At 43.3% G+C, this 61253-nt stretch overlaps 2 protein-coding genes across 8 annotated transcripts; one reads left to right on the top strand and one right to left on the bottom strand.

The window, feature by feature from the left end:
* Positions 1–7603: 7603 nt before the first annotated feature.
* On the bottom strand, positions 7604–30078 carry Zbtb25 (zinc finger and BTB domain containing 25). 6 transcript variants are annotated; one of them, XM_057783229.1, is made up of 4 exons: positions 28731–29755; positions 15266–15415; positions 13515–13694; positions 7604–8966 (listed from the first exon to the last, which is right to left on the bottom strand). In XM_057783229.1, the coding sequence occupies exons 2-4, from the start codon at positions 15343–15345 to the stop codon at positions 7823–7825; spliced, it is 1404 nt and encodes a 467-aa protein (XP_057639212.1). In that variant the 5' UTR covers positions 15346–15415; positions 28731–29755; the 3' UTR covers positions 7604–7822. The 6 variants fall into 6 exon arrangements, with proteins under 6 accessions (XP_057639212.1, XP_057639213.1, XP_057639215.1 ...); XM_057783230.1 differs by having other exon boundaries at positions 15266–15412; XM_057783232.1 differs by lacking the exons at positions 15266–15415; positions 28731–29755 and adding an exon at positions 29776–30078.
* An 863-nt stretch (positions 30079–30941) lies between these two features.
* Zbtb1 (zinc finger and BTB domain containing 1) lies at positions 30942–55051 on the top strand. 2 transcript variants are annotated; one of them, XM_057783223.1, is made up of 3 exons: positions 30942–31030; positions 43185–45099; positions 53090–55051. In XM_057783223.1, the coding sequence occupies exons 2-3, from the start codon at positions 43202–43204 to the stop codon at positions 53124–53126; spliced, it is 1935 nt and encodes a 644-aa protein (XP_057639206.1). In that variant the 5' UTR covers positions 30942–31030; positions 43185–43201; the 3' UTR covers positions 53127–55051. The 2 variants fall into 2 exon arrangements, with proteins under 2 accessions (XP_057639206.1, XP_057639205.1); XM_057783222.1 differs by lacking the exon at positions 53090–55051 and having other exon boundaries at positions 43185–47214.
* Positions 55052–61253: the final 6202 nt, after the last annotated feature.

Below are 61253 nucleotides of genomic sequence, written 5' to 3'. Positions count from 1 at the left end.
TGCAGTTCCAGGCGTGTGCAACAGCACTGGCTTTGTATGTGAGCCCTGGCGACACAAGCTTGGGTCCTGATGCTTGTCAAGAGGCACTTTACCTACTAAGCCATTCCTGCAGCTCTACTTCCAACTTTAATAATCCAATTTAACATCTTCTAAAGCTGAGATAAAGGACAACACTAACAGAACTGACTTAGGAGTAAACACATCATGCATTCCATTGGATCAGTATTAAGTCCAAAATGACGAGATAGAAATCTCAAACTCCAGCCCGGGCGGTGGTGGCACACGCCTTTAATCCCAGAACTGGGGAGGCAGAGGCAGGCAGATCTCTGTGAGTTCGAGTTCGAGGCCAGCCTGGTCTATAGAGTGAGTTCCAGGACAGGCTCTAAAACTACAGAGAAACACTGTCTCAAAACAAAACAAAAACAAAAACAAAACACCTCCCAAACATTTATTACAAAATGTAAAGCTTTTAGAGCAGAGCTAATCAACCGTAACTCTACTAACCCTCCAGTGGGCAGTTGAGTGGAGTAGGAATGGGAGATACCCTTTTAAATATGACCCATTCAGCAACCTTCTTGGTCTCCACCTACTAGATACCAGTGGCAACTTTATCATGCCCTCCACCCAGGCCTAATTACCCCAAACATCTCCACACTGCCAACCATCCAAGTGCTGGAGGTAGCTTTGGGGGACGTTTTTATGTATATATTACTTTGCAGGACTGAACTCAAGGCTTTATGTGCACTGGGCAAACACTCTCCTGAGCCTCATCCCCATCCCCTGCTCTAGTGTGTGCGAAGGTGCCTTTTGTTTGGTTTTGAGACAGGTCTCCTTGCTCAGGCTGGTCTCTAACCTCGTTCTTCCACTTCAGCCTAACTGACTGGACCTACAATGGCAGCCATCAAGTCTGACTCTGTTGTGGAGTTTGGGGATTAGAGTAACACTAAAATCAGCAGACTAGTTAAGAGACTGCCTTCGTTTAACAGCTGAAAACCTGGACAGAAAGGTGACCTTCCCCTGCCTGAGACCCATTTAGCTTTGGGCAAAAATGAAAACATCAGATCATTCTGGATCTGTTAGTTTTGGATTGTAATGTATTCCAGTAGCTCTTCCAGGTTTATGTCTTTTTTAGACCTAACAATAGAATTACATCATTTAGTTCCCTGGCGATCAGCTCACAGAGGGCAGCTCTTCATAAAGGCATGAATCAAAGTCATAGTTAAGTGTCGCCCCAACTGGCCTGGCACTGACTAGACCTGACTGGTCTCGAAGTCATGCTGTTCTTCTTGACATTTTCTCCCAAGTGTCTGGATTACCAGTGTGCACCACCACAGCAGCAGGAAGTCAAGGTAACATATACCTGCTTATCTTTTCCCCTTACTTTTCCCTGGGAATCCTAATATACCCTAAGAACCACTGTTGTAGACCATGTGGCTGGGGTTAGAGAACAGCACAAAGCAGGAAGTAGAAGCAGACGCCTCTGAGAAATGACTAGATAGGCCCTTCCTTTCCAGGTGGAGCTGTCTTGATTTGGGCAGCACTTTTCTCTTGCCACAGGCTATGGCTGGTAAGAATTGGGCCCATTCACACCTTTTGCTTCATGCCTTAAAATGTAAGATGGGCCAGAGGGATGGCTCAGCGGTTAAGAGTAGCCCCTGCTCTCACAGAAGACCCAAATTCAGTTTCCAGCATATACATAGTGGCTCATAGCCACCCGTAACTCCATTTCCAGACCAGACACCTTCTTCTGGCCTCCGCTGGCACCAGGAACCCACATGGCACACAAATACACACACGCAGGAAAAACACTCAGACACTGAAAACATCTTTAAGTTGCCCACCTCAACAACGGTAATACCATTGTCAGGAAATGCTGTAATGTATGATCCACAAGCCAATATTCTGTTGTCACCAGATCAAGTGACATGTCTTCATAAAACAGATGAAAGTCAGTTTCCACTCCAGCTGGGAGACAAAACTCGGTAGAGCACTCCTGAAGCAATTTGTGCCACACGGAAGCAAACCCTACAGTGTATTGTCGTCCTACATCTGCTATGTGTGCCTGATAATCTGAGGATTCTTTCATTAGGTCTTTTTAATTATATAAGCTCTTAGGTTAGTTTGGGGCTTATTTTTAATTATGTGTACACGAGTATGTGCACACACGATTACAGGTACATTGGAAATTAAGGGTATTGGATCCTCCTGTAGTTAAGATGCCTGATATGGGTGCTCAGTACAAATCTGGGTCCTCTAGAAGAGCAGTCAGTGCTCTTAACTACTGAGGCATCTCTCCAGACTCTCTTGTTTTTTTTTTTTTTTCAAGAAATAAGATCAGCCTGGCCTTAATCTCACAGTCTTACTGCTTCATCTTCCTGAGTACTGGAAGAGATATGCGGCACCAGGCTGGGCCGGAGTTTCTTTTTGAGTAATTTAAGTTTCTCTTCTGTTCTACTGTGGTGAGGTGACTATAGTTCACACACAGCAGGGGAGCTGAGGGCAGCTGCACACACACACACACACACACTCCAAAGCACAATGGACTCTCCCAATCTAGAATGAAAGTCAGTTTGGGATACTTGCATTTAAGACACCCAGATTTAGGGCCAGGTGACATACCAGGTTAAAAAGAAAGACCAATTACACAGACGTGGTTCAGCACAGAAGCATTTACAGGGTTCACTCCTAGGAATCTAACAACTTATCATAATGAAATGCCACAGATAAGTCTAAGCACACAAAAACACACAAGTCACACTGTAAAAGTTCTTCACACGACCTACTTTTAGCGCAGTTATCACAAAACACCTATCAAGTCTTCATCAGGAGTCGGGTTTCCATATCAAGAACTGCCTGTGCAGACAGGCTTCAGGGTCTGTCCTCGCTCTTCACGACCACCAGCAGCTTCCGTCAGTGTCCAGGAAGGCTTCTCCAGCGTTAGCTCAGAACCTTGGTGAGCTCCTAGGTAGCGTCCTCATCCCACTTCTTTCCTCTGTCTACTGTTTAGACCATCTTCATCCAAGAAACGATGGGATTTTTTTTCCATTTTATTTGTTTTTTTTTTTTTAACGGAAACAATGTATTTGGGAGAAAGTCTCATTAATACTGAAGTAGTGTATTTTATTCCCAACAATGCTAATCCTCCTTTTCCTTGCCGAAGAGTAGAAAACAGTAGAGTAAGAATTCACGTAACACTGCTATTTCCAGAGTATTTTTGTAAAAACCAGTTTCCCAGCTAATAGTCTAGTAAGTAGTACATGATAGCTTCAAACACGTTCTAGAATCTACAGGAAGAAATACTGAATAGGGCTCCAGCTATGGAGGTTTCCTCAAGGCTGGTTGTCATCACTACACTAACACAATTTTAGTCTTAAGCCTGACGGTACTGACGGTATCCCTGTGAGGTGGGTGCTGTTGACACCCACTTTACCTGGGAGGACAGTTGGAGAAGTGAGTAACCATCTCAAGGTTATACAGTAAAAACAAAAACATTGGTTTGAAGGCAGACTGCATTTACTGGGCTCTCCCACTAAGAACAAATGCTGAGACAGCCTCTACTTCTCTCCAGAAAACACCATAACGCAGGATCCGGGGAGAAGAGGGGGTTTAAAGCTGGCCCGAGTGGAGAAGATCTATTAAAAATCTGCCTAATACAGAGCTGGTTGGTAAGAACCGGGGCTTTTTTCCCCACCATGCCTTCAAAATGTGAGCCAGCAGAGATTATTTACCTCAACACAAGAGGGCGACATTTGGCAACAAAGTACATCCAGTAGGCAACTCCTGGTTCAACTTGGCAACCATTACACAAACCACACTGCTTAAGACAGAGACAAAGCTCCATTTTACAGATGTGGTAAAGAGCAAAGCTGTTTCTCTGGAAAAACTTTTAAAATATGAAGACTTTTCCCCACCCCAATGACAAATCATGTCCTTAAAAACCAAAGCCAAAACTACCCACGACAGTGCATGTCTGCCATCCCAGCCCTTAGGAGGTTGACAAGGGACTGCTCTGGGCCAGCATGGGCCATACAGGGAGACCTCACCTCAAAAAGCCAAAGCAGGCTGGAGAGATGACTCAGTGTTTAAGGGCACTTACTGCTCTGGAGGAGGACCTGGGCTCAGTTCCCACACCCACTTGAGTTCCAGAGGCTCTGATGCCCTTTCCTGGCCTCCAGGGGACTGCATGCATGCTATGTACAGAAGACAGCAAAACACTTAACACATAACATAAAGATAAATAAATCTTTAAAAATCAAAACAAAGTGACAGCAGATACCATCCCAGTGACTACATGCCTCTGTAAAAACTAGCTTTGGGGAACTTTTTCCATAAAACGAAACTAACATTTCTCCACTTCCTAAAACAATGTTATTGCAGACTGAGTCAGGGTCTCGCCATGTAGCTCCAGGCTCGTCCTGCCTCAGTCTACTGACAGCTGGGTTACAGATGGGCAAGACCCAGCATTTTGTCTTTTTGGTCTGGTATTAAAAGGAGCTTTGTAAACGAGAGGAATCAAGTAAAGCTCTTGGCACGAGAGAACTTTAAGAGCGATAGGAACCAGGTGAACTAATATTTTCTCCAAGCTCATAGACTTCCACTTATTCTGTATGTGTGTGGGGTATGCATGTGTGTGGGTGTGCACACACGTGTGGGCATGTGTTGAGACCAGAGACTGGTGACACGTCTTCCCTAATCACTTCTCTGTTTTTGAGACATGGATCTCTCGGAACCTGAAGCTTCTCTCTGCAGGGCTGGCCTGAGAGCACCTGCTGTCTGCCTGTCTCTGCTCTCCCCACCAGCACTGGGACGACAGTCACCATACCTAGCTCTCACTCAGCTTCCAATCTGTGAGCAGCGATGACTTTCCTCGCTGAGCTATCTCCCCGGACTCTAGGTATGGTTCCATTTCATTTAATAACATTTGTTTAATAACTCTTCTGCATATGCTTCTGTAAGCTGAGACTGCTCGTTCATTCCCCAGCTGCCCAGAGCCGAATAATCACACAGAAACTATATTAATCACAACACCGTGTGGCCAATGACTCTAGTGTATTCCTAGTTAGCTCTTACATCTTACATTAACCCATTTTTATAAAACATATTCACAGCATGGGGGGAATCCCACATCATAGTTCCACTTTAAGTAGAAGTGTCTGACATGGCTGTTGGCTGTAGGCAAGCTCTGTAGCATCTCTCCAGACTGTCCTGAGCTGCTGCACCCTTCACCTACCCTAAAGCCTCTGTTCCCACCCTTCGGCTATATAAGGGCCTCTTGTGTGTAAGACTAATGACTTGGTATGCAAGGAAGATTACAGAAAAGTTGAAAAAATTTAAATGAGAATTGTTAGGTTCTTTTATATTTGAGAAGGCTAAGGAGAGTTGGGCATGGTGTGTGTGTGTGTGCCTGGAGGAAGAGCAGGCAGATCAGGAGTTTAAAACCATTTTCAGCTATATAGTGTGTTTGGGGCCAGCCTGGGCTAAACATGACACTGTATCTTAAAAAAAAAAAAGAAAGAAAAATTAAAAGTAGGAAATATATCCTAAATAGTTTAAAATATATTAAATTGGTATTTGAGTTTCTATAAGGTTAAATCATTTAAGGTAGTATGGCTGAGTAGTGCTTTAATGAATTAATAGTTTAAGATTATATATAATTGTAATCTTCCCATAACAGCAGACTTGTTTAAGCAATCCCTCTAACTAGATTTTCTTCTCTACACTTGGGTCTTGACCCCAGAGGCTAAGTCTCTAAATCAGAAATTCAACTGCCTTAAGACAACACTAATGGGGTTCTTCACCCGGCCCTCAAGTTACCACTCTGAAGCCTGGCTGGTGGTACAGCCCATAATCCCAGCACTAAGAAGGCAGGGGAGGAAAATGGTGAGTTCAAAGTCAGCGTGGGCCATATAGCAAGAATGTCTCAAAAACTAAAGACAACGAAACTGCTACTTTGGTTTGGTATGTGGTTTGCATGTGTGATTTTTGTTTGTTTGAAACAGGGTCTCACTATGTAGCTAACTGGTCTAGAACTCACTCTATAAACCAGGCTGGCCTTGAACTTACAAGAGATTAACCTCATGAGTTCTGGGCCGAGAGGCAGGCAACAGTATCTCTGAAACCACTGCTTTGTTATTCCGTCTGAACTCACTGTTTACCCAGAAAGGACTTTTGTTTCAGAATTAGCTGGATTACTCTAGGCTCCCCACAGACAGCGGGAAGAACATCTAAGAAATGTCTTCAGAGGTGTTCTATCGGGGCAGGAGCAGTTCAGACTTTGCATGTGGCTAAAATCTAAGCATCACATTTATTAGATGTATTCAAACATCTGTGAGACGGCACATGCCCAAGGTCCTGGCTACTCGGCAAACTGAAACAAAAAACTGCTGTGCCCAAGAGTTTAAGGCCAACCTGGGTCACATACCAAGACTGTTTCCAAACTAGGGGGCGGGCAGGGATCAGGACCATCTCAGGTGTTCTTCAAATGTCTGTGAAGCTTAGACTTTAATAGGATAGGGGAAGGAGGAGGGCTCTTCTGCAGTCTTTCTGGCCTTCTTATCCTTGACTGCAGAGCTTCAAATTTAAACACTTCAGAAACAATGAAATTTGATGGGCTACTTTTTAGGTACAGTAAATCCATCATTTAGTCCATCAACTTCAATTTTTCTGGGGTATTAGGTTTCTAAGTGTCACCACTATAGAAGAGAAGTTAAGTATATTCACAAAAGGAGAGCTGCCAGCATAAGTCTTAAATAGGCCTGGAACACTGGATGTATCTACTTCACTGGTTTTACTAACAGAAGAAGAGAAAGCCACACTACTGCAAAATCACCTCTAAGAGTGACTTTCAGAAAATTACCATCGACTCAGACAACCTGGACAATTCTGCTGCGGTAAGCTAGGGAGATGGTTTGTATCTTATTTTTCTCTTCAAATCTAGGTAAACCTCTTGCTATAGAAATCTGAAACTGCCCTTGGGTGTGTAAAGACAAAGTAGCTGTGCTTACTGGCCCAGGGATGGTTCAGAGCCCGCCTCTGTGCTTGGATATATGTATGAACTGGTTTCTCTGCTCAAGACTTCCTTAGCACTGGCTTCTCCAGTCCTTTCTTCTAGCTGGAATATTTTTTATTAAAAATGAGGTATACTTGATGTTAATTAAATAAGAGGCCATGTAAGAGGCTGGGGTACTAGGAAGCAGACAGTTAAAACTACTTGTGATTTGGTATAGCCATGTCTTAGAACATTATAATATACATTTATACATTATAATATATATAGTTATACATTAAAATAACTACTGATTTCCTATATATCAGAAAATATTTAAAAGTCATTTTCATAAGGACATAATTCATATGAAACATGAGACAAGAGTGACGGTTTTAAGTAAGTTTGTCTGTGAACACGTGTGTGCGCTGAAGACTGAGCCTAGAGCCTCACACATGTAGGCAAGTCCACTACAGATGAGCTTCAATCCTGGACTATAAAACATTCTTTAAAACAGATCTCATCTGTTTCATATGCAAGTTCATTTTACTGACTCTGTAACCTGGAAAAACAAGAGATTTTATAAATAATCAGTCACTTTGAAGTTTATACATTGACTTCTGATTTTCAAATTATTTAATTTATAGAAAAGTTCATAGGATAATTGGAAAGTTACATTTGATAACCATGTCTTATAATAAGAACTGGTATGTAAACCTCAAAACCAGGGACAGATTATTTTAAGTCAACAGACCACGAGGAAGTAAATAATTTATGAATTTAAAATGGCGTATGAATCTTTTCCAAGACTGGTATAAAATTCTAAAGGAGAAGCTGCTACTCGACAAGGATGGTATCCACACTTCCCGGTGTGAGCTCCGACTCTAAGGCACAAGGCAAGTCTAAATGTTCTTGTGACAAGCGAGAACTTTTCAGGGGGACATCGGGCCAGCTGTCACAATACTGCTGAAACCTCTGGGCCAGTGAATTCCTGAACCTTTGGCACCTGTTATATCTGTAAGATTTACCTTTATGAGTATACATGTGTTCCAGTAACTGACTCTTTCGAAGAAATTTATGACCACAGATAGTACAACTGATTTTTCTTTTTCTTGAAAAAGAAAAATTACAGTTTAATTCTACTGGCTCTGTGTCTTTGGAGATCAAAGACACTTGACTGATCTGTAAAGGCTCCGCAGGACCCCGGCTCGAGTGCTCTGGTGGTGGCTGCTGCTGCTCCTTCTCCTTGACAATGAAGGAGCTAAGCCTCCGGCAGTCAAGAGCCTCACTGCTGTCACTAAGTGGATGCACTTCACCAAGGTCATTACTTTCCAAAATGGAAGCAGGGACACCAAACGGGAGAGATCCAGACACATGGGTATGGAGGTGCTGTCTCAGGTTACCACGGGATTCGAAACGCTCCCCACAGTAATGGCATAAGTGGACTTTGATACTGTTTTCTGTAAAAGAGGGGCCAGTCACTTCTGATGAGGACGAGGAGAGGCCTTGAGAGATCGCAGACTCTGGATCACATCTCTCCTGTTTGATGGACACCGGGGGCTTCTGGTGCTCCTCCAAGGCCTGGGCAGCAGGATGGGCCCTCTGCTGCTCTGCACTCCCATCGTCCAGCCCAATTGCAAGGGAGAGCTGCAGCTGTGGGTGGTCACCTTGGACAGCAGCTCTGTTCCCACTGCTACTAGGAGGAGTTTCTTTCATCTCCAGCCCTTGTTTGACAGCTGTTTTCTGGGTTGTTGAAATCTGAATACCATAGAGATTTGAGGTCTGCACAGTCTCTGGTGAGAACACTTGATTCACTTCAGTTGCAATGTGGGAAAGGTAGTCAGCATGGAGAAATCGGATCCCTTCCTCCAAACGACTGTGGTCCACCATCTGTTTGGGCCCTTTTCCTGTGTACATAATGTGCAACAAGTAGCTGAATATATCAGGCTGGATGTCAGTTGGTTGTATTTTTATGCATTCACTGTTAAAACAAAAACAAACCCAATGAAATGAAACACAACCTAGTTGGCCTTTTGGTTTCTAGCAATCTTAGGTTAAGACAAATTCTTCCTGAGGTTTAAATCTGGCAATCTGCCTTGATGAAATATAGTAACAAGAAATCAGTTTCTGATCCTAACTGCTTTTATGGTCCATCCACAAACCTTTGTGCATCCAGTCTACTGGCCAGCACAGGAAACACAGATGGATACTCAGATTACTGCAACACTGAGAGACTCCTAAGCAGTAGCATCTGTTCTAGGTGAGAGGACAGAAAACTAGAGACTAGGGGCTGGAGAGATGGCTCAGAGGTTAAGAGCATTGCCTGCTCTTCCAAAGGTCCTGAGTTCAATTCCCAGCAACCACATGGTGGCTCACAACCATCTGTAATGAGGTCTGGTGTCCTCTCCTGGCCTGCAGGCATACATACAGACAGAATATTGTATACATAATTAATAAATAAATATTCAAAAAAAAAAAAAGAAAGAAAAAAGAAAACTAGAGACTAAAACAGGTCCTCTGCTTTTACACTGAACACATTAAAGGAACAGAGACTCAAAAGGACACTTACATGGTGGTGTTCAGAGCAGCATTATTGACAGTAGCTAAAGCTGGAAACAACTAAATATCCATCAAAAGATGAATGCAGCCGAGTGCAGTGGTATAGCCTTTAATCCCAGCACTGGGGAGACAGAGGCAGGAGAGTCTCTGAGTTTAAGGCTGCTCTGAGCTAAGTAGGTTCCAGAACAGTCAAGGCTACTAGACAGACCCTGCCTCAAAAAGAGGAAAAAAGGGGATAAATGAAATGGGGCTGTAAATACAATGGTATAGGGCTGGAGAGATGGCTCAGCGATTAAGAGTATCACCTATTCTTCTAGAGGTCCTGAGTTTAATTCCCAGTAACCACATGGTGGCTCTCAACCATCTCCAGTGGGATCTGATGCTCCATCTGGCATAAAGTTAGGCATGCCGACAGAGCACTCATGCATAAAATAAATAAATAAATCTTTAAAAAAATACAATGGTATATAATTCTACCATAACAAAGTAAGGAAATTCTGGTGTGTGTTATAACAAGGTTGAACTCTTAAAAACAAGCTAAATGAAAAAAAGTCAGACAAAAAAGTTAAAAAACGGTATGGTACCATGTTCATGAAATAGCTAAAACAAAGCTGGGCATGGTGGCACATGCCTTCAAAATCCCAGCACTCATCAACAGCCAAGGATACAAGAAGAAGCCCTGTCTCAAAAAAAGAAAAGAAAAAAGGAAAAAGAAAAGACAAAACAAAACAAAACAAAAAAACAACCTGAAAGAAAAAGAAACATCTAAGGCAAACACATTTAAAGAGACAGAACTGGGCTGGAGAAATGGCTCAGTGGAACAAAAAGAAAAAAAATTGCTGTTCTTCCAGAAGATCTGGTTTCATTCCCAGCACCGATGTGTGGCTTACAATTGTCTGTAACTCCAGTTCTAGGGGATCCAATGCCCTTTTCTGGCTTAGTGGGCATCAGGCATGCAACTGGAGCACAGACAGACATGCAGGCAAACAACCATATACAAGGGACAGAGACATGGGGTGGGGGAAACCTACAGTTAGATAAGGGGTAGTTATAGGCAGCTGAAGGAAAACGGAAAGTTACTGCTTAAAGGTACAGTGTTTCTGTTTAGGGTGATGAAAATGCTTTGGAAACAGTGATAGTTACAGGTAGAACATTATCAATGTAATTACTGCCATTAAGTTGGATGATTAAAACTGTTAATTATAATGAGACCCTACATCAAAAACCAAAACCAGGGGCTGGAGAGATGTCTCAGTGGTTAAGAGCATTAACTGCTCTGGCAGAGGACCCACTCACAACATGCAGGCAAACACTCATAGAAATAGACAAACAAAATGACAATCAAACAAACAATACAAAACAAAACCAATCCAAGTATTCATATTTTTAAAGGAATCTAATAAAATTGTTAAAATTTAAGACGTAAATGATGCTAAGTTTATTTGGCTTCTAAATCTTAACCTCTGAGCCATCTCTCCAGCCCTGGCTTCTAAATCTTTAAATCACAAATGAACACAGGTATAATTTTGAAAAACACTATAGTAATCTCAAACTCAATCTGGCTACTAGACAGAAAAACAGAATAAAGCTCTGTAAAGTTAGAGTGGAAACAGCTAAGGAAATCATGCAGGTGCAGAAGCATGGACAGCATCAGTGGACTCAGTTTCCCTGAGCAGATGTTTATTCTCAGAGTCGGATGCACTGGGACTCAGCATATTGCAATCCACTTTCTCTATCCCCAGGATCTGGGGATCCCTGCTTCCTCTCTTAGGTTTTATGCTTTTTGTTCTGCGCTGTCTATTAACTGGCATGTTGTGTGACAAGCATTTTTGGGGATATAAGTTCAGAATTCTATTATCTGGAGTTTAGCTGCTTAACACAAAGACAACATAGGGCAGGCCTCACCTTTCCCAATACCTGTGTTTGGACAGCACCTAGCTCACAACAGGGGCTTCAGTCAGATGCTCACTGCTTCTAAACTCACAAATCACAGCTCAAAGGCTGAGGGGTGAATGTGATCTACAGTGTCATAGCAGAGACAAAACTCCTCTAGCAGAAAGGACTTCCCATTACCTGGCTAACATTCCGACCCCATCTTTGCACTGTGCCACACTTTCTGATCACCTCATCTACTCTGTTGACTTGGTGACCACATTTGCTTCATACCTATAAATGTTTTTATACCACTTTTGTTTCATTTTGATTTTTTGAGACAGGGTCTTACTATGTAGCTCAGGCCTGACACTTACAATATAGCCCAGGCTGGCCTCAAACTCAGTGATCCTCCTGTCTCTGTACCTAAAGTACTGGGATTACTAGCATTAGCTACCTAACCTCGATCCTTGCCATTTCCCCTTGATTGCAATACATCTTATATTATTCCTCTGCAACACCTGAAGGGCTCCCGATTTCTCATTTGTAAAGTCTGTTCCAAACGTCTCAAAACAGGCCTGCTAGAACTCTTTCACTTTGAATACACCCTGACGTTAGACACCACATTAGTAACAGCAAATCTCTGTTCCTACACATTTTTCCCCCCAAGACATGGTTTCTCTCTGTAGCTCTAGCTATCCTGGAACTTGTTCTGTAGACCAGGATGACCTCAAACTGGGAGATCTGCCTGCCTCTACCTCCCCAGTGCTGGGATTAAAGGCATGTGCCACCACACCTGGCTGTTCTAAGCATTTTAATTTTACTAATCCATTTAATCTTTCAATACCCGAAAGGAAAGTACACTATTCCAGCATTTAACAGACAAGAAAGCTGAGTGTCAGGATGTGAATGTGAACTGTCCCCTCAAGGCTCATGTGCCGACTTGGTAGCCAACTGATGGGTTTTGAGGAAGTGACTGAGTCATGAGGACTCTGGCTTCATCAGTGTATTAATCAGTCCACACATTACTAGTAGGTGGTAGAAACTAGGAGATGGGGCCAAGGTGGAAGAAGAGTTACTAAGAACATATCTTCCAGGGCTACTTCTCTCTGTCTGCACTGTTTCTGCTTTCTTCCTGCCTACTAGGAAGTGGGCAGCTTTTCTGTCATGCCCTCTGCTTTCCTCTAGGCTTAACAGCAAAAGAGTCAGTCAGTCAACGTGGACTAAAGGGAGACTGCAGCCAAAACAAAACAAAGCAGGATGTTCTCAAGTGCAAGGTCCTCCTGGGATACTGAGTGAGTTCAAGGCCAGCCTGGGCAACTTAGTGAGATGCTATCTCAAAATTTATAAATAAGCAAATGAATAAATATGGAAATGTTCTAGGATGGACTACCGCTAGACTAAAATTGATCTTTACCCAGAGCTAAGAATTTGAATTCCCATGTTACCTAAATTTAAAAAAATGCAAAGGATCAAAAAGAACAAACCAAACAAACATGTGAAGCAAATGATCTTGGCTGGTGGTGTGGAATGTGATGGCAGGCTGCGACACTGCGGTGCTGCCGCACGAGAAATCAATAGCCTGGCGCTTACAGCAGAAGGTGAGCTTCAGACAGAGCTACACTGTGCCCAACTGATCAGCTGGTTAGCCCTGGATAGGCCATTCAGCAGCTCAGGCTCAGCTGCCTTTTCCCTAAGACCTGGAAAACAGTGGAGTACGCAGCATTATAGGATTAGTGTTTGGGCACTGCTAAGTCTTTTTTGTTGGGGATGTTTTTTCAAGACAGGGTCTCATTAGGTAGCCTGGGCTGGACTGAACTCACTATGTAGCAAGTTGGCATCAAACTCAGAGATCCACTTGCCTGTCCCTCCCAAGCGGTAAGATTAAAGACTTGTACCACCACACCAGGCTGGGCCAAGCCCTAATCAATTTTGTTTATACTTGTTTTCATTAATATGTTCTACCATAGATACTAAGTACTGAGATCAATTACTCATATATAAAGTTAGCTACCCCATAACAGTCCCTTAAATGATATTATAGTAAGACGTATCACAATATTAGAAATTCTTCCCATTTACAAGAGCATATTCTTACCTTGTTTGGTGAATAAATATCATCTTGAAATAGTTGGAAAAGGCAGCAAGTACCGCTCTGTGGGCTTTGAAGTAAACATCTCCAATAGCAACTGTGCAATCACACAGAAAACCAAATTCTCGCTGCATGTTCAGCTGTTGCAGAAGGACAAGGCTATGGCTAGCAGTATCCATTGTGGCTCTGAGAAAAATCAGATGTATAGATGTGTTTATACATATCTAAAAATACTTATACATAAATATCTATTACATATACATATATTTATACACAAAACTAGTTACAGTTCACATAAACCTAGGGCATTAAGGCCTAATTTTAAATGAAAATACTCAACACTGTTAACCTCACACCCTATCTAACATCAAACCCATTCCATTATGACAACTGAGATAAACTCTACTGAACTGTAAGACATGGTTTTTTTTTTTTTTTTTTTTTTTTTTTCTTTCGAGACAGGGTTTCTCTGTGGCTTTGGAGCCTGTCCTGGAACTAGCTCTTGTAGACCAGGCTGGTCTCAAACTCACAGAGATCCGCCTGCCTCTGCCTCCCAAGTGCTGGGATTAAAGGCGTGCGCCACCACCGCCCGGCTCTTTTTTTTTTTTTTAACCACGTTAAGAAGGTAGCTTTGCTTGAGTGACACATGAGTAAGAAAAATGTTCTTCCCTTTCTATGTAATTGTTTCTTTGGTGTGTATATGTATCTGATCAAACGTAGGGCCTTATACATGCCAGGCAAGCCTCACACATACTTCCCTCAAGGTTCTGGGGACGAGTCCAGGATCTCATCTACACCAGGTGAGTGTATGACTAAGTCTATGGAACTTAGTCATACCGCAGTATATATGGGGCCTGGGAGCTCACGAGAAAGAGCCTACCTGACCTCCTCTCAGCTAGACTCGGACACTACCTGGATGCAGATTCTCCAGGTAAGAAAATGGAGTACGGCAAAGGAGCCTAAGGGAATACTCTGCACAAGGATATGCACGCCAGCTCTGGCCAAGACAAACTATGTGATTGTGACTCTGACTAGTAAAGACACAGCAAAGTTAGTTCTAGGCAGGTGGGAGGCTGCACTTCGCCACCTTCTCTCCCCAGCTATGCCAACAGCCCTGGTGCTGTAGGGAGAAGGCAGCTGCAGTTCAATGGGGGTCACCAGAGACTAGGAGAACATGCTTTGAAAAAGCAGATTCCAGCCGGGCAGTGGTGGCATTCGCCTTTAATCCCAGCACTCAGGAGACAGAGGCAGGCGGATCTCTGTGAGTTTAGGTTCAGCCTGGTCTACAAGAGCTAGTTTCCAGGACAGGCTCCAAAGCTACAGAGAAACCCAGTCTAAAAAAAAGGTAATAAGAAAAAGCAGATTCCAAAAATGAAACTAAGGCCTGAGGAGGTCAGTGGGGGAAGGCGGAGTTATCCATCGAGAGATTGGCAGCAGCATGAATATCAGGCAAGGGAGTAATCAACAATACAAAAGAAATAGGAAAAATAGCTAATACTTTACAACACTTCCCATGTGTTAGGCACTTTAACCCATTCAATTTTTGGGGGGGAGGGGAAGGTTCAAGACAGGCTTTCTCTGTAGCTTTGGAGACTGTCCTGGAACTCATTCTATAGATCAGGCTGGCCTAGAATTCAGGGATCTGCCTGCCTCTGCCTCCCGTGCTAGGTGAAACACAATTAATAAAAACTCACAGAGAGAAACTGGGGTTCAACATGAAGACCTGAAAAGCAAAGCAGCCAGCCACTGGCTCTTACCTCGATCTCAGTCTGAAAATGGCGATCCTGCCTCCAGGAATCTCAGAATGAGACTGTGTCTGAGAGCTGTCTCCTCCCATTTTATACTCCTCTCTAGGGCTGGGATTAAAGGCGTGCACTGCCCGACTTCTGTGGCAACTAGTGTGGCTACTGGGATTAAAGGTGTGTGTTACCATTACCTGGTCTGTAAGGCTGACCAGTGGGGCTGTTTTACTACTCTATGATCTTCAGGCAAGCTTTATTTATTAAAACACAAATAAAATGCCACTAGAGCTGGGATTAAAGGTGTGCACCACCACCACCTGGCTCTCATTCAATTCTTTTTTTTAATATTTATTTATTCATTTGTTATGTATACAATATTCTATCTGTGTCTTAACAGAACTTCAGAAGCAAAGAAATACTAAATTCCCTTTACAGATTAAGAACTGAATGAACCAACACCCAAGACCAGAAACAGAGGACTCAAACCCGAGCTCTGAAGCCAAATCTGCCTCCCCATATTCATTCTTTTTTTCTTTTTAATATTTATTTATTACGTATACAATATTCTGTCTGCATGCATGCCTGAAGAGAGCATCAGACCTTATCACAGATGGTTGTGAGCCACCATGTGGTTGCTGGGAATTGAACTCAGTACCTCTGGAAGAGCAGGCAATGCTCTTAACCGCTGAGCCATCTCTCCAGCCCTCCCATATTCATTTTTTGTTTTGTATTGTTTTTTGAGACAGGGTTTCTCTGTGTTGCTTTGGAGCCTGTCCTGAAACTAGCTCTTGTAGACTAGGCTGGCCTCGAACTCACAGTGATCTGCCTGCCTCTGCCTCCCAAGTGCTGGGATTAAAGCATTAGCCACCACCGCCTGGCCCCCATATTCATTCCTTAAAAGGGAACATGACTTACAAACTAGAGAAGAACTACAGATAAAACCTCCATGGGAATCTTGAGGAATATTTGTAAAGAGGAATTAGGGAAAAACTTGGATTTCCTGCTGGATAAGCAGATGATATACAACAAAAGCAATATATACATTAGCAAATAAAGTTCAAAATATAGCATAATGCCAATAATATTATTGCTGACAAAGAGTCACTTTCATTAAAAACTATATATTGATACAATATAATCTCTAAGATATATTTATAAGACATATGTATAAAACTACAGAAAGAAAACTGTAAAAAGGACTTTTAAACATGGGAGAAATAGTTTTACATTAATGTAATTCCTGTCCATCTATATATCACTGGAAAGATTCAGACAAATCAGTAGATTTTTGACTCCTGAACAATTTTGGGAGAGGAACCAAGGAGTAGGGGTGAGAGGCTACCTGAACTTAAAACTAGAAACATTTTGGATAAGCAAGTAGTACAGAGAACAAAAAATAAAAGACCTACCCACCCAGTATGAAGGCAAGAAGTAATCATTACACACATGACGGAAACCCCTTGGCACATCCTCATCTTACCCCTACCTATCTTGCCTCCAAAGGTAAGCACCATTTTGAACTTAGTGCTTTTGATTCTCATACATCACCACATTCTTCCTGGGCAGGGCAGTATCCCTGGTCAAAGGATGCTACTTTACACAAACAATTACATGTCAGGAATCCCACAGCTTTTATTCTTTTAACTCTATATTCATATTACGTTTTTAAAAAGATGTTATTTCTTTCAGACTATGTGTCCATGTGTTTGCGTGTGGATACTGGACATGAGTGCAGATGCTCTTGGAGGTTTGGACCCCCCAGCAGCTGGGAGTCACTCCATGTCGGTGCTAGGACTCAAACTTGGGTCCTCTGCAAGAGCAGTACAAGCAATCTCTTTCTGTGTGTGTTTCTTAGAATTATTTTATGTGTATGTGTTTGCCTGCATGTATGTCTGTGTATCACATGCAGTGCCAAAAAGATCAGAAGAGGGTGCTGCATTCTCTGGAACTGGAGTTTTAAGTTGTCCTGTGGATGCTGGGAACTGAGCCCAAATCCTCTGCCAAAGTAACAAGTGCTCTTAACTGCTGAGCCAACTTTCCAGACTCCTCATTTATTGCCTTTATTCCCTGTTTATTTAATAATCTCTCCACTCATCTTCCAATAAAACAAAACTCTAACCCTCTATCACCCCACATTTTTAAATTATTATGGGGCTAGAGAGATGGCTCAGCAGTTAACAGTGCTTCCTGCTCAATCAATAAGATTGGATTTCAGATCCCAGCACTGACATAACAAACCAGATGTCCTGCAAAAAAGTCTTAACTGCAGCTTTTGACCTCCACACCTAAAGATGTCATGTACCCACATATGCAACGGTAAATAAATTACAAGAATATTTTAATATGTATTTATTGTGTGTATACGTATTGGGTACAAGCATGCAATACACATGTGGAAATAATATGACAGTCTACAGAAGTGTCATGGTTCTTTAATTCCACTATGTAGGTCCAGGGGTTCAAACTCAGCTTGTTAGACTTGTCAGTAAGCATCCTTACTGCTAAGTCATCTCACTTCAAAGTTCACTATTATTATTATTACTCTATTTTCAGGGGGCATGAGTATCGGGGTGTCCATGGGAAGGTCAGAGCACAGTGCTGTGGAATTAGCTCTCTACTGTGTGGGAGAAGTTCTAGAGCTCAAGCCACCGACTTCTACAGCAACGGCCTTTATATGCTGAGCCATCCTGCTGGCCTTTCCCCATGTCATAAACAAAACAAAACAAAACAAAAACCCAAAACTTTCAGCATCACTGAAATAAATAAATAGAAGGCACAGAAACTTGAGCCTATCCTCTAAAATAACACCAAAACTGTTGGGACTAGAGAGATAGCTCAGTGGTTAAGAGCACTGACTGCTCTTCAAGAGGACCCCGGTTCGATTCCCAGCACCCATATGGCAGCTCACAACTGTCTATAACTCCAGGATCCAGAACCTCACACATTTATACATGTAGGCTAAAACACCAATAAAAAAGAAAGAAAAAAAAAAACAACAAAAAAACCAACTGCAAACTGTGGGTATTATTCTAAGGGGTTATCTGACCAAAGTACTACTTACAATCCCACATTTGGTTCTAAAACATCACCAATTTACACAGAGATTTTTTTTTTAAAGCCCTATATTTGAAGTTCCAGCATATAAGAACACTTTAGAATCAACAAAATGGCTCAAGGTGTAATACTTTAGCTCATCTGTCAAAAAAAAAAAAAAAAAAAAAAGCTTCACAAAAACCCCCACCAAATTCTTGGACCATAGGCATTTTCACCAGCTTTTCCTACATATATGGTGCATTGGCAAAACCAGCTATGGAGCCGTACAGAAATGGGAAACAGTACAAAAAAGCTACAATGTAAAGGTCTTGTGGTTAATGGGCTGAGTGACAGTTAAATTTTTCACTTCCTCAGTACTCACTGAAACACACACACACACACTCAAAACCATGTTCTATTCCAGGCTACAGACAGAAAAAAATGACATAAAGTCAAGAATACAGGCTAACCAGGAGATAAAACACAGAACAACAATCATATTACAAGAGTGATAAAGTGTCACCAGGAAAGTTGGAGATAAGTACAGAGAACACAATGAAAGTTAAGATGTTCAACCTGGTGTTACTTCAACGGGCAGACAGATAAAACTGAGTAACATTACCGGGAGGGGTGTGATATTTTGGTATCAGAAGAATTCAATTCAATATAAAGGGGGAATAACACAGGCTCAGCTCATTGAGGATCCAAGTATAAGCACCCCGGGGCAGTTGTACTTGAAGGTGCCCAGCTGTGTTGGGAACGCTCCTGTAGAACAGCAATGCCACTCTCTCTGCTGTGGCAGGAAGAGCACAGTACTGAAAGCCTAGCCTCTGAAATCCAACGACTTAAGAGTTTCAGCTCTGCCACTAGGTCTGATCTTCACAGGACACTCAACTCTCTGGGCCTCAGTTTCACTGACAGATTAGGGATAATGGCAGTATCTTCCTGAGAGTTGTCATATGAAGGCAGGTGTGGTAGCACACACCTGTAAGCACTCGGGAGACTGAGGCAGAAGGGTTTGGAGTTTAATGCCAGCCTGAGCTACACAGTAAGACTTTGTTAATCAGGGGATGTAGGGGGGAGAAGAGACTGAATAAATAGTGTAACCCACAGTAAGTGTTCATTAAGTACTAGTCCAGCAGTTCTCAATCTATGGGTCATGACCCTTTTGGGGTCAAATGCCCCTTTCATAGGGGTCACCTAAGACCATTAGAAAACAGATATTTACATTATAATTCATAACAGCAGCAAAACTACAGCTATGGAGCATTAGTGAAAATAATTTTATGGTTGGGGGTCACCACAACATGAAGAACTGTACTAAAGGGTCACAGCACCAGGGAGGTTGAGAACCTCTGCACTAGACAGTACCACTGCCAGGTCCGTCCGTCAAGGAGCCAACTAGGAACCACATAATGGCAGTGGAAATAAGGGAGAACACCAGGGATCCAACAGAGCTGACACAACTTGGCAGCAGACCGGATACCGCCAACCACAGACTGCGAGTTAAAGGTGAGTCTCAGAACTCCAGGCTGGGTTACTAGAAGATGTCATGCATTTCCTCAGAAAACATTTTCAGAGTAACTGCCATGTTCTTGGTGCTGATACAGAGGTACGACAGCAGAGCTAGCCACAGGAACTGGCTTAGTAGAGGTTTCCTCTGCAGTGGGTCCAGAGTGTCTGCTCCAGGAACAGGAAGTGGAAATGTTTGGTGATGAGCAGAGACAGCTCTAGAAGGAGTGGGACCAAAGAGGGAGGAGGCCTCTGAAATGACAAGACTGAAGTTTCTAAATGTGTATGGAGCTACACGGTGAAACCAAATTGAGGGGGAAAAAAGCCTTAAAAAGCTAAGTATGAGTTGGGCCTAGTGGAACAGAAATGCTGTAATCAAAGCCACCCTGGATGCCAGGGTGTGCAGGTCACAAATTCAAGGCTTGCCTGGGATAGAACATAAGCTTAAGGCCAATTTGGGAAACTTGGACTTTCCTTGTGTCAAAATAAAAAATAATCTTAAAAAGGGTTTTAGACGGTGATAGAGGACTTGTAGCAGGCATGAGCTCCCAGGTTCACTCTCTACCACTCCCCGCCCCACCAAAAAGGCAAGTGTTAATCCTTGGAAAACAGAAAGGATATAAGAAAACAAAACAGAGGTCCAGTGGTGGCCCTGTAAAGTTTTAATCCCAGCACTCAGGAGGCAGAGGCAGGAGGATCTTTGTGAGTTCAAGGCCAGCTTGGTCAACAGAGCTACTTCCAGGACAGCCAGGGGTACACAAAAAGTGCCTCAAAAAACAACCAAAACAAACAACAAAAACAAAAACAAAAAAACAAACAGGAAAACACTAGAATTGAGGGAAAGCAAAGGAGGGGAGGAAAAGGCAAGAACCTTGGGAGAGGAAGCAGCGCTGGTGACCAGGAGAGCATGTGGCCTCCCCCCAGAGCAGGCCAGCTGCCAAGGCCAACTTTCTGACCAGAGAGTAGAGACAACAGAAGGGGAAGCAGTCAGGGTGGGCACTGAGGAAGCTGCAGAGCTAAGGAAGACAGCCCAGATTAACCTGGGAGTTAGCTGCAGGGATCTCTTTCCAATAGCACAGAGATGGCAGGATGGAGGGCTGAGCATTTAACTCAAAATGACTTGGTTCATACAGGAAAGGAAAAGGAACCTGAAATACTAAGAGGATTAAGCTATTTAAGGAATTTATACACAATTTGGTTCCCATTAACCTATACTCAAAATCACTGATGCCCATCTTTTCTAGTTGGTTAAACCTACTCCATGAGAGTTCAGATCTCTTTCCAGGTCTAAAAAATTCTTGCCCTACTTTTCTCCAAGCACATTACTTCTCCTCTAGCTTTGGGTGCATTTGCCTCAAATTCCTCAACCTAGGCCTGGTATCATCCTTTTTTTTTTTTTTTTTTTTCTGGACTGCAAAGTCTTCCTGCTTGCTCACAACCTTCCTTTTACATTTTTGATCCCCTAACTTTTGTCACTGTGAGGTCAATCTTTAATGACTAGGATGATGGTCTCCCCCTCCCCATATCTAGTTATTTATATCCTAAAAACCATGATTAGGGGCTGGAGAGATGAAGCAGCAGTTAAAGTGCTTACTGCTCTTGTAAAAGACTTGGCTTTGGGCAGTGGTGGTGCACATCTTTAATCCCAGCACTTGGAGGCAGAGGCAGGAAGATCTCTATGAGTTCAAGGTCAGCCTGGTCTATAGAGCAAGTTCCAGGACAGCCTGGGCTGTACGGAGAAGCCCTGTCTCTAAAAACCAAAGACGTGGATTCAGTTCCCAGCACCCACATGGCAACACACAACCTTCACAACCTTTTTTTTTTTTTTTTTTTTTTTTTTGGTTTTTCGAGACAGGGTTTCTCTGTGGCTTTTTGAGCCTGTCCTGGAACTAGCTCTGTAGACCAGGCTGGTCTCGAACTCACAGAGATCCGCCTGCCTCTGCCTCCCGAGTGCTGGGATTAAAGGCGTGCGCCACCATCGCCCAGCTCTTCACAACCTTTTTTAAGGCCAGTTCAAGGCATCAAACATCCTCTTCTTGACTCCATGAGCTCCAGGCATGCACATGATAAACACACATATATGTAGAGCACCCATACATGTAAAATAAACTCTGATTAATGTAAGAGACTCTAGATTCAGTAATACTCCTCCAGGAAGAAGTTTTTATTTTAGTAATTAATTTGGCTGAATCGAACACTCCCAAGGTCTATCTCAATTGTGAGCAGCAACTGAAAGCCACGTTTTGGCCTTAGGTGTGCTGTTTGGAGGCTCCTGTGAACATGTCCAGTTCCACAGTGACAAGATTCAAAGTATGTATATACACACCACTCCAACCTACCATTTCTTGGATAGCCCCTCACTTTCCATCTCTATGTTCTGTTCTGCTACCCCTTTTCTCGTCAAGCAAGAAGTCACCACAGTGTTAGCCAGTCACTGTGTCACCAAAGTCACAGAAACCTCTACTACTGACCCTTCTGCTAATTCAATCCTCAGTCACACACAGTGGTGCCAAGACACAGATGCGGGCAAAACACCCACATGCATAAAATAACAAAAAAAAAAATAAATAAATCTAAGCCAGGTAGTGGCATAGGCCTTTAGTCCCAGTATTCTGGTGGCGGAAGTAGGTGGATGAGTTCTCTATGAGTTCAAGGCCAGTCTGGTCTACTAATTAATTAAGTTCCAGGACAGTCAGGGCTACACAAAGAAACCCTGTCTCAAAAAAAGAAAAACAAAAGAATTTTTAAAAAACTGATAGACAGACATGACAGTACACAGTTGTAGTCCCAGGGCTTGTGAAGCTGAAGCAGAAGGATTGCTGCAAACTCAATGTTAGCCAGGGCTACATAGTGAGTTCAAGGCTGGATGGCTTGGGTCTATCTTTTAAAAAATTTAACAAAGAAGATTTTTGGAGGCAAAAAGATGTAAAATAGATTACAAAAAACATCATTATTGATTTATTTTGAGAGGCAAAGAGTGGCTCATTTTAAAAAACTTTTATTAAATTAGTTTTTAATATTTTATTCTGACAATTCATACATGCATACATATATTCACCCCAGTTCTCCCCATCCACACATTACTCTCCTCACCCTCAAAGTAATAGTTATTAAATAACAGGTTTAGTAGCTCTGAGATTATAAAAGCCTTCTTTACTTTCTCAAGTGTAGTAAATTAGGTCCAGATTAGTTTAAACTATGATGAAACAATTGGATACTAGGTTGCTGATAATTCAGTTAGCATGATATTCACTATTTTTGTTTAGAAAAATCTCTTTTTTGGACTGTACTCTCAAATCAGCAGTGGCAGAATAACCTAGAGGACTTAGGCTGCAAGAATCTTTAACAGACTTTATAATCAATTACCACTAAAAGATAGGAAGCTGGCACAGAAATGTTAAGCTTTATTGAGCTACTTACTCATGGCTATAAATACAAAGGTTAAAAAAAATCTCTAGAGTTACATGATAAAAGGCTTTCTATACTGATTGTAACTTGGTAATTGTAAAATGGTAATCATTTTTAGATGATTGTGGCTATGTGACATTTGGTTATTTAAGAAATGAATGAACTCATCTGGTTTTATTCTGAGACAAGATCTCACTGTAGCTTAGACTGATCTGGGATTTACTATGTAGCCCAGGCTAACCTCGAACTCTATACTCTCTTGCCACAAGTTTTTGAACAGTGGGATCATAAGCATAACCATTATCCCCAACAAGAATGAAAGAATGTATAGAAATAATTTTCTCCTGGGACAGTGCACCCATCACTGACTACACAGTACAGGCTGTGCAGAGCTGGGCAGATGGGGAAGTCCTATCACAAAATAACCCCAAGAATTGCTGGTGCTGAGCTCTAAGACTTTAATTTCATTTTATTGAAGACTGCTCAGTAGATAGAGGCTTATGTGCACAGATGTGACGCCCTGTGCCCAATTCCCATATCCTACAAGGTGGTAGGAGAACTAACTCCAGAGAGCTGTCCTCAGATCACTTAGTTTTAAAAATAAATAATTAAAATTATTATTATTAGAGATGGCTCAGCTGGGTTTGATTTCCAGCACTTATATAGCAGCTAACAACTGTCCATAATTCCAGTCCAATGGGAGCCAATGCCTTCTTCTGGCCTCCATCAGCTCTATACAAATACTACAGACATTGAACTATACAAATGTTACATACTACGTGTTGGCTAAACACCCATACACATAAATTTAAAAATCTTTATTGTTTTTATGATCTGTGAGTACGAACCTACATGTTCCAGTATGTATGTAGATGTCGGAATAGAATCATTTCTCTCCTTCCATGGGGGAATCTAAGGATCAAACCCAGCCTGTCTAACAAATGCCTTGACCTTCTGAGCCATCATACACACATGCGCACGCGCACACACACATACACACACACACACCTACCTCTCTCTGCAAGCCTTTTTTAAAAAGAAACTTCCCAGGAGATTCTAGCAGATACTTTAGGTAACCTTTGCTTTAGAAGAACAAGAAGCTAAGGAAACCCTGAAGAACATTTCACACACGTAGTGCACACACTCATAGGAACATGCACATACACATTTCACACACGTAGTGCACACACTCATAGGAACATGCACATACACATTTCACACACGTAGTGCACACACTCATAGGAACATGCACATACACATTTCACACACGTAGTGCACACACTCATAGGAACATGCACATACACATAAGCAAAATAAGAAAACTGAAACTATTTCATAAGTTTTCAAAGAATTATATCGATTATATTAGATAAATACATTACCAACAATTATTCTAAATATGACTCTAAACTAAAAGCTTTAGGAGTTTAAGAAAGTTATATGTTGCTCATGCAAGTCTGAGGCCTGCGCTTAGGAAAACCTATCTCAAAAAGAAAACAAGCAGAGGACTTGCAGAAATAACTCAGTCAGTGAAGTGTCTGCCACTCAAATATGAGGACCTGGGTTCAGATCCCCAAGATGCTGTGAGAAGTTAGCAGAGTCACTGTTCAGGGTGAACAGTAGAATGAACAGCTGGTTTTTAGAAGTACTTCGACCTTGGAGAATCTTTGTGGAAAAGTGATTGTTCTCCAAGATAGCAGAATTGTTTTGCTGAAGGGGCATTGCAGCCAGCCAATGAGTTTGGGTCACAAGACACCTCTGGCACACCTGAGGCTCCTATATTATTGTAAATGATACATAATAAAGGACAAGAGTCACGGGGGCATGCGAAGCTGTCCTTTAGTAAGACGTATATCAGATTAGGGACCTTGGTATAAGAAAATACTTCGTGTAACAATCAATCAATACACCTTTGTATGGCTGTTTAGGGTTCAGTCCCTTAGGGAGGCTGGACCTTCCTGCTGCCATGTAGGCCTTAAAATTTCATCTTGGAGTACCTTCTTTCTTCAACCAGTGTACACGGTGCACCCTGGTACGCAATGTGCATGTGTGCCTGTGTGTGTGTGTGTGTGTGTGTGTGGTGCTGGAAAGATGGCTTAGTGGTTAAGAGCATTTGTTCCTCTCTAGAGGACGTGAGTTTAGTTCCCCGAGCACACACTGTCTCACAACCATCGTCACTTCAGTTGCAGAGGATCTAACACTGTCTTCTGGCCTCAATAGGCACCAAGTATACTTGTATACAGATGTATTTGTAGGCAAAACAGCCATACACAAAACATTTTAAAAAGTTTTTTTAAAAATTAAAAATGTGTTTGGTGAGGCCTGGGGAGATGATTCAGCAGTTAAAAGACAGTACTGCTCTTCCTAAGGATCCGCGTTCAATTCCCAGCACCCACACCAGGAAGCTTACAACTCCAGGGGATCTCACACCTGCTACTTAAGGGGACTGGACTCTCATAGAACACACACACACACACAGTAAAAATTAAAAATAGTATTTCTTTAAAATGTGTGTAGCGATATACAGCTGGACTCCTAGTGTTCTAGCGGTAGACAGGCAAATACCTGGAGCTCACTGGCTAGCCAGCTGAGATGAGTCAGTGAGCTCATTTAAGTTCAATGAGAGACAGTCAAAAAATAAGGGGAGGAAAGTGAGGAAGACACCGTCAACCTTAGACCTCACATGCACACACCCAGACATACACACCCAAGTAAAAGAAACAGAAATGATCTAAACTAACCAACAGCAGGATGGTTAGAAATGAGGAAAGACAGCACTATTTCCATTTTTTTAAAGCATCTATGACAGGGTGGTGGTGGCACACCTTTAATACCAGCACTCTGGAGGCAGAGGCAGGTGGATCTCTGTGAGTTTGAGGTCAGAAAATACAGTCTCAGATAAGAATCTGTCGTAAACCATACACATCTACTTATACAAATTTAGAGAATCTTAGAGGAGACAAACTGCATGATACAGTTATATTCTAGAAAGCTTCGCCAGGACAGTTTGAGGCAGACAACGGCCTTTTCATCTCTTAACATGGTGTGTGTGTGCATGCACGCCTAATAAAGCACCAAGACAACAGATCTTGGAAATACAATCTTAATATAGGAAAAAAAGGATATGACTTTTCTTGATTTATTAAAGACCCCTTCCGAACAGAACAAAAGAAAGTTAAAGATGCTAAAACTAGAACAGACCTAGTCAAGAACAATTACAGCCTCTGTGCCCCTACACCAGCACTTCCTCTATGCGCACCTCCAGCAGCATTTCCTGTCTGAGTTACAGCGCCACGAGCACACTACCCACGTGGGCCCGCACAGGCTAAACGTTCCTCTGCTAAAAAGCTTGGTGTCTCACAATAAAACATGGTTTTGATCTATAACTAGGAAAGCAATGAAGTAGGAAAATTTTAAAAATTTATCACTATGAAAACATTTTTCCTAAATAAGGTGGGTTTTTGTTTTGTTTTTTGGTTTGGTTTTTCAAGACACGATTTCTCTGCTTGGCTGTCCTGGAACTCACTCTGTAGACCAAGCTGGTCTTAAATTCACAGAGCTCCACCTGCTTCCGCCTCTCGAGTATTGGGATTGACGGCATGTGCCGCCAGTCTGGCTTAAATATATATTTTTTAATAGAGAAGAAAACGGTTTAATAAAGTGGAAACAGAAGCCCAACAAAGGGTTGAAGAAATAATATAGCTCAGTAGTAGAGGTTTTGACTAGCATTGACAAGATGCCAGTTTTGTTATGTTTAATACCCAGAGCATAACCAAGTATAAACAAAAGTCAACTAGTAATCATAGCACATATTAGCTTTCGATACCTTTTCCTCTACTTTTTGGGGGTGGTGGGTGGGAGTGAGCAGGGCCTATTATGTAGCTCTGGCTGACCTAGCACTGACTATGTAGACAAGGCTGTCCTTGAACTCACTGAGATCCACCTGCCTCTGTTTCCCATGTGCTGGGATTAAAAAGGTGTTCATCACCTTTTTATGTGTACCAGACCTGGCAGAACATATTGTATGTATGTACTTGCATGAATTCAAGTAAACTATATGTGTGCAGGAGCCTGTGGAAACCAGAAGAAGGAACCAGATCCCCTGGAACTGGAGTTACAGATGGTGTTAGCCACCACATGGGTGCTGGGAACCAAACCTGGGTCACCTACAAGCACAGTAAGGACTTTTTAACTGACAAACCAGCTGGTCAGCCAGAGAAAAAGAATTGACTGAGGAACCTAACTAACAGATGGGAGAGATCAAAGGATCTAAGTCCACAGTTAGCACAGCACCGGCCAACTGCAGCAGTATTTTCTTCTCAGCCTTCTCTGAGGCCTCAGGCTCACATGCTCTGGGGAATAAATAAGCAGAAAGGAGAAAGGGGGCACAGGAAGTGGAGCAGAACTACTTTACAAGTCATCGAGATAGGAACACCTGTACTGCTCTTCTCAGGGAATCTACAATAATACAGCCTCCCGACACTTGGCTAGCTGTTACTACAAAAATGGACCAATTGGTCAAACACCACCTACAGCAAGGAATAAATCACTGTAGGTCAGTGGGGGGGGGGGGCATTATGCAACACTTCCCAGCAGCACAGCCACGGTCAGGATATTTTACTGCCAAGCCACTTGGGCCCCTCCTCCCAGCTAGACAGCCTGGCTCCTTTGCATTCCCCTCAGGAGATAGGGTGGAAGTACATAGCTCCACTCTGTGAGGCACAGAGGGCAGCTGAAAGTCCTGCCTGGCCTCTCTGGGCAACCACAGGCGCCAATAAATCAGCCACAGGCCATTCTCTCATCCCCCTTCCCAGCTTCAAGTGGGAGCAAGATACAAGGCAAGGAGCACTGACTAGACTTAGAAGATAAGTGATCTAGGCTTACATTCCTCTGCAAATGACCGGCACCACAGTCAGAACGTCTCTCTGGTTCCTTTCTGCAGGCTTAAAACATGTGGTGTAACACGGACACAATACCATCTGTTTAGGGAATTCACCTATGAAAACAGCTGGCAAAGGTTAACATATGAAACTAAACAAACAGCGACAACAAGGCATTTATAGCTAAAAAAAAAACGTCATTACAGGGCTGGGCACAGGTGTCTAGTGTGTGTGTGTGTGGGGTGCTCTTCTTGCTGTCCACCCCCGGTGTTTTCACCACTTCTTAACTACACCCCAGTCACCTGAAATATTTCATGTCTATCCCACTGGCTGGCAGTGGCTCACTGATCTGATCTTAACTAAAACATGCCCCACCTGCTGAAAGACTGCTGCCTAAACTAAATAAGAAAGGGTGGTCAGACAAGGTGGCATACACCTGTAGTCCCTGCACCCAGGAACCTGATGTAAGATGGCCGATCACCAATTCTACACTAGCCTGGACTATATACCAAGACACTAAGTCTGAAAAAACAAAATAGATAAGTGTTAGGGCCTGTCCCCGTGAGTATAATAAAGTTGAATTGGTGTTGGGGGTGTAGAAGAGAAAGTGAGATTTTGGTTCCAAAATACACTGCCGTACAACTCACCCTGAAACACTGTCCTATCCGCTACTCTCAATAGCCAGGCCGAACTTCCCAATCAACCTGAGAGGTCCTGCAAGCCAAGTGCAATCACTTCTGGGGGATACACTGTCCGAAGCAGGATGAACCAGCACTGCCGTCCTGGCACAAAAAGTGTCTGCAGCCCTAAAGCCTAACCCTGAAAGGGCTGCACCTTGATCATCTTGATCAAGCAACACTATGCTCTTTAGGTCCGGTGTCTTCTGTGAAATGAGAGGGATGAACTCCATTTTACTTAAGGTCCCTTTCAGTTCTGAAAACCCAGATTCCAAGATGTACTTTAATCCTGTCAATCAACAGCTCCGCAGCTTTTAAAGGACTTGCTAGAACGCCAAGTTCAATCCCTTAGAGGGATACGGGAGCTAATTTATAAAACACAACACTAGCTATCAGGTTCCAGGTACAGCGCTGTGCGTCTCCTAAGCAACTGATAACGGCTTAATTTCTCCAATTGAGTGCTAGGGAGGCGGTGAGAAGATGGGGAAAGACTCCAAAAAGAAAAAAGCATTTGGCTATAATAAAACACGTGGGGGAAAAATAACTGATCAGGGTTGGGGGCTACCTGCCTTAGAAACTAGGTACTCACAAACTGGATGGGGGAGGGGACAGTGATGGCTGCGCAGCCTGATCAGGATACCCGCCCACTAGCTAGAGCCGTAGGCCTGGCGCTGTCGCCCAGAGCTAGCATCCACTGACGGATCGGAACCTGGCCCTCAGCGGGTTGGGCTCCAAGGCTGTGCAGAGCCCGCGCGCGCCATCCCGCCTGCGTTAGGCCCCGGCGGCGGCCCACAGCCAAGGGCGGCTCCAGGCGCCGCGCGCCCAGCACTCGCTCGCCGTTGCTAATTTCCTCCGGGGCCCTGACTGACATCTCCAACGGACCAAAAACACCCCTGTCCCCGGCTACTTGCATCTGTCCCGCGACCGGTGCAGCTGCAGCCGCCGCCCGGGGCGGTTCGCGGCGGGAGGGACTGAGCCCGGAGCAGCCCCACGGGGGCAGGGCCGCGTTGCTTACCCAGACTCCGCCGCGGCGGCGGGCGGGCTTCTCCGTGCGGGAGGGGCGGGCTCCCGCGCTGCGCACAGCACGCGCCAGCGCCCGCTCACGCACCCGGCGGGCTGCTCTCGCGCGGCTTCCCGCGCCGGGCCCACGTGACCTGGCTGCCGGGGGAGCCGGCGGCACCCGGACTGGAGTGCATCGCGTGCGTGCGTGCGTACGTGCGCGCCTGCTGCCGGAGTGGCCCAGGCGGGGGGTCGGCGAGCGCTTCGGGCGCCTCTGCCACGGTTCCCCCAGTCGTGACTGGAGGCGGAAGTGTGGGGACAAGCCTGAGCGTCACAGGCTCCCCTACACGCCTCCGCGTGACCCCGGGGACTTTCCCCCTGGCGTGTGCAAAAGCACGGGTGCCCCCCTCGGCCCTGGGTGGGGACAGGCAAGGGATGCACCCGCGAATGGGGCGGGAGCGGAGTGAGGGCGCGGGGCAGGCGGCCGCGCGCGGCGGGAGCCAGGGCAGGAGGCGGGCCGGGCGGGGCATGGCGGGGGAAGTGACTCAGGCCACAGGCCGGCGGGCCCGCGCGAGGAGGGGTGGAGGGGCGCGGGGAACGGGCGACCCCGAGCGGACGAGCTTCAGGCGGGACGGGACGAGGGTGTCAGCGCCCCCAGAGCGTCCAGGGTGGAGCGCGGGGGCGGGCCCAACTGCGGGGCCCTGCGGGGCAGGGGTCTGATATCTGGGCACAGGCGAGCAGCATCCAGCCCCCGGGGGGAGTCGGGAGGATCCCAGCGGCGTCCAGCTGTGCAAACAGGAGGAGGGCCAAGGCGACCCAGGGGACAGGGGCGAGAGTGCTGCTCCAGCCGCCGCCCGGGCGCCCGCGCCGCTGCGGGCAGTGCCAGCCTCCTCGGCCCCGACGCAGAAACTTGTTGCAACCAACAGGCGACCGCGGGTGCCCCTAGCCGCCAGCGGCGGAGTGGGTGGGCGGGCGAGAGGGAGGGGAAGGCTGGCGGACGCCGCGGCGAACTGGTGGGCAGACCCGGAGTCGCCGCGTAAGCGGGGCCGGCTCAGTGCGGTGCGGCAGGCGCGGCTGTGCGGCAGCGGAAGTCCTTTGTTGCAGCGCAGTCCCTGGCACAGCCGGAGTGTCTCGGCGCAGCCCAGCCGAGCGCCGCGCGCCGTCAACTGCAGCCCGCGGCCCCTCGCCTCCGCCGGCCCGCCCGCTCACCCCGCGGCCCCGCCGCTTGGAACTCCCGAAAACCTCCGCAGCCGCGCGTCCCGCCGCGCCCGGTGAGTATCTGCCAGTCGTCGGAGCGATTTGCGCAACTTTGACCCGAGCCGGGCCACGGGCCTGGCGTGGAGTGCTTGGCCCGCGGCGGCGGCGACCGGTGCGGGGGAAGCCGGAGCGCGGAGGGCGCGCGGCGAGGATCCGGTGGCGGGGGGCTGCTGAGCCGGCCCGCCTGCTTCGGTGCTGGCGGTCATTCCGGTGCGCGCGGCCTCCCCGGGTCCGGGACGAATCCCCTCTCCAGACGACTTCCCAAATTACTTCTTTTTCCTTTTATTTTATTTTGGGGTGGGGGAGGGGGAGGGGAGGTGGAGGCGGGAGGCCGCGCTTGATTGACGGGCCCGGAGCGCGCTTCGCTAACTTCCAGCTGCGGCCGGGCCGTCGGTGGGAGGGGAGCGTCCCGGAGCCGGAGGCCGCAGACTTGGGCGCGCTCCGAGGGAGGAGGCGGCTGGGCCGCGCGGATTCCTGCTTCGCTCTTTCCCACCCCCTCTCGTCAGCACACACGCTTTTTGTTCGGGTCAAAAGTGGTAGGTCTCGGGGGGTTGGAGATTTTTCTGTGGACGAGATTTTTTTTTTCCTTTCACCCCCTACTCCCGAAAAGAAAGTGCTTTTCGCCTCCAGTGGTGGGCGCTTACAAGTAGAAGTTCTGGGAGAGGCGGTGAGCGAGTTGGGTGGCGATCGGGAGTCCTTGCGGCTGGAGCGTGCCGGCGTGGGTCTGAGCTCAGCTGCCGCTCCCCGGCTGCCTCTCCACCTGAGCCTCGCGCCCACGTGATCGGAGGGCTTGACAAGACATTTTCCAACTCCGGACGCGTCAGGAGCAGGTTACTGAAAGTCCTTGTTTTCTGGGGCTAGAGTATTTGTATTTGTGTGATCGTGTTCCTGAGTCGAGTCGACTGTCGCTGTGAAGGTACACGTAGATTCTTCACTGGTCAGAATGTAGCTCCGTACAGTATGTATCGCTGCGGCAACATTTTTCCCTTTGACGCTGGAATCCACAAAGCGTTCCAAGCATTTTTTTTTTTTTTTTTTGAGACACGGTCTGGCAAGGTAAGCCCAGGCTCGCTTGGACGTCTACCTTAGGAAATCCTAAATTCTGGATTGAAAGGTATGAGCCACCAAGCCTGGTTTTGTGTTCATAAGACAACTTAGAGTTAACTTCTTGAGCCGAAGTTCAAGGTACCTTGAAGCAGTTTTGGGGAAACGATGTAGTTCTTATAACATTAAAGCAACCTTGGTTTGAAAAGGGTATAAAATAGATTCTTTAACTTTGTCACCTCCAATGGATGTGATCTGGATGGAGGTGCAGGAGTCTGAAGCCTGAATGATGGCCGGTCGGTTGCCCAGAACTGTAAACTTCCCTTTTGAATCACTTGCTGTTATCTCCTAAAGTCTCAGCAATACTGAGTGGCATTAGGAGCTACGCGGGGTTCTTCCTCTTAAAGAAATAGATGGAACTAAAGCGGGGAAGAGGTGAAATGTCTTTCCAAAGGTTAATAAGTAGGAATTCTACGGTACAGTGTTGGTTATAGCATCTTACAACCATTTTAACAACAGGATTTCACTATTGACGCCAAAATTTTACAGGGTGTGGTTGTGCATGCCTATAATCCCAGCACTTTAGAGGCTGGATTGGGAGTTGGAGGCTAATCTGGACTTGGCCTGGACCTTTTTAAAAAAAAAAAAAAAACTTGCGAATAATGAGATGGCTCAGTGGTTAATGGCACTTGGTTTTCTTCCTGGGAACCGAATTTGGCTACCAGCCCCCTTATCAGGCAACTCACAACTGCCTGTAACTCCAGTTCCAGGGAACTCCTGTGCACATACCCCTCCCCCACATAAACACATAATTAGAAAAAAAAACAAACCAAAGTCTCAGTTTTCATGATACTAAATTCTTCCAATTTCTAACATCAGGAGCACTCTGTTTTGAACCAGTGCTTGTGGTGGGTACATCATTGTCCGAAAAGAACCCATTTTTAACTAGGGCATAAGCATAGCTTCTTGACCGTGTGTGTGTGTGTGTGTGTGTGTGTGTGTGTGTGTGTGTGTGTTCGTGTTCCTTCTCTTTCTGTGTGTGCTCTGTAGAGCAGGCTGGCCTCAGACTCAGAGATCTGCCTGCCTCTGCCTCTTAAGTGCTAGAATTAGTGGCATGCAGCACCATGTTGACTGTTTTCTATTTTGTTTTGATTTTTTTTTTAAGTTAGACTTCGGTTTTTGGCCCAGGACTGGCCTTAGCTTTCTATCCTCCGGCTCCAGCCTCTCACTGGTTTTGGGATAACAGGCCTGTGACTTTGTGGGTTTTATTTGTTTTGTAGCACTGACTGACCTAGAACTCTAGACCAAGTTGGCCTGGAACTCGGAGAGGTGTGCCCACCTCTGCCTCCACCGTGCTAGGATTAAAGGTTTGTGCTGCCAAGCCTGCTCATGTCCTTGTGTTTTGATTTCGTGGTAGCTGCAGTTTTGTGCCTTCTGCTTCCTCACTCTCCACGTTTGTCAGTTTCTGGTACAATGAGGCCCCTTTTCAAAGTGTCCAGTGTTCTTGCAACACCATTTTTTAATTTTTAACATTCAGGAAAAAGTATTGCTGCCCTTGGGGGGGGGGTAGTGTTCCTCTCTAGCCAGGACAGACTATATCTTTGCCTAAAGCGAGGGGTAGGGGATGGGACATTTATGATAGAAGTGCTAAGTAATATTTTTAGACTGAAGTCTTTTGTCCTGGGAAAAACCTGTGAAACATCTGCTTCAGGGTTCACTTTGGTTTCTATCGTAATTTTGATGGTTCCTTGTGATAGTGTCTCTATTAATAAAATAGTGGAAATGCTTTACTGTTCTTTCATATGTTCTTCTGTTAGCATAATTAGCTTATTTCTATCCATTTTTCCTTAAAGTGGGAAGGAATGCCCCTTCTTCCTTCCTTCCTTCCTTCCTTCCTTCCTTCCTTCCTTCCTTTTTTTTTTAATTAATTTATTTTTTGAGCTGAAGTTTCTCTTTTTTCTGTGTAGCCCTGGCTATCCTGGGAACTCAGGTCTGTAGACCAGGCTGATCTCGAACTCAGAGATTCACCTGCTTCTGCCTCCTGAGTGCTGGGTGGAGTCCTGTTTCAATGATAGAAATGCATGTTCTTTAAAAATTCAACCTGTACTAAAGTACACAAAATACAAAACAGGGAAGCTGCTGTGACTCCCACTCCCCAGAGATAATCACTGAACAGTCCGTTCCTTGCTTTAATAATATGAAGGCAGCATCTGAGCAATTGCTGCTGCCTGTGCCTTGCTCTGGCCTGTTCCCGTTCATAGGCTCCTGTTCTCTTTTCAGAGCTCAGATTGGTGAAAATTGACAGGCAGCAGGAAAGGAGGGAGGGTTTTTGCATTGAGCTGATGTCAAATTCTATAATTTAGTAACATGTGTAAGTTTTTATGTTTAATAGGGCTGCTGTTTTAGTTTACCTTGGTGGGCTTCCTCTCATCCTTTGCAAGTGTTTTGATCAATCCATTATGTGGTTGATGTATGCAGGCTAAACCCTTCATTTATAGAGAGCTTCCTACCTTACCATTGGAATGAGTGGGTATACTTGACTCTAAAACCACTGCCGAGATATCCTTGTGTCTTTTTGTGATGGTGCGGCTTCCTCTTGATCAGCATCCAAAGCTGCAGACAAACATGATAGGAAGGAAATCAGAACGAAAGGGACATTAATGACCGTGTTGTAGGTTATGACATGGGAAGGACTAACAGTGTGGGGCACTGCGAGGACTCTGGCCTAAATTTTACTCACATTTGGCATTTCATATATTTAAGGTGCGTTTTACTTAACCTGTTGTATTCAAGAAAGATGAGCTGTGAAGCTGGTTTTCTAATAAAGCCCGAAAACAATACATGCAAATTTAATGCATACAAATTTAATTGAGGGTGTTGAAGACACACTTTTTTAGAACACTACTATGTGAATATAAATTGTTCTCAATCATGCTTCAGGGCTGGAGGTATAACTTAGTGGTAGAGTGCTTGTCTATCCTGTTTGAGGCCCTAAGTTCAACCTTCAGCACTGCAAAATATAATGAGTATTAAAAGTTAAAGGATAGCAGAGTGTGAGGGTGCATGACTTTAATCCCAACACTCAGAAGGCAGAGGCAAGTGGACTTCCCATAGGTTCAAGGCCAGCCAAGGCTACTTAGCGAGACCCTTCCCCCCCCAAAAAAAAACCCACAAAATATTAAATAATAAATTTCTGTGTGAGATGCATGTTGTCTGTTTAAGAGCTAACTGAAGAGCGCCTTCCCACTTGAAATTGCCAGCAGTAGGGGTGGGATGGGTGGTCAGCAGATGGAAAAGGCGATAGGGAGGGGTGCATTCTGCCTGCCTGCCAGATAAGACAGTGCAAGAACCACGGGAGCTTTTACAATAATGGAAAGTGTGACGGTGGGAGGCTTAGAATGTCCCAGAGGGGCTCCTCACCGACTTAATAGTCATACCCAGGAAGTGTCTGGATTACAGAGACCGAAACACTGCATTTTGAATCAGGAGTTAGAGTTTCAGCCCCCTCTTTTGTTTACAGGATGAGTAGTTAACTGCCACATCTGTTTCTTCATTCATGAAAGTAAGGGTAGTTTAGAACCTATCTCGCGGTGTTGTGAAAATCAGTTGACAAAGAATGTAAGTTGTCAACAACGATTTAAAAGTTTCAGTGACAGCCAAAGCTAAAACTGATAAGCAGAATAAAACTTGCCCACTTCAACATTTATTCCTTGAAAACCTTGTTAAATATACAGCCAGCCACACGCCAAGTAACTACTAGAAGCTAGAGGTTGTAGTCAAGACTGACGTGACACCTTGTTCTCAAGGACTGTACAGCCTGACACAGCCTCCAGTTTAGATGCTCTATTATTTGTCTCTGATGTTGGGTTTTTGGAGCGTGGAAAAGAGGTCCCACTTCATCATGGCTCAACCAGGGTTCCCTAGAGATGTACTGTGAAGTAAAAGCTTTCACTCAAGGGCTTGGGGTTGAGGAAATCTTAAGAGATTTAAGGTTTAAAAATGGAATTGTGCTTAGAATAGATACTTTTTATTGTTTTGTTTCATTTATCTAAATTAGATAAAAAAATTTGGAGTTTTGTTGGGTGTGGTGATACATACCTTTAATTCCAGCACTTAGGAGGCAGAAGCAGGCTGATCTCTGAGGCCAGCCTGATCTACATAGTGAGACCCTGTCTCAAAAAAAAAATTGGAGTTTTCACTATTTTGGTTAGAACTAAGCAGAAACCACAGGAGCTGCAGAACTGGAAGCAGTACACTTTGTTAGACTTTCAGGACTGCTGAAGAAGGAAAGTGACTGATGACTGGGAAGAGCTGCCTGGCAGGATACTCAGCAGCACTTACTGGATACTTCAGTTCTTTTTTTTTTTAAATTTATTTATTATGTATATAGGGTTCTGGGCACCAGATCTCATTATAGATGGGTGTGAGCCATCATGTAGTTGCTGGGAATTGAACTCAGGACCTCCAGAACAGCAGCCAGTTCTCTTAACCTCTGAGCCATGTCTCCAGCCCTGGATACTTCAGTTCTAAGATAAAGGATAGGCCAGTGGCCTGTGTCAGTTGCTCAAAATTACAGCAGACAACACTGGGAATAAGTAGAGTCCTATGCCACAAACTCTAACAATACAAACATCTGTGCTAAGGGGACCAACTTTGGGGTAGCTACTTTCAGGTCAGAGGTACCTATAGTGCCCTCTGGTGTTCAGGAAATCGCTATGCTGCCTCTAGGATAGGGGGTTAAAAATGGAGAGAAAAAGAGTATTCAAAACTCTATTTTTGCCTTTAGTGTGGACGAATTTCTTTTCTGGGATCCAGTTGAACCACAGAAATGGTTCATTCGTGTTGCTTGATGTAACATTTATTATCCATTATCCTGCCGAGAAGCCAGAGAAGGCAATTTGGTTGCCTACTATCATAGTACATAGGACCTCAAAGAATTCAATTATGTAGCTTGTTTCACCAAGTTTTTGTCTAGTTTCACAACCTGTGGGATTAAAATAGTGGACAGCAGATCAGCATACCTTTTAGAAGGGACAGCTGTTGGCTTGAGCAGGCAGCAGAAACACCAGCCAACCAATAAGCCACAGTCTCCAGCAAGAGTGGAAATGTGAGGATATTTGGTGTAAGTGCAGACAGTTCCTGCGTGTCACCAATGCTTAGTGATGAGCAGGAGGAATCATGGGAGCTGTTAGGAATAGGAAGAGCCTGGGCCAGGAGGCTGGAGACCCAGGTTTAACCCTGACAACCACTGAAACTCTGTGGCTGAGCATATGGCTTAACCCCCCCCCCCAGCCCACCCTCCACCCCACCCCCCGCAGCCTGATTTTGCGTGAAGTTTTGTAAATGGTGTTCAGTGTGATGACATTAACATTGTCATTCCTAGTTTCTGCAAGAACCCTTTGCTGAGGGTAATTGTCCTGCTTTGATGGTTGAGAAGTAGGATACAGGGACCGGAAAGGCTTCCTGGGAGCTACCAAGCGGGTAGAACTGGTACCCATATCTAGCAGTGCCTGTTTCCCGAACTTTTTCTCCCTCCCCTTTCACTTAACAAACGTGCTAAGTGCCAGCCATGTGGGAAGACTGCTGGGCACAGGAACACTAAGGCCTTTAAGCCTGTCCCTGTCCCTGAGAGCTCAGTATAGTGGTCATTACTGTACCATACTGCTCCTTAGATCAGTGAATACTAATGACACAAGCATTGTTAAGATTGATACCGGACACGTGATGGCTCTAACAGACTTTTGGGTGTGAGCATGAGACTGAGCCACCATTTATAGCATTGTTTCTATGGGAATGTGTGTTTCAGATTCCAAATAACTTAAAAATAAGTTTTGGAACATTATCCCATTATAAATTCAGAACTTCCTGTACTAAGTACTGAATTTAATAGCTAGCCAGAATGCCTGGTTTAAATAGTGAATAGTGTTTTGGCATTTTCTCTTATGTGCCTCAAAGTAAAACCTTTTATCTTTAGTAATCTCTACAACTGGTTATTCCCACGAGTTTTATTTATTTATCTAGGGTTTTCAAGACAGGGTTTATCTGTGTAGCCTTGGAGCCTGTCCTGGTAGACCTTTTGAGCCTTACTCTGTAGACCAGGCTGGCCTCACTCTCAGAGATCCAGCTGCCCCTGCCTCATGAGTTCTGGGATTAAAGGTGTGCATCACCACCACCTGGCTTCCACAAGTTTTAAACAGAGAACCTCAAAATTTTTGTTCCTTTTAGAAATTGGACTGTGTGTGTGTCTATCTATCTGCCTGTCTCTGTCCCTATGTACTTCTGGCAGTGTGGAACTGCTGGGATTGAAGGTGTGTACCACTACTGTTTTACGTACATATTTACATCATCAGGTAAAAACTATTATTTACCATTTAAGAAACTTAGCCGTGGAATGAATTGTTGCTGAAATTTTACTATGTGAGAAGTGTACTGACGATGGCTTCTCCAAGGCTGGGGGTATAGCTCGTTGCTTGCTTACCTAGCATGCGGGAGGCCCTGGGTTCCAGCCCAAGCACTTAGCAAACCAGGTCTGGTGCTGCAGGCCTGTAATTCTAGAATTTGGGAGGTGGAAGGAGGAGGATCAGAAGTTCGAGGTCATCATCCTCTACTACAAATCAAGTTTGAGGCCAGGCTTGGCTACGTAAGACCCTGTATTTAAATTAAAAAAAAAAAAAAAAAAGCTACATAGTATATAGGGACCATACCAGTAAAGACAGATAAAACTACATTACAGCCTACAGCCGTCATTCAGATGAGGCTTGTCACCTATACGGTAGCATCTAAATTCAGGACCTGCACCCAGTCCTTAGTTGATGGTCTTTGCAGAAGACCACGCTGGATAGTACCAAGGAAGTTTTAATGCCATCTGAGGTACATATGAATCCCTGTCAGTAGTCCCAGTACCTGGTTTGCACAGTTAACTGTACCCTGATCTAATGTTTAATCGTCAGAGATGTTGCTTTTTTATGAAATAAGACTTTTGGGCTTAGATCTACTGAATTGCTTAATAAAGTTCATGTGACCATTTTTGACTTTTAAAATAAGCTGGTAAATGCTTTCAAAGTAATCTTTAGTTGTGTCGTAAGGTGTATTGGATCCGTGCCTCCTTACTGCTGGAGTGCTTTCCTGGGTGTCAGACCTTTGAATGCAAGTTGAGGGTTTTGCTTCTGTTCAGTGAGATAGCTAGCTGGTAACAAATGAGAACGGGAGCAGGTGAAATGTAAGGACTCTTTATGTAAATAAACTACATAATGTAAAGCTCACTAAATTTTGGTGACATTTTGGTTTGCTTTGAGACTGTCTCACTCTGGCCATGACTGGTCTGGAATTCACAGATCTCCCCATTTGCCTCCCAGTGCTGGCATTAAAGCCACACCCGTGAACATTTCTTTTCGATCTGTTTATTATTTTGTGTATAAGTGTTTTCCCTCTCTATATGTTAGAACACCAAGGTTGTGTGCCTGGTGCCTGCTGAGGTCTGAAGAAGGCTTCAGATCCCTTGGGACTAGAGTTATAGACAAGTTGTAAGCCACTGTGTGAATGCTAGGAATTGAACCCAAGTCCTCTGTGAGCAACAAGTGCTCATAGCCATTGAGTCTTCTCTACCCCCTCCCCGCCCCATCCCAACATTTTTTTTTTAAGTATAAAAAAAAATGAAAGCAAGCCTTTGGAATTTGAGTGAAATTGTTAATTGTTTAATAAAAGTAAATGCTTTATACCATTTTTTGGCAAGGAGTAGGGATTAGAGACAGCGGTTTCTCTGTGTAGCCCTGGCTATCCTGGAACTATAGATGAGGCTGGCCTGAAATTCAGGGCTCCTTTCTCTGCCTCCCAAGTGCTTGGCTTGAAGGAATGTGCCACCACACCCAGCTGCTTTATATGAGTGTAATGCAAAACTTGAAAGAGATAAGCTGAAAGTCTTCCAAGAATCCTCCCAGCTCCCACCCTCTGGGTAAAATCAGTTTTACAAGTAGATAATAAAGTTGTATAATAAATAATAACATTGCTGGAACTATAATTGTAGGTCTGCCTGGAAATTGTAGGGATAGCACTGAAAACTCCCTTAGCCCTTCCCTGTTCAGCATCTCACAGTAGGATGGGAAGACAGGAGGATGGGACACACAGAGGCAGTGGGGTTTACATCCGGCAACAGCATGCCGCCTTCTATAGAGCAGACACTTCCTGACTGCACGCTGAGAGACGTCACTAATCTTGGGAAGAAAACACCTTCAAGTGACCTTGGTCTTTGGGACGCCGGTGCTGTTGCTGTACACAGTGACTGATTTATTGAATGAAAAAGCCTGCATCAAAGTGCTTTAGAGGCTGTACCAATGGGTGTAGTGCTTGTTTACGTTAATGCAAAATATGGGTTTTAACTAATTGAAGTACATATGTAGTTGACTTTAGTTAGTGGCCAAATCACTGTTTTTCATTTTGGATAAGAATGGATCTTAGAATTTTTTGACTCTGTCATTTGGCTCTTACTTGGAAGGAAACAACGTTATCTAGTTAGATTTACCTCCTGGTGTTCAAATAAACACCGCCATTACAGTCGTTAGAACCGCTGCCAGTATTGTTTCCGTTAATGATTACATGGCAAACCCCACGTTTTACACATTAACCGTGTGAGTCCCTGTGTTTGTAGTTGTTATTCCCACCTTGATACTGGGCACATGGGAGAGCAGGACTGGGATCCAGCGTCGTCTGCCCTGCCTTGCTCAGTTTCATCTCCTCCCTGTGTGGGCATCACTAGGTTCCACTCAGGTGTTTTCAGTTTTCAACAACTGCTAATACTAGAAGGTCTTTTTTAGAGCTATTGGTCCTTGGTCCTCTTTGCTTCTTTCTCTTTTTCTTAACCTTTTTTTTTTTTTTTTTAAATATATGTTTATTCGTTAGGTATACAATGTTCTGCCTGCAGGCCAGAAGAGGGCACCAGATCTCATTACAGACGGTTGTGAGCCACCATGTGGTTGCTGGGAATTGAACTCAGGTGCTCGGGAAAAGAGCAGCCAGTGCTCTTACCCTCTGCGCCATCTCTCCAGCCCTTTCTCTTTATTTTTCATTAAAAGTTACTGTGAATCATACAGTGGGATGAGGAGTATGACCTCAAAATCTCACCCTGCTTAAAATGGGCTTGGGTCAGTGTTTTTCTATATTTTTTAACTCTTTGCATTCAGTTGTGTTATTGTGTAGATTTGTTTTATATAATTCTAGTTGTAGCAATTCTGTTTCTGCCTCTTCATTTGCTGCCTTCATTCATCAATATACTTTTTTATTTTTTTCAAGGCAGGGTTTCTCTGTAGCTTTGAAGCCTATCCTTGAACTAGCTCTGTAGACCAGGCTGGCCTCAAACTCAGAGAGATAGATCCTCCTGTCTCTGCCTCCCGAGTGCTGGGACTAAAGGTGTGCACCACCACCACCCAGCTTTTTTATTTCCTGTTTTTTTTTTTTTTTTTTTTTTTGAGACAGGTCTGGATGGCCTGGATGGCCTGGAACTCAGAGATCTGCTTGCCTCTGCCTCCCAAGTGCTAGGATTAAAGACTTAGGCAACCAAACCCAGCAGATTTTTTAAATAGAATTTTTGATTTATTTTTAAAAGATTTAGTTTATGTGTATTCATCTTTTGCTTGTTTGTATGTTTGTGCACCAAATATGTACAGTGCCCATGGAGACCTGAAAAGGGCATTGGATCCCCTGGAACTGGAGGTACAAATGGTTGTGAGCTGCCATGTAGGAACTGGGAATTGAACATGGATCCTCTGGAGGAATGCTCTTAACCACTAAGCCATTCTCCAGCCCTAATAAATTTTTTCTGTGGAAAATTTAAGGCAAATAAAAAAAATGAAACACTTAAGGCCCTGCTTTGATAAGGGTTCACATGTGTGGTCCTGTATTCAGGAGACTGAAGTAGGCGTCTGAGTCTGAGGTTCTCATAATTATATGGTAGAACTCTTGTCCCCAAAACCTTAGGTAGAGGGCACGAGAGATGGCCCAGCAGTTAAACACTTAGTGCTCTTGCAGATGACCCTGCTTGGGTTCCCAGCATTTATTCATGGGTACTTTAATCTACCTTTAACTCCAGTTCCAAGGAATCAAATGCCCTCCTTGACCTCCACAGGCTCCGCATGTATGTAGTACATATAACTTTTAAAACCCCAAAGTAAATTTGAGAAAAGACTTGTTTTTATCACTTTAAAGAAAAGCAACAGTTCCTTAATATCAAATCATTGAAGAGGCTTTTAATGCTCTACACTCAATTTATTAACTTTTAGTTTAAGTTGTTTATTTACTTTTACTTTTGTTGTTTGTGTGTTCTGTTGTTTAAGATGTCTGTCCCTTTCAAATTTAGTATATGTTTTTCCCCTAGCATGAAGACAGTTTTTGTGTGTATATGTTCATTTGTGTATAGGGGCATATGTGTGCGTGTGTGTGCACGCACGTGTGCGCACGTGCGTGCATATGGAGGCCAGTCAAACATTGTTCCTCAGGTGCTGTCTACCTTATTTTTGAGACAGGGTCTCTCGTTGACTTGGAATTTCATAAGTAGGCTAGCTGGCTGGCCCACCAGCAAGTCTATTGGGTGCAGAGATGCACCCGTGCCTAGCTTTTTAAAGATAGGGTTTTAGGGGTCCTCATGCATCCTTCCTTGTTTGTTTGGATACAAGGTCTCACTATATGGCCTTGACTGGCATGGAACTTAACCGTATAGACCAGACTGGTCTGGAATTCGTAGAGATCTGCTTGCCTCTGCCTCATTTTTATCTTTAAAATTTTTTGTTTTTCGAGACAGGGTTTTTCTGTAGTTTTTGGTGCCTGTCCTGGAACTAGCTCTTGTAGACCAGGCTGGCCTCGAACTCACAGAGATCCGCCTGCCTCTGCCTCCCGAGTGTTGTGATTAAAGGCATGCGCCACCACCACCCGGCTTAACTTTAAAAATGTTAAGTTTTTTGCTTTTGGTGCCTTTTGTTCAATATGAGAAAATTGAATAAATAGCTAAATATTTTTGTCTTCAAATTTAAAAAATAATTTAGGCTTATTACTGGCTTTTGCGTCATTAGCATAGAAAACCATGCCTTGATTGAAAGCGCCTGCCTGATGTCTGGCTGTCGTTTTTGTTTTACGTAGGTCTGTTTAACTAGAAGATGGCGAAGGCCAGCCACAGCAGCTATGTCCTTCAGCAGCTCAACAACCAGAGAGAGTGGGGTTTCCTCTGCGACTGCTGCATTGCTATCGACGACATTTACTTCCAGGCACACAAAGCGGTCTTGGCTGCCTGCAGCTCCTATTTTAGAATGTTCTTCATGAACCATCAGCACAGCACTGCACAGCTGAATCTCAGCAACATGAAAATAAGCGCTGAGTGTTTTGATCTCATTTTGCAGTTCATGTATTTAGGAAAGATTATGACTGCTCCTTCCAGTTTCGAGCAGTTCAAGGTGGCAATGAACTACCTACAGCTGTACAACGTTCCTGACTGCTTAGAAGACATACAGGACGCAGACTGTTCTAGTTCAAAGTGTTCGTCCTCCGCTTCAAGCAAACAGAACAGCAAGATGATCTTTGGGGTGAGGATGTATGAAGACACGGTGGCTAGGAATGGCACCGAAGCCAGCAGGTGGTGTGCGGAGCCCAGTTCAACGGTGAATACACCACACCACAGAGAGCCCGACGAAGAATCTTTACAGTTAGCTAATTTTCCTGAGCCAATATTTGATGTGTGTAAAAAAAGCTCTGTGTCCAAGTTATCTACTCCAAAAGAACGTGTGTCACGACGCTTTGGGCGGAGTTTTACCTGTGATAGTTGTGGATTTGGCTTCAGCTGTGAGAAGTTACTAGATGAGCATGTGCTGACCTGCACTAACAGACATTCATACCAAAGCACGGCGAGAGCTTACCACCGAATAGTAGATATTAGAGATGGCAAAGATAGTAACATCAAAGCGGAACTTGGTGAAAAGGAGTCTTCCAAAACATTTTCCGCACAGACAGACAAATACAGAGAAGACGCCAGCCAGGCGCCTGATGATTCAGCTTCGACCACTGCGAGCAGAAAAGGCACAGTGGAGTCTGGAATGGCGGCTGGTGAAGACAAAAGTAGAGCCACCGAGACGAAAAGAATTATTATCAAGATGGAGCCTGAAGATATCCCTACAGATGAGATGAAAGACTTCAACATCATTAAAGTTGCTGACAAAGACTGCAATGAGTCCACGGACAATGATGAGTTAGAAGATGAACCTGAAGAGCCATTTTATCGATACTATGTTGAGGAAGATGTCGGCATTAAAAAGAGTGGAAGGAAAACCCTAAAGCCTCGGATGTCCGTAAGTGTGGATGAAAGAAGTGGTTTAGAAGGTATGAGACCCCCCACCAATAGCAGTCCAGGGCAAGAGGATGCTGACAATGCCTCTTGTGAGTTGTGTGGACTCCCAATAACTGAGGAGGACCTGTCATCTCATTACTTAGCCAAACACATCGAAAACATCTGCGCATGTGGTAAATGTGGACAAATACTTGTCAAGGGCAGACAGCTTCAGGAACACGCTCAGAGATGTGGAGAACCTCAGGATCTGACGATGAACGGGCTAGGAAATGCTGACGAGAAGATGGACATGGACGAGAACCCTGATGAGCAGTCTGAGATAAGAGACATGTTTGAAATGCTAGACGATTTCAGGGACAGCCATTACCAAATAAACAGTATCCAGAAAAAGCAGTTATTTAAACACTCGGCTTGTCCTTTTCGGTGTCCCAATTGTGGCCAGCGTTTCGAGACTGAAAACTTAGTGGTCGAGCATATGTCTAGCTGCCTAGACCAGGATATGTTTAAGAGTGCCATCATGGAAGAGAATGAAAGAGATCACAGACGAAAGCATTTTTGTAATCTGTGTGGAAAAGGATTTTATCAGCGCTGTCATTTGAGAGAACACTATACTGTTCATACTAAGGAAAAGCAGTTTGTGTGTCAGACATGTGGAAAGCAGTTTTTAAGAGAGCGGCAGTTGCGTCTGCACAATGACATGCACAAAGGCATGGCCAGGTATGTCTGTTCCATTTGTGATCAAGGAAACTTCCGAAAGCATGACCATGTACGGCATATGATTTCCCACTTATCTGCTGGTGAGACTATATGCCAGGTCTGCTTTCAGATATTCCCAAATAATGAGCAACTGGAGCAGCATATGGATGTTCATCTCTATACGTGTGGAATATGTGGAGCAAAGTTTAATTTGAGGAAGGATATGAGATCACATTATAATGCCAAGCATTTGAAAAGAACCTGAGGGGCTTCCTACTGTACGAATGTTTAGCTGATAGGCAGGACACCAAAGCGAAAAGGAGATGAGCTATTTAGACACTGATTTTACAAGAAGTGTTGGGGAAACTTTTCATGGCCCTTTTACTTTAACATTTTTGTTTAGGACCTTAAGTATATTTTAGGCATTAAATGTTATCATTTTTGATGTTTCTAAGAGCATTCTTTGTTCGTAGTTTTCTTAACTACCATTAAAGTTACTTTTCAATGTAGACTGTAAGTTGCTGTTATCCCTTCAATGACTATTAAACTAGTGTTTTTTTTTTAACCAATAAGGTAATGATTTCACTATTTCTATGTACTTTGATTTTAAGGTTATCCTATGAAATTTTAAACCCTAGATCAGTGACCATTCCTACTTAAATTTTTAAAAGAATTTTTAAATAATTATTTAAAAACTATCCTATTCATTTTTAGCTTCTTTTTTGGCTTTGCTTTTTGGGGTGTTTTGTTTTTGCCTTTTTGTCTTTTTGTCAGTTGTATAGTGGGGTGTCTACTGTTCATTCTCCCTTATTAATGAAATCCATATTCTTAAATTGACAAGCTTAGGCAAGTGAGGTGCACTGAATCTAACCTGTAAGGTGGGGACATGGGCTCAATCCTGGCCTAAGATTGATGGACCTAAGGAAATTCCTATAAATGAACATTTCCTATAATTGATAAAATATTATCATTTAATAATCACATTTAAAACTTATATTAAGTGTAAATCCCAATGACTTTTCCTCACTTGAGAAATTAGTGGGGATAAGCCATTTCATTTTGTGATACTGAATTTAACTATGATAGTTAATTAAAAAGACATCTTGTATTCATTAAAATATTTTAATTTAAAAATATTCTGATTTCTAAAGTGTGTTAGTTTATCAATTATTTTGTTTTTAAATAAGACTTTAATAGCTCTTTAGGAATATGACATTTAAGGAAAAATTATTTTTCATTTTTAAAATTACTTTGGAACTGAGATTTGAAAAAGCTGCCATGTATATTGATAAATCTAATAAAATAAAGAAATCAACTATAAATCTGGTTGTTCTATAAAAGTAGAGTGCACAAAAGTGTGTCGTGTTTTACACTAAGATTTGGAGGAAGTGTGTTGTGGCAAATTGCAGTTTATCGCTATGCTTTATATATCATCTGTAAAAGATACAAGATTGAGGACTATTAACTAATCACAGCATATAACTGGAAGCAGTCTACTTGCCAGGTGATGCAGTCATACTGTCGGTTGCTGACAGGGTCTATAACCATCAGTTACATGTGAGCTAAAACACTGGCGAAACAACCCACCAATAAACACACCTGGAGACTAGAGTGCCTTTTAACGTGAGTTACTTGAAACACCCTTCTTGGATTAAAAGGGATTAAAAGTATGGCTCTGATTTGTGGCTAGTAGTTTAAAAGCATTGTTCTTCTTGCTCTCGATATTTTTAAGGCACGCAAATCATATTTTTACATGCTATTTGCATAAAAGCACAAGTTGCCAAGAGAACTGAGAGACGTGTTGGCTAGGACAGGGTTAGCTGAAAGTACTCGAGCACAGAGTGGGCACAAATCGATGGCGTGTGTTGAAGTATTAGTGAGGACAAGAGGGTACGCAAGCCAAGCTGGTTGAAACCTGATCTTGAGAAGAGAGACACAAAAACATAAGGAGATTGTGGGAATTAGTAAGGGGAAAAGCTGAAAGGTCACTCATTTTAAAATCTCTTAGATCTAATAGTTTAACAAGTACTTAAAACTGACAAGAAAAAATAAGATGCGTACCTGGATTACTGGGAAGCACCTGACAAGTGTTCTCACAAAGCCAGACATTAAAGAGCAGCGTAAAGGAAGGGAAGACAGTCAAGTTATACAGTGTCGGGGGGGGGGGGCTTCATTTAGGGGATCACTTTTCCCTGTTGCAAAGGCTCTCCCACTTTTTAAATATCTCTTTTTGAGGAGGGGACCCCTCTTATGAGGGAGAGGGGTTTCAGTTAGTGTTTATTGTATGCTAACAACTAATAAATTAGGAAGCAAATGTATCCCAACTTTACCCAGCTATGACAGTTGGAAAAGCCATGTTTGGTGGTGTTTTCTATTTCATACTGTATAGTACGCATGTTTTTGGGGAATTAAGCTACAGGGTATCACAGGTTTCTCCAAGTAGAATGTACAGTTCATTTTCTTTAACAAGACAGGATTCAGGTATAAGCTACTTAGCTTGGGTTGGAGAGATGACTCAGAGGTTCAGAGTACTGGCTGCTCTTCCAGACACCCCGAGTGAGTTCATTTCCCAGCAGCCACATGGTGGCTCACAACCATCTATAATGAGATCTGATGCCTTCTGGCAGGCATGCAAGCATGCAGATAGAACACTGTATACATAATAATAATTTTAAAAAAGAAAATAAAAAGTTACTTAGCTTGTAAAATTAAGGGGGATGGAAAACATCCAGCACTTCCTCTGCCTTCGACCCCTCTCTCTTTCCTTGGGCTGTGAGGACAATGACAAGGCCTTTAATCACACATTTAGGATCTGTGTTTTCCAGACTTGGAAAAGAAAAGAGAGATCAGAGAAGAATAGCATCTTTTCCCTCTTTTAATGGCACTTTTTATTTGAAGTCCCATTTCTGGAATTTCTTAAACAATAGTCTAATTAGGTTTTTTACCCCCTCTGGCCCTCCAGATCAAACCCAGAGCCCTGATGTATTCTGCCCCTGAGCTATGTGTGAAGTTTCCCTTTTGGAAACAGCAAAAAAAAAAAAAAAAAAAAAAAAAAATTCTGGGAGAAATAATGCATTTCTACCAAGGTTGACATTACAATGTGGATCTATGATTTCTTAAAGACTGGGCCTCAGAACTTAATAAAGTAGAACCAAGGCAACAGAAGACCAGGGCTCAACTGGTTTTCATCCCTCCCCGTCCATGTTGCAGTTCACTGCCTAACCCAGGCTTGCCTCAGGCTCACGCTGCTCCTCTGCCGTTTAGACTCCCAGGTTCAGGAGTTATAGACGTGAGCTGCAGCGCTCAGCTTCTCGCGTCCTTTCAGGTTCTTCGTTTTTTGAGTCAGGCTTGCTCTGTACAGCAAGAGGCTGAATGGAGAGTTCCATCCTTCTAGTGCTCCTTGGGAGTGTTGGGATTGCTCCATCATACCACCATACCCAGCTAATTGCCCATGTTTTTGAAGTGAAAGTTTTTCAGAGAAATGACTCACATAGGTATCATGGAATATAGCAAATGTTTAATTAATATAAAGTAATGAACAATTTGACTCTAAGCAAAACATTTTAAAAGAATTAAGCTACCGGGTGGTGGTGGCACGCACCTTTACTCCCAGCACTCAGGAGACAGAGGCAGGCCGATCTCTGAGTTTATTGCCAGTCTGATTTACAAAGTGAGTTCCAGGACAGCCTGGGCTACACAGAGAAACTCTGTCTTGAAAAACAAAAAGAAAAAAAAAGATCTCTGTGAGTTCGAGGCCAGCCTGGTCTACAAGAGCTAGTTCCAGGACAGGCTCCAAAGCTACAGAGAAACCCTGTCTCGAAAAACCAAAAAAAAAAAAAAGAAAGAAAAAGAAAAGGGGGTGGGGGATAATTAAACTGAGTGCCTGTAATCCCAGCATGCAAGAGGCTAGGCTAGTTTCAAGGCTACCACTTGAGTTCAGGGCTGCACTGGTGTTCACGTAGTAAGACCCTGTCTCAGAAAATGAAAGATACTATTGAGGACAGCACACAATGGGATTGAAAGTCCATGTTTCATCTTAAAGCAAAAATATGAACGCGATGTAAAATTGAGTGAAAACCGATATATGGAGTTTGGAGGAGGAGGAGGATTCAGGTGTTGATTAGGCTAATCCAAAGGTAGCTGAAATACCCCATGGGATCGTGGTTATAAGCATGGCCAGTATGTGCCCCTAAGAGCCAGGTGGAGGTGGTTGGTGGTAACTTCTCACTGGTTAAGCGATACCCCTTTATATCACTAATAAAGTTCTATATTTACTAGATCTCTGAAAAAAAAAATCTTAAAAGCCAGTGTGATAGCTGCAATATTGAAGAGTAAAACTGCCCTTGTTAACAAAAGAGATAACACCACTGCTAAAGGAAAAAGACCCAAATATGTATATACAGCTAAAAGTTTAAAATTTGACATTTCTAATTTGAACTGGCTTTATCATTAAGAGCTGGATATGATGGCACATACTTGAAAATCAGCATTTGGGAGGTTGAACCAGGAGCACCAAGAGTTCGAGGCCAGTGGACTACGTGATACCATGTCACAGGTTGTTTAAAAGAAAGAAAAGAGCTGCCCCACCCCATTGATCTGTTTCGATCATTTCCTCAGCTTTGTTCACCGTCCTCTTTTTTTCTGTATAAGTCCTTCCCAATGACAAAATGCCAGTTTTCTACCATTAACTAGGATTGCAGGGGAGCATATTCTCATAGAATCCCGTCCTCAGTGCTCAGTAGCTCAGCTCAGTAAACTAGGTATGATAGGCATGGGCACTAAAAAACTAGCACAAGTGATGCCATCCTTCATAGGAAGAATTTGAAGATGAACATTGCAGCTTAGGAAACCCACAGTCTGCTCAAAGTCAGGCTCCCAATGATCGGAGCATCCATTTCTTCAGCACGCTATATTCAGATGTTTTGCACATATACTTTTAATTGATTTTCATTCCCTTTGTGGTAAGTATACTAATTTTCCAGATGGGGGGAAGGGAGCTAAGGTTCAAAAACTTATCTTTCCTAAGCCACACAGAAACTGTATATTCGACCTGGAATTTGAACTTAATCTTTGGTGTAGGCTACATTCTTGTCCTTAATCGTGAAGACTCATGTTCCGTCTACAAAGAAGTGCCTTTTCAGCATAGGACACACGATAAAGATCGTGTGAGGCTGTACTCCTGGGTCATCTCATGTGTGGTGCCTGGTAAGGTGGCTGGTTAGTGGGTACTTAGGAACAATCTGAAGTGAGGTGACGAAAGCAAAAAGCAAAACTTGAATGTGTCATTTGGAGTGTTGTAGACTTGAAATGCTGAGGAATGTTTTGATTTTGCGTCATTTAAATTCAAAACATTTCGTGGAATAGTTATTTGAAGGTCCAATAATCAGTAGAAAGTTAGCTTGAATTCACAGTGCAGGCCTCTGGTGGGCTCCCTCCCCCCCCCCCCGCCAGTGTTCTGTATCTCAGTTTCCACTAACCTCTTTTCTTGTATTGGTCACGGAACTAGTGAGTTGAAGAAGTCGGACTACTTGAACAAATCTTCCCAAGAAAAAAACAAGATAACAATAACCAGTTTCTTTTTTGCTTTAATAGATGTGGGTAAGAAACTCACTATTTCCCTCCTCCACTGGGATAGTGTGGTTGCTTTACCAAAGGACTGCTTAAAAACAAAAGGCGGTTATTCTAACGGTGTGTAACTTCATTTACGAGAATATCTGTAGATGTCTGGGAAGCTCCTCAAAGGTGGTCTTACAAGAGAAATGAGCGATGACCCCAGGAGGTCGCAGCTTCATAACCACCCCAGTCCAGCAGCACTCAAGACAATGCTTTCAGGAGAGCAGTGCGATCCTGACCTTTGCAGCTATTATTTAATGTCTATACAACAGTCTGTGCTAAAGCTACCACTTTAATAATTTAGCTACCATCCGTCAATGAGATGGAGAATGTTCCGTGACTGGTTATTCAAATGGCCCGCTCCACACCGCTCCCTGTCAGTCTCTAGGACACATTATGGAGATAGTCTAAAAAACAGATGTAATTTAACTTTTTAGGAAAAGGCCAAAAGAGAAGGATTTTAATATTTGTGTCTGTCAGTGACAATTGGTAAATAGAAACTAACCAGATGACAGAAACAACTTGTAAACCCATGCTAACTTTGAACCAATTGATTACTAACATATGCCCATACAGACATACATAATTGAAGTTAGCATTGAGTTTAAATCTTGAGCTTCCTTATGATAGTCAAAAGAACCAAATCATTGAGGCAGATTAGTACTGAGAGATTTTCTTTGTATCAAAGTCCACAGATCGCGGTGGTGGGTGCACGCCTTTAATCCCAGCACTCGGGAGGCAGAGGCAGGCGGAATCTCTGTGAGTTCGAGGCCAGCCTGGTCTACAAGAGCTAGTTCCAGGACAGGAACCAAAAAGCTACGGAGAAACCCTGTCTCGAAAATAAAATTAAAAAAAAAAAAACAAAAACAAAGTCCACAGATCAATGGAGGGCAAAAGGTCATTAACACTGAAAGATGATGAAAATTACAATTCAATACTTGGTTTTATTCTAATGTGTCAATGTGCTAATCACTGAACTAAGTACAAAAAGGAAGCTGACAAAAGACATTGTGGAGCCAAGAATATTAATAATTTCGGGCTGGAGAGATGGCTCAGCAGTTAAGAACATTGCCTGCTTTTCCAAAGGTCCTGAGTTCAATTCCCAGCAACCACATGGTGGCTCACAACCATCTGTAATGAAGTCTGGTGACCTCTTCTGGCCTGCAGGCATACATGCAGACAGAATATTGTATATTTAATAAATAAATATTTTTTTAAAAAAAGAATATTAATAATTTCATGCAAGAAAATTTCCATTGAAAAAAGCTGGTTATGGTAGCATGTACCTTTAATCCCAGCACTCAGGAGGCAGAGACAAGCAGACCCCTGAGTTCAAGGACAGCCTGGTCTTCAGAGCAAGTTCCAGGGCTGCACAAATAAGCCCTGTCTCAAAAAACTAAACAAACAAAAAAGAAAATTGCATAGTAGTCTGTAATGACCTATTTCAGAAAGCACTGGAGTTAAGCATACAACCTTTAAGCTGTACTTAACATTGCTGTTATTCCGCTTAAACCAATATTATACCCGTGTATTCGCTCTGTCGAGTGAATAGGCAGAGCTAGGGCTTTGTTCTGCTCTGAAGATGGGGCCTCAGGGAGCCCAGTCTGTTCTTGAGCAGGGTGATCCTCCTGCCTCCACCTCCCAGTTTCATACCACAAGCACGGATCAACATGCACAGCTACATTGCTGTTTCTGATGGGACAGATCTAAGCACCCAGATTATGAAGATCACCTTTTCCTTCAAATGCTTCAGATATGTTCCCTAATATGAGAAAATTATCTTAAGGGACTAATTAAAAAAAAAAGATATTAGTATTAGGGCAAACCATTCCTACAAAAATATCACCTTGCCCAGTATTGGTGGGGGGGGGGCAGGTTAGGAGAGTCACAAACCCAGGACTATGCCCGGCCATGTTTACACTTGGTTTTCATTTGCAAAATATACACCTAATATTTGTGGAAAGTCGTGCTGGAGTGATGGCGAGGACCATAACCACGAACTGTCGAATTCATCACATTGTTTCAGTCCGATATTGGTCATTAGAAAACACACTGCAACACTATCTCATTTGAAGGGCAGCCCCTCTTGCCCTGCTCCCCTCATCTGACACTCATTTCGTCATTACACACACACACACACACACACACACACACAGTGCCATGCTTATGTAGACCATATGGAAACAAAGCTAAAAGGTGCCCTGCATTTGAAGACTACACTAGTGATAATAGTTTATAAGTTCAAGCTCTAAGGGCTATTCTCTTGTCCCTATTCTGTTCCCTCCGCAGCGTGCCAGGGCCAAAGAGAAAATATTCTGACCTTAGCATGATGTTGTCTTGTAGAGCGGTTGCCTTGTGATGTTATTTTTCTTGAGTTTTGTCTTTTTCTGTGTGGCAGTGGTGACGTAGGGCCTTCTAAGCCTCTGGAGAAGTGACAGATTGACTGTGGAGAGGACATGGGGAAGAATCATTCTTCAGCAGATAATCTTTAAGTGCAGACCCAGGAAAGCAGAGCTGACGTGGCGCCATCTTTTCTGTCTTCCTGACAAACGCCATCAGCCCCCAAGTTCCAGTTACAAAGATCCAAGGAAACTCAGTAAAGATCACTTTGGGATCACATCGTAACAAAGCTGATTTGCAGTGACTCTCCTAGTACTAACGGGAAATCTGCTAAAGAAACGTGACTGTAAAAGTCATGACATCAGTACTGAAGCCACGGTTCCCTTCTAGAATAAAGGGCTTGCTAGGCCTCTGTAAATGCACTGTCCAGGGAAATAATTACATATTCCCGTAAACACATTCTAAACTCATAACGATCAGAATTATAGCTTACATATTATGAAATGTAGTTAAGCAATTTAAAAGGATATTAAAAATATCTGTAGAGTGTAAGTAAAAAGAAATGGGTACAGAAAAGAAAATCCAGGACCAGTTCTTTAACAAGATGATGCGACATTATGGAAATGTAATGCTGGTCTTCTTTCCTCGCTGTTTGCCAGTCACACGCCTGCTTATGAATATCAGTGAGGCTTCCTTCTGAAAGTCTCCTGATTAGAGGAGCGCTATTCCGTACTGGTAGATTTCCACAAACCATACACTATTTTCTTCTTCAGAACTTAGCAATATGGTCCCATAACGTAGAATGAATTTTTGTTAATCTCAGAACTTATGTATAGTGTTTGCTCAGCCTCAAATTTCAAAAGAAAAATAAGTACTGAATGAAATGATAATACGTCTATGAAAAGCCTTTCCTGAGGGGAGATTTAGTGAGATTTGAGTCTGGCTATGACTACAAATGCTTTGCTACACATACACTCCTTAACCACACGAATCTTATGACCATATTATTTCCTTATTGTGAATATACTTCTTTTTACCAACTATGTGACTAATTCCTTATTGCTTCTTTGTGTGTGTACGTGTGATTTAAAATGTTCTGATGCTTACTTTGTTTTTATGCAAAATTCTTCAAGTATGTTAATAAAGTTACAAAAAGGAATCTGTCCTAAGGAATGAAAGCTGTGGGCGGCGTACACTTTAATCCCAGCACTTAGGAGGCAGAGGCAGGCAGATCTCTGTAAATTCATGGCCATCCTAGTGTACGTAATGATCTCCATTATATAGCTAGCCAGGGCTATATAATGAGACCTCATATAAAAAATTTTTAATTAAAAAATGTAACTTAGAGGTAGTAATAACTTAAATCTCATTCTGGAAACTAACTGGCTGAAAAATTAGAAAGAGTCCACCCTAAAGGATAATGGGGATAGGAGGAGAAAAGAGCAAAGAGGAGAACTTGGCCAGAGTTCAGATTTGGAGCAGGCATGGTGATGAATGCCTGCAAGCCTAGCGCTTGGGTGGGGAAGTAGGAGGATCAAGAAAAGTTCAGTACCAGCCTTGGCTACAGAGTAATTTCAAAGCCAGCCTGGGTGACATGAGACCCTGTCTCAAACAAACAGACAAAAATATTCCAAATATATGACTGTTGCAAGACAAAAAGTCTAGACCAGTGTTAGAGATGAAACACCACCAGGGTTGATCTCTCTGGGGTGCATAAGCATACAGACCGCAGGCATCTTAAAATACATAGAAAATAGAGGGAAAAAAATCCCAGTAACTAAAGGAACCTGATCAAGATAGAAAAGATTCAAACAATTTTTGACTGTTTATTGCACTAGATTTACCAAAGAAAATGGCTTGACTTTGTACTAAATGCAAGTGTAACGAAATATAATAACTGTAAGCGGCATAAGTGCATACTATAATGTGAGTATTTTCTGTACATTATTTTAAGTGGAATTTTTGGATTAAGTACAGTATTTTTGTTATATTTTGAAATCCATTGCTTTTACCTAATAAAATTTCCTCCTCTGCATTCAGAAGTGAAGCTGTCTGTACAGTACTTTCATTTGTATTGCATTGCTTTGCAACCTGATTCTTTCAGAACACCTAGTCGGCTAAGTCATCAACTCCTCGCATCCTCTAGGGTCACAGTAATGTCACCAGACGTGGTCATGGGTGGCCCCAAAATTTTACTGCTGAATCCTGTTTCTTGTTTATTTGCTTTTATACAGATGGATGACTGGAAAATACAAGGCAAACATGAAAACAAATGAATTGGGTTTATTCCTAAAACAAAATAGTTACTTTAAAAAAATCTGATAAGAGAATTAACTTTATCAGAGCCTTCTTCACTCAAAAGAAAACATGATTTACTACTCAAAAAAAATGACTTATCTAGTAAAATTCACTTTTCTTATTTTCAGGTAGGGAATTTTTTTGTGTGTTGACAATAGTGGAATGTTTGGTCTGCCTGTCCCATTGACAGGGCAGCCTCATTTGCCATGGTGTATCAAACTGTTCCCCAAGGAACATGATTCTGATTAGCACTCAAGATGAAGAAGGCAGACAGCTTGCAGCTTCCGGCCATCTCTTGGAAAACATCTCTTCCAGGGCCAGGTATTTAGCTGGCCACGGGTGATATGGCAGTCTCCTTGAGCATCCCACTGTATAACTTCAGTTTAGTTGAACTTGAGACTAAGCTTTGTTTTGCTGCTTTTTGAGACAGGTTCTCTCTCTGTAGCCCACACTGCCTGTAACTGGTGATGATCTTCCTGCCTTCAGAGTTCTGGAATTACAGGCTTAAATCACCATGCCAAATAAGACAGATTTTTTTCTTAAAGGTTTATTTATTATATATAGTGTTCTTCCTGCATGTATGCCCTCAGGCCAGAAGAGGGCACCAGATCTTAGTACAGATGGTTGTGAGCCACCATGTGGTTGCTGGGAATTGAACTCAGGACCTTTGGAAGAATAGCTAGTGCTCATAACTACTGAGCCATCCCTCCAGCCCTACAAGACAAATTTTTAAGACTCAAAGAAAATAAGTGGTAATTTTCCCTGTCGTAGGGACAGGGAATTGGAGAATTACTTTAAGACCAGGCACTTTAGGGCTGATGAGGAGCTCACCAGGTTAAGGCATTTGCCACCAACCCTGGAGATCTGAGTTTGACCCCCCAGAACCATGTGAACACCAACTCTCTCAAGTTGTCCTCTGACCTCCATATGCACAAGGACACATGCCTGTGTCCTCACATGAAGTAAGTATGTCGAAGAAAACAAAACCAGGAGGATCAAGGCTAGCCAGTGTCGCGTAGCAAGACCTTGTTATAAAAACGCAAGGTGTGTGCGCTTTTAATCCCAGGGCAAGAAAGCAGAAGGAGGTGGGTCCCTGTGAGTTCAAGGCCAGCCTGGTCTATAAAGGGAATTTCAGGACAGCCAGGGCTGTTACACAGAGAAACCCTGGAAACCCTGTCTTAAAAAAAAAAAAAAAAAAAAAAAAAAAAGGGAAAAAGAAAAAAATTATAAAATGGCACTGTTTATTAAATACAATCATTAGTTGAATTCCAATCTGCTCATATATGCCCAAGCTAGAAGCTGTAACTCATTCTACTTTCTCTTCGGGCCTCCTCAGAGCCATCCCAGCCCTAATGAAAGCTGTGTCTGGAACTCGGGGCACTTTAGCCTATGCTCCACCACATCATCTTGTGTCTCCTGTTCGCTCGAGATCTCTGGTGCAGAGATTTTCCAGTGTCAGTCTGTTTCAACTCTTAGTCTCTGCGATGCCCTTCAATACAGAAATGTGTGAGAGGATTTTCTTCTTACCCTGGAGAAAGATGAAGTTGTTTGCAGATGGAAATATTGTTCTTTGGTTAGCTTGTAATAAACAATGGATGGGCTGGGAATATGGTCCAGAGATAAAGTGCATTATAGGTTTTGTATACATGAAACCCAACACCAAACCAAAAACCAAAACCCACCAGGCTACGAGTTACTACTGTGTTCCAGACACTCTTCTGAGGACTAGGCATTAGCTGGAGAGTGTTTACGGTATGTTAAAGCTCTTGATTATTTGACCAATCTATGAAGGTTTAGTCTTTGGATTAAAAAATATTTTGGAAACAGTTTAGTATGTATGATATGGTAAAGGATTTTACCTGTTAGAGCTCAGTATTGATTTGTGTGTAAGTAATATGACTGGGGAACTTGGTTTCAGTTGAATGTTAATTGCCGTTTTAAAAATCCTTTGGAAGGGCTGTGGAGGTAGCGCGGTTGACAGAGCTCTTGCTAGCCTGCACGAAGTCCTGAGTTTGATCCTTACATGAATAAAATGGGCATGTTGGTTCATGCTTATGATGGTAGCACTTGGGAGGGTAAGGCAAGAACATCAGAAAGTTGAGGTCATCTTTGACCACATAGTGAGTTTGAGGTAAGTCTAGGCTACATTAAGACCCTGTCTGGAAAAAAAAAATGTGAAAATATAATAAAACAATTACTGATAGCCCTGCCATCTAAATTCTGGTGTCATTTTCATATACATAGAATAATTCTACTAACAGAATAAGATACAGGAGCTGGTGAGGTAGCTCATTGTTTAAGAACAGCTGCTGCATGCATTGTCGAGAGTACCAGAGTTCAGGTCCCAGCATGAACAGAACAGGATGGCTGCACCCCACACACCTGGACCTCCAGCTCTGCATGGGTGTCAGAAAGGGATGATGGCTGGGGCTTGCTGGCTTCCAAACAACTGGAAGCCTCGGGTTCAGCAAGAGAGCCCGTCTCAAAGGAATAGGAGGAGAGTGATAAAGACAGTTTGCACTGTCTCCTGACTTGTGCAAGCGAACGGGTATGCATTCAGGCGCATGAGTGTTGGCACACGCGCATAGAAATAAAATATTAAAAAGCATACAGGAGCCAAATTCTTTTGTAAAAGAATTATATCAAGGACAATTTCATGTGTCCTTAAAAATTTTGTAACAGGGCTGGGCAGTGTAATCCCAGCACTTGGGAGGCAGAGGCAGGTGGATTCTGTGAGTTCGAAGCCAGCCTGGTCTACAAGAGCTAGTTTCAGGACAGGCTCCAAAGCTACAAAGAAATCCTGTCTTGAAAATGTAAAAAATGCCATACAGAGACACACACATACACACACACACACACACACACACACACACAAAAACATCTTAAAAGGGGTCGGGGGAGTGGGGATGAGATGGCTCAGAGGTTAAGATCACTGGCTGTTCTTCCAGAGGTTTTGAGTTCAATTCCCAACAACCACATGGTAGCTCACAACCATCTGTAATAAGATCTGGTATCCTCTTCTGATATGCAAACAAAAACACTGTATACATAATAAATCTTTAAAAATAAAAGAAGGGATGTAATGTTAAATGCATATATTTTCAAATGTTAATGCTGGTCTACCATACTCTTAAGAATCTTGTGAATAGCTGAGCATGGTGGCGCACGCCTTTTAACCAGCACTCCGGAGGCCAAGGCAGGCGGATCTCTGTGAGATCTAGGCCAGCCTGGTCTACATAACGAGTTCTGGGACAGCCAGGGCTCTGAGAAAAGATCCTGCCTCAAAAAAACAAACAAAAAAAAGCTTTGTACATAATTTTGTAGCTACATAATTCATCATATATGTAATCGATTTCTGTGTTCAATATTTAAGTCATTTCAAATTTATTGCCGCCACCATAAATAATAACACAGGCATTTTCTATTAGCTCCTTAGGCTGAACACACACAAATTAATATTAAAGGATATGATCTCTTCAACAAACCCCTTCCAGCAAACCCCGCGGCGGTTCTCAGTTGTGTTCGCCTGTTTCGCTACAGCACTGATAACAGATATTATCTGGTCAAAAACTGGCTGATTTAATCAATTTTAATGAACTGTGATTTTAATTAATCTATTTACTTTGGGTTTACTATTTCAATCTATAGCCCATGCTGGCCTGGAACTCACTATATAATAATCCTCCTGCCTCTCCATCCTAAGTGCTGAGATTATAATGTGCCACCACACCCACCCAAACTGTGTTTTCATCGAATCCTGAGGTATAATTGCAAAAAGGAAAAAACCACCTGTTTTAGAACATAATACAAACAAGGGGAATGTAAGATACCAACAAAATGAATATACGCTGTATCCGTGGGAGAGGCTTAAGAGACCACGTACAGTATGAAACATGTAAACATCAGTTTACCAGGAGGAAACTGAAAGCAGAAAAATACAGCTAATAAGAAGGCAGGTGTAACTGCTGTTGTCGTTTCTGAAGGCCGTTAAAGGCGACTGTGGCGGGAGACTGCAAGAGTTGTCTGCAATGACTGCATAGATAGGACATAGCTACTTCACAGAAGAGCCGCTCCCTTTGAAGCTCTCGGAGTCTGCACGGCCGAGGTGCGCCTGCTGGCTCTCAGTCTTGCTTTGCTCAAACTGTTTTCAAGAAGATACCAAATCATGTGTGGTGCCCTTGGAGGCCAGGAGAGGGCATTGGATTCTTTAGAACTGGAGGTTCCGATGGTTGTTAGTGGATGTTAGTGGATGCTGGGAACCTAACCTAGTCCTCCACGAGAGCAAGTCCTTTTAACTGCTGAGACATCTCTCTAGCCCACTAACGCCCTTATTTTTTTAAGATTCATTTAAAAAAATATTTTATAATAAGAATATAATAAAGGTGTTTTGTCTGTGTGTGTGTGTGCCATCTGCCTTCCTAAGGTTTCTTTTTTATGTATGTATGTATGTATGTATGTATGTATGTATGTATATGTTTGCCTTTGTAAGTTTATGTGCACTTAAGTACAAGAGTCCAGAGAGATCAGTAAAGAGTGACATTCCCTAGAACTGCCGTTCATGATGGCTGTGAGTCACCGTGTGTGTGGGGGGGACTGAACCCAGGGCCCGCAAGAGCAGTTCAGTACTGGGTATGTAAGCATATATCACTATGCCTGGTCTGAGTTTTTGGTTTGATTTTGTTTTTCAAGACAGGGTTTCTCTGTGTAGCTTTGGAGCCTGGGACTCACTCTGTAGACCAGGCTGGCCTGGAACTCACTGCTTGCCTCTGCCTCCCAAGTGCTGGGATTAAAGGTGTGCACCACCACCACCCGATCTGATATTTTCTTTAACACTCTTCCTATTTCAAAATTTTCTTTAATTTCTTTCATGGAAAATAGAGAATTGTAGTTAAACCAGCTATATCAATGAGATGAAGAAATCAACAGCAAATGTGTTTTTTAAAAATAGAAATTACCTATAGGAATAAGTAAAAGAATCTTTAAATTTTTCTTGACTAAATTTTATAGAATTCTGAGCTGGAGAGATGGCTCAAGACTGAAGAGCACTTATTGCTCTACCGGAGGACTGGGGGTTCAGTTCCCAGCATCGACGTCAGGTGGCTTGAGACCGTATTTAACTCCAGCTCTAGGGCCTCTGCAGGTACCTGCACCACAAGGCACATACCCCCTCTACACACACACGCACACACACCCACACACGAGTAAAAAATATTTTAAAGTGTTATAAAATTCTGTCAACATTACATTTTGGACACGGAAAACTTTCGTGGTTCTCACACGAAATTTCTTCTCCATTACTGTCTTACACAACGCACTAGCCAGTTATAAAGGGCGCTTCTCTCCTGAAGCTTCAAAAATAAAAAACAATCCCAACTGCACAAAAGCCTGCTGAGCGTATCCTGACCCCGAACTCATCTGCCCTCGTCCCTGCCCACACTCCAACACCTCAACCTGGATGAAGAACGCCTTTCTTACCGTCCTGGCAAGACTTTAGGCATGCCGCCTCTTCCGGGACGCACTCGTTGGCATTTTACCTAGGTCTGTGTGCGCCCCGGCCCCGTGCTCTCATTGCACGTCTCTTGAATTATTTTACCCCTTCATCACACAACGGCCTGAGAATGGACCATTTCCCTTTTTCTTTTCATCTCATACTAGGCACCTGCCAAAGTTTTCGGGATTGACTGTGCTCGGCTACCCATCCGTAAGGCGAAGCGGTGGCTCTACGTTACAGCTCTCCGTTTTCCACCAGGAGTCCTTTTACCAGAGCCAGCTTCGTTCGGTCCACCCCCTCGCGCCAGAGAGCGCTTTCCAGAATTATTCTCGGATCCGGTCCACACAGGGAGCGAAATATGGGGACTCTTTTTCATCTACCTTCTCTCACAAGTCTATGCTGCCAACCTAATTTCTTCAACCGGGCACAGCCG

The sequence above is a fragment of the Chionomys nivalis genome, chromosome 10 (genome assembly GCF_950005125.1).
Source record: "Chionomys nivalis chromosome 10, mChiNiv1.1, whole genome shotgun sequence".
NCBI lineage: Eukaryota > Metazoa > Chordata > Mammalia > Rodentia > Cricetidae > Chionomys > Chionomys nivalis.
The sequence above is the reverse complement of the archived record's forward strand: the minus strand, read 5'-3'. Positions and strand labels throughout refer to the sequence as shown.

Coding starts and splice junctions, on each gene's coding strand:
- Zbtb1 (XM_057783222.1), top strand. CDS start 43,202: ATGGCGAAGGCCAGCCACAGCAGCTATGTCCTTCAGCAGCTCAACAAC.
- Zbtb25 (XM_057783228.1), bottom strand. CDS start 28,182: ATGGTATTGTGTCCGTGTTACACCACATGTTTTAAGCCTGCAGAAAGG. Junction 13,695..28,087: donor CCGGTCATTTGCAGAGGAAT/GTAAGCCTAGAT, acceptor GATTTTTCTCAG/AGCCACAATGGATACTGCTA. Junction 8,967..13,514: donor ATATTTATTCACCAAACAAG/GTAAGAATATGC, acceptor TTGTTTTAACAG/TGAATGCATAAAAATACAAC.